General features: G+C 37.2%; 1 protein-coding gene across 2 annotated transcripts; it reads left to right on the top strand.

The window, feature by feature from the left end:
• Window positions 1–41,600: 41,600 nt before the first annotated feature.
• P2RY10 (P2Y receptor family member 10) lies at window positions 41,601–59,363 on the top strand. Of its 2 annotated transcripts, XM_007992151.3 has the most exons (3): window positions 41,601–41,744; window positions 48,451–48,593; window positions 56,558–59,363. In XM_007992151.3, exon 3 carries the CDS (start codon window positions 56,571–56,573, stop codon window positions 57,588–57,590), a length of 1,020 nt encoding a protein of 339 aa, XP_007990342.1. In that variant the 5' UTR covers window positions 41,601–41,744; window positions 48,451–48,593; window positions 56,558–56,570; the 3' UTR covers window positions 57,591–59,363. The 2 variants fall into 2 exon arrangements, with proteins under 2 accessions (XP_007990342.1, XP_007990341.1); XM_007992150.3 differs by lacking the exon at window positions 48,451–48,593.
• Window positions 59,364–72,089: the final 12,726 nt, after the last annotated feature.

Below are 72,089 nucleotides of genomic sequence, written 5' to 3'. Positions count from 1 at the left end.
GAATGGTGATCTTTAAAAAGTCAGGAAATGTCAGATGCTGGAGAGGATGTGGAGAAATAGGAATGCTTTCACACTGTTGGTGGGAATGTAAATTAGTTCAACCATTGTGGGAGACAGTGTGGTGATTCCTCAAGGATCTAGAATCAGAAATACCATTTGACCCAGCAACCTCATTACTGGGTATATACCCAAAGTATTATAAGTCATTCTACTATAAAGATACATGCACACATATGTTTATTGCAGCACTATTCATAATAGCAGAGTTGGAACCAACCCAAGTGTCCATCAATGATAGACCAGATAAAGAAAATGTGGCACATATACAGGATGAAAAACTATGCAGCCATAAAAAAGGATGAGTTCATGTCCTTTGCAGGGACGTGGATGAGGCTGGAAACCATCATTCTCAGGAAACTAACACAGGAACAGAAAACCAAACACTGCATGTTCTCCCTCATAAGTGGTAGTTGAACAATGAGAACACATGGACATAGGGAGAGGAATATGACACATTGGGGCCTCTCAGGGTGTGGGGGGCTGTGGGAGGGTTGGCATTAGGAGAAATACCTAATGTAGATGATGGGTTGATGGGAGCAGCAAACCACCATGGCATGTGTATACCTATGTAACAAACCTGCACGTTCTGCACATGCATCCCAGAACTTAAAGTATACACAAAAGGTAAATAAATGACTTTTAAATAACTTTAAAAATTACTTTCTCCAGGATCATAATTTCAGGATTTTGATCTCCTGGGATTTCAACATTCAAGATTATAGCATTTGTGATTGTATCTTTTAGGATTATGATTGGCTCCTTTATATAAAAATGATCAGCATAGAGGAGTTAGTGGAGCCCATGAATACAAATTAGATAATAGTGATAGTAATGATGATGATGATGATGGTAACAATAAAAACTAGTATTATTTTAGCATCTACTATTATATATGCCAGACACTATGTAATTTTTTTCTCACATCACCCTGATGAGATGAAGTGATTTGCCCTGGGTAATAAAATTGGTTAATGGTGGAACTTATATTCTAATTTAGGACTTGTTGATTTTAGAAATTAAGAGAACATGGAGAATGGAATGCTAGAGAATGTTGCCGTTTGAGAGACTGACACAGAGAAAAAAAAATTAAAGGAGAGAGAGAGAAAACAGGCAGAGAGTTAGGAACAAACTTTGACAAAATTCTGATGGAAATTAAGGAAGTGCAGGACTTTAAGAAGGAACTGTAGATATTAGATAAATTTGGTAGTATAGAATAGTGGTTATTGGCACAGAATCTGAACCCTAGGGTCTAGTGTTGCAACACAACTTTGCTATTTACTAGCTGTGTGATCTCAACCACGGTACTTGACCTCTCTGTGCCTCTCTTTTCCAATCTAAAAAATAATAAGAATAGTTGACTACCTCACAAGATACCTTGAGTTGATTACCTCACAAGAAAGGGAGTTGGGCTAGCTGGAGAAGAAAGTGAAGAGCTGAGTGTGGGTGAGGGAAGACAGAGAGGCTGAGAGACTAGAGAGAATAAAAAGGTTGAAGAACATGAGTAAGGAACTGACTGGGTGCTGGCTCTAACTAACTTGTGACTTTGGACTGGTCACCTCTCTAATGAGGCCTCAGTTTTTGTTTTTTGTTTTTCATTTTAAAAGTGAAGATGCTGTAAGATGCGATCTCTGTACAATCTTTTTCCCATTCTGGATGCTACTTTTCCTTCTTTCATTGCACTGCCACCTAGTGTGTATAAAGTATATAGAAGAGAGGCTATAAGAAAGAAATGCAGAAAAATCGGTGTTACACTCTATTGCCTCCTTTTCACCCATCTGATGTCAGACGCAACAAATATTGTCAGTGGACTTAGAAGACCAAAGTGATGGAAGAGTCATGGATGAATGGAGCCTGGGACCTGAATCATTACTAAAAGAAGAACTGCTTACAAATGTTACTTGATAAAAAACATCCTGTTGGACTGTTGCATGAGTAAGAAATAAACTTTTGTATTAAAATACTGAAAGAAAGGGAGGGGGGCAGGAACGGTGGCTCACGCCTGTAATCGCAGCACTTTGGGAGGCCGAGGCGGGTGGATTACCTGAGGTTGGGAGTTCGAGACCAGCCTGACCAACCTGAAAAAACCCTGTCTCTACTAACAATACAAAATTAGCCAGGCATGGTGGCCCATGCCTGTAATCCTAGCTACTTGGCAGGCTGAGGCAGGAGAATAGCTTGAACCTCGGAGGTGGAGTTTGCGGTGAGCTGAGATCATGCCATTGCACTCTAGCCTGGACAACAAGAGCGAACTCTGGCCCCCTCCCCCAAAAAAGAATCAGTTTAAGAAAATAAAAACCATGAGCAAGTATGTTTATGGAAGGGTGAGGATACACCTGGAAGAATTATATCTGAGATTATTGAATATTTGCTTGCCTTTTTCTCTCAGAAATATTTTTCTTTTCATGACTCACCTGTCCCATTTTTCCCCCACATCATTTCTACTTAAGGGGAGTCTCACTTAGTGTCTGGCTCTTAGAGAGAAATAATTTCAGATACTTTTTATTTCAGAGTTTCAAAAAAAATGAATAGCCTTTTAAAGTTTCAAATAAATGAAGGTCTAATGGATAAATTTAAGATGATATTAATATTGGTGGAGTATATCAGTCAAATGTATATTTCACTGATAAAGTATCTTCAAATTATCTTCTTCCACAGTGGGTGGTAGTTAGTCCAAGTGTACTGGCAATGGGGAGCAAGTATGAACCAGTTAGAAAAGGTGAAGCAAGCAAAGGAAATGAGAACAAGGCATCAAAAATACATTTTTTAACAAATAGAAACATAATTTCATTGAATGAGCACAATTTGGTGCAATAAGGAGGTTTATAAGACTTTGGGTCTTCTCATATTTATATCCAGTATTATAAGCACATACCTCAATTTACTGCAGTTTGCTTAATTGTGCCTTGTAGACATTCCTTTTTTTTTTTTTTCCCCAGATTGAAAGTTTGTGGCAATTCTGTGAACAGCAAGTTTATCAGCATCATTTTTCCAACAGCAGTTGCTCACTTCATGTCTTTGTGTTACCTTTTGGTGATTGTTACATTTTCATTATTTTTATATAATTAAACTTTTCATTATTTTTGTGTATATTATGGTAATTTGTGATCTGTGATCTTTGAAGTTACCATTTTAATTGTTTGGAGACGCCATGAACTGCACCCATGTAACACACATGAACTTAATTGATAAGTGATATATGTGTTCTGACTGCTCCACTGACTGATGATTTCAACAGCTCTCCTCCCTCTCCTTGGGATGCAACAATACTAAAATTTAGCCAATTAATAATCCTACACAAACCTCTAAATGTTCAAGTGAAAGAAAATGTTGTATGTCTCTCTTTTTAAATAAAAATCTAGAAATAAATTATTTCTACTAAGCTTAATAAGCTTAGTAAGGAAGGTATATTGAAAACTGAGGCTAAAAGTCAAGCCTCTTGTGTCAGACAGCCTAATTGTGAGTGGAAAGGAAAACTTCTTAAGGAATATTAAAATTGCTACTCTACTGAACACTCAAATATCAGGGAAGTAAAACAGATTATTGCTGATATGAAGGAAATTTTAGTGTTCTGGATAGGTCAAACCAGCCACAACATTCCCTTAAGGCAAAGCCTAATCCAGAGGAAGATCCTAATTCTCTTCAATCCTGTGAAGACTGAGAGAGGTGAGAAAGCTGTAAAAGTCTGAAGCTAGTACAGGTTCATGAGGTTTAAAGAACCATAATATAAAAGTGCAAGGTGAAGCAGCAAGAGCTAAAGTACAAGTTTAAGCAAGTTATTGATAATATTTATCTATAATATTTCATCAATATTTAAGATAATTGGTGAAGTTAGCTACAATAAACAACAGATGTTGAGTGTAGATGAAAACAGCCTTATACTGGCAAAATATGCCATGTAGAACTTTCATAACTAAGTAGGAGAAGTCACCACCTGGCTTTTAATCTTCATAGGTTAGACTGACACTCTTATTAGGAGCTAATGAAGCTAGTGACTAAGTTGAAACCACTGTCCACTTAAAATTCTGAAAATCATAGGGTCCTTAAGAATTTTGCTAAATCTGCTCTGCCTGTGCTCTATCAATGGAAAAACAAAGCTTGGACAATGGCATGTCTGTTTAGAGCATGGTTTACTGAATATTTTAACCCCACTTTTGAGACCTACTTCTCAGTTAAAAAAATTATTTCACAATATTACTGCTTATCGATAATACACTGAGTGATCCAAGAGCTTTCATGGAGATGTACAAGAAGATTAATACTGTTTTAATGCCTGGTAACACAACATCCTTTCTACAGTCCATGGATCAAGGAGTAATTTTGACTTTAACGTCTCATCATCTAAGAACTACATTTTGTAAAGGTATAGATGCAATATATAGCCTTGCAGAATCCGGTGATTCCTAGGAATTAATTTATCCAAATAAGTGAAAGAAAACTACAATGTAAACTATAAAACACTAATGCAAGAAATTGAAGAGAACACAAAAAACTGAATGATATTCTATGTTTATGGATTAGAAGAATGTTGTAAAAAAATCACCATTCCAAGTGCTATTAAAAACATTTGTGATTCGTGGGAGAAGGTGAAATTGTCAAAATTGTCAAAATTAACAGATCTTTGAAAGAAATTAATTCTAATGCTCATGGATGACTTTGAAGTGTTCAAGAATTCAGTGGAAAAGGAACTGCAGATGTGGTGGAAACACCAAGAGAACTAGAACTAGAAGTGGAGCTTGAAGATAGGCCTAAATTACCACAATCTCATAATAAAACTTGAATGGATGAGGAGTCGCTTCTTATGAATGAGCAAAAAAAGTGTTCTTTTGAGATAGATTGTACTCCTGGTGAAGATACTGTGATAATAGTTGAAATGACAAAAAAGTCTTGAGGATATTCCATAAACTCAGTTGATAAAGCAGCAGCAGGATTTGAGAAGATTGACTCAAATTTTGAAAGAAGTTCTACTGTGAGTAAAAAACTATCAAACAGCATTGCATGTTACAGAGAAATCTTTGTGGAAGAAATAGTCAATTAATGCAGCAAACTTCATTGTTGTCTTATTTTAATAAATTGCAACAGCCACATCAGCCTTTAGCAACCACTACCTTGATCAGTCGGTAGCCATCAGCATTAAGTTAAGAACATTTACCAGCAAAAATATTACAACTTGGCAAAGATAATCATTAACCATTTTTAGCAATAAATAATTTTTACATTAAGATATAATATATTATTTTTAGACAAAATGCTATTGCAAACCTAACAGACTATTGTGCTCTGGAAGCTTAACTTTTATATGTATTGAAAGATAAAAAAAATTCTTGTGACTCGCTTTATTGCAATACTCACTGTACTGTGGTTGTCTGAAATCAATTCGGCAATATCTCCATGATATGCCTGTGTTAACACAGGGAAAAGGCAACCTACGAAATGGGATAAAATATTTGCAAACCTTTCATCTAATTAGGGGTTAATATGGAAGACATATAAGAAACTCCTACAACTCAATGGTAAAAACCCAAATAACCCAACTAAAAAATGGGCAAATGACTTTAATAGACATTTCTCCAGAAAAAGACACAAATGGACAACGGGTATTTGGAAAGGTTCTTTATATCACTAATCATCAGGAAAATGCAAATCAAAACCACAATGATGTATTATTTCACACCTGTCAATGTATTTCACACAATACATTGTGTGATGTGTATTGTCACACAGTGATGTATTATTTCACAAAAACAATAACGAGTGTTGGTGAAGATGTAGAGAAATTAGAACTTTTGCATGCTATTAGTGCAAATATTAAATGGCATAGCCACTATAGAAAATAGTAGGGAGTTTCCTTAAAAAATAAGAATGGAAATGTCCTATGATCCAGCAATTCCACTTTTGGGTATACATCCAACGGAATTGAAATCAGCATCTTTTGGAAGTGTCTTCACTCCTATGTTTGTTGCAGGATTATTCACAATAGCTAAGATGAAAACAACCCAAATGTTCATGAACAGATGAATGAAGAAAACAAATGTATATTTATTGCTTTTGAAAAACATGGGGTCTCACTGTGTAAGCTGGACTCAACCTCCTGGGTTCAAGAGATCTTTCCATATCAGCATCCTGAGTAGCTGGGACTACAGATGTATGAAAATTACAATGAGATACTATCTTACACCAGTCAGATGGCTATTATTAAAATGTAAAAAATAGCAGATATTGATGAGGCTGTAGAGAAAAGGGCACTTTTATACACCATTGGTTGGAATGTAGATTAGTACAGCCTCTATGGAAAACAATATGGAGAGTTTTCAAATAACTAAAAATGGAACTACCATTTAGTGCAGCAATCCCACTACTGGATATCTACCCAAAGGAAAATAAATCATTACATCAAAATGATAGCCACACTTGTATGTATGTATATTGCAGCACTATTCACAACAGCAGAGATATGAAATCAACCTAAGTGTCTATAAACAGATGACTGGAAAACTAAAATGTGATACACAGACATGTAGAATACTATTCAGCCATGAGAAGGGTGAAATCATATCTTTTGCAGCAACGTGAATGGAACTGGAGGCCATTATTGTAAGTGAAACAAGTCAGACATGGAAAAACAAACGCTACATTTTCTCACTTATAAGTGGGAACTACATAAATGTGTATACATTGTTGTAGAATATGGGATTATAGATAATGGAGACTTAGAAGGATAAGGGGATAGGAGGGGAGTGGAAGATAAGAAGTTATTTAATTGGCAGAATGTATGTTATTTGGGTGATGAGTACCCTTAAAGCTTTGACTTCAACACTGCAATCTGTGCATATAACAAAATAACACTTGAACCCCATAAACTTATACATATAACAAAGAGAAAAATGTATATATGTAGAAATATTATTCAGTATTAAAAATACAGAAAACCTATCATTTGTGACAATATGGTTGCATCTGGAAGACATTATTCCAGTGAAATAGGGCAGCCACAGAAAGAGAACTACTACATAATTTCATTCACACGAATATCTACAACAGTTATACTCATAAAAGCAGAGAATAGAATGGTAATTGCCAGAGTCTAGAGTGAGGGAGAAAAGGATAATTTTTGTTCAATAGGTATAAAATTTAAATTAAGCAAGATGATAATGTTCTAGAAAACTGCTGTACAATATAGAGCCTATAGTTAACAATATGGTATTGTACATTTGAATGTTGGCTAAGAGGGTGGATTGCATATTAATGGTCTTCACACACATATTCACACACACACAAACATACACAAACCACAAAGGGACACAAGGAAACTTTTGGAGGTTATGGGTATGTTTATTACTTGATTATGGTTACAGTATAATGGACATATGCATATGTCAAACTCAAACTGTATACATTAAGCACTACCGATGTTTTTGTATATCAATTAAAACTATATAGACATATAGACCTATAAAAACCAGGAGCCATTTCTGAATACTGATCACATTTTATTATGCTAGGCACAGCAAAGCATTCAAATCTATATAATACAAAGAGCCTGATTTTTATGATTTGGTATTTTGGGGGCATGTTTTTATCAGATAGTTTTTAAAGTAAGTGTCTAATTTCTTAACAGAGAAGACTGTTTATCTGACTCTGTACTAAGAATTCTTCAATTTACCCAACAAATATTTATAAAGCATTTTCTGGACCCTAGGCATCGTGCTAGGTGCTTAAAGAAATTCGTTAATGAATACTGTCATGTATACTTCCCTTAAAATTCTGAGTCAGAGATGGAGCCAGACATGAAAATTGTAGGAATATATGTTGCACGCACAACAGATACAAAAGAAGAGCTATTGAGGGCGATGATGTTTGCAGAGAGGATGCAGGACTTTGTACAGTTCTTAGTATTGTATGCAGGCAGAAATATCAGGATAGGTAGAAAAGAGGACAATGTATAATTATTTTTTCCTTCCAACTATCACTTTAGGTTCATGGATGCATGTGCAAATTTGTTACATAGGTAAATCATGTGTCATGGGGGTTTTTTGTACAAATTATTTTGTTACCCAGGTAGTGAACATAGTACCAGGTAGGTAGTTTTACAATTGTCGACCTAAACCCCCACCCCAAAGGAGCTCCCGGTGTCTATTGTTTTCTTCTTTGTGTCCATGTGTACTCAATATTAAACTCCCAATTATAGGTCAGAGCATGTGGTGTGTGATTTTCTGTTCCTGTGCTAACTTGCCTAGGATAATAGCCTCCAGGTTTATCCATGTTGCAGCAAAGGACATGATTTCATTTTTATGGCTGTGTAGTGTTTCATGGTGTATATATACTATATTTTTTAAGTCCACTTTACTTTTTATGGACATCTAGGTTGATTCCATGTCTCTGCTATTGTAAAGAGTGCTGTAATGAGCACATGCATGCATGTGCCCTTGTGTTAGATCAATTTATATTCCTTAGCATATACTTAGTAATGGGATTGCTAGATCAAATGGTGGTTTTAAGTTCTCTGAAAAATCTCCAACTGCTTGCCACATAGGCTGAACTAACTAGTAATCCCACCAGCAGTGTATAAGCATTCCGTCTTCTCCATAATCTTGTCAGCATCTGTTATTTTTTGAGTTTTTAATAATAGCCATTCTGACTTGTGTGAAATGATATTTTACTGTGGTTTTGATTTGGATTTCTTTAATGATTAGTGATGTTGAACACTTTTTCATATGCTTATTTTCTACATGTATGTCTTCTTGTGAGAATTATCTGTTTGTATACTTTGCAAACTTTTTTTTATTATTATACTTTAAGTTCTAGGGTACATGTGCACAGTATTCAAGTTTGTTACATATGCATACATGTGCCATGTTGGTGTACTGCACCCATTAACTCATCATTTACATTAGGTATATCTCCTAATGCTATCCCTTCCCCCTGCAACCCCACGACAGGCCCCAGTGTGTGATGTTCCCCTTCCTGTGTTCAATTGTTCCCATTGTTCAATTCTTACCTGTGAGTGAGAACACACAGTGTTTGGTTTTTTGTCCTTGTGATAGTTTGTTGAGAATGATGGTTTCCAGCTTCATCCATGTCCCTACAAAGAACATGAAACATCATTTTTTATTGCTGCTGCATAGTATTCCATGGTGTATATGTGCCACATTTTCTTAATCCAGCCTATCATTGATGGACATTTGGGTTGGTTCCAAGTCTTTGCTATTGTGAATAGTACTGCAATAAACATACGTGTGCATGTGTCTTTATAACAGCATGATTTATAATCCTTTGGGTATATACCCAGTAATGGGATGGCTGGGTCAAATGGTATTTCTATTTCTAAATCATTGAGGAATCACCACCCTGTCTTCCACAATGGTTGAACTAGTTTACACTCCCATCAACAGTGTAAAAGTGCTCCTATTTCTCCACATCCTCCCCAGCACCTGCTGTTTCCTTAGTTTTTAATGATCGCCATTCTAACTGGTGTGAGATGGTATCTCATTGCAGTTTTAATTTGCATTTCTCTGATGGCCAGTGATGATGAGCATTTTTTCATGTTTCTGTCGGCTGCATAAATGTCTTCTTTTGAGAAGTGTCTGTTCATATCCTTCAGAAGGTTTTAAACTTAATGTGACCCCATTTGTTCATTGTTTTTTTGCTTTGGTTGCTTGTGCTTGTGGAGTATTACTCAAGAAATCTTCACTCACTCCAATTTCCTGTACAGTTTCCTCAGTGTTTTCTATGGGAATTTTAGAATTTGAGGTGTTAGATTTAAGTCTTTAATCCATTTTGATTGGACTTTTGTATGTGGTGAGAGTAAGAATCTAGTGTCATTCTTCTGCATATTGATATCCAGTTTGCCCAGCACCACTTAATGAAGAGACTCTTTTCCCAGGCTCTGTTCTTGTCACCATTGTAAAAAATGAGCTCACTGTAGACGAATGGACTTGTTTCTGGTTTCTATAGTATGCTACACTGGTCTCTGTGTCCATTTTTATAATAGCACCATTTTGTTTTGGTTACTATGTGTCTTTAGTATAATTTGAAGTCAGGTAATGTGATTCCTTTAGTATTTCTTTTTTTCTTTTTCCTCACGATAGTTTTGGTTATTATGTTTTTGTGTGTGTGTGTGATTTCATATAAATTTTAGAATTTTTTTTCTGTGAAGAATATCATCGTCATTTTGACAGAGATTGTGTTGAATCTGTACTTTGCTTTGAGCAGTATTGACATTTAAACAATGTTGATTCTTCTAATCCATAAACATAGAATATCATTCAGTTTTTTGTGTTCTCTTCAATTTCTTGCATTAGTGTTTTATAGTTTACATTGTAGTTTTCTTTCACTTATTTGGATAAATTAATTCCTAGGTATTTTTTTTTATTTGGGGCTGTTACAAATGGGATTAATTTTTGGTTGCTTTTTCAGATTGTTCACTGTTGACATATAGAAATGCTACTGATTTGTGTATGTCAATTTGTATTATGTGATTTCACTGAATTTGTTTATCAGTTCTAATAGTGTTTTGGAGGAGTCGTTAGGTTTTTTCCAAATATAAGATCATATCCCACCAACAGTGTAATGGCGATTCCTCAAGGATCTAGAACTAGATGTACCATATGACCCAGCCATCCCATTACTGGGTATATACCCAAAGGATTATAAATTATGCTGCTATAAGGACACATGCACACGTATGTTTATTGCAGCACTATTCACAATAGCAAAGACTTGGAATCAACCCAAATGTCCATCAGTGACAGATTGGATTAAGAAAATGTGGCACATATACACCATGCAATACTATGCAGCCATAAAAAAGGATGAGTTTGTGTCCTTTGTAGGGACATGGATGCAGCTGGAAACCATCATTCTTAGCAAACTATCACAGGAACAGAAAACCAAACACCGCATGTTCTCACTCGTAGGTGGGAACTGAACAATGAGATCACTTGGACTCGGGAAGGGGAACATCACACACCGGGGCCTATCATGGGGAGGGGGGAGGGGGGAGGGATTGCATTGGGAGTTATACTTGATGTAAATGACGAGTTGATGGGTGCAGCACACCAACATGGCACAAGTATACATATGTAGCAAACCTGCACGTTGTGCACATGTACCCTACAACTTGAAGTTTAATAATAATAAATAAATTTAAAAAAAAAAAAAAAAAAAAGATCATATCCTCTGCAAAGAAGTATGACTTGACTTCTTCCCTTCCAATTTTAATGCCCTTTATATCTTTCCCTTGTATCATTGCTCTATCTAAGACTTCCAGTACTATGTTGAATAATAGTGGTGTAATTGGACATTCTTGTCATGCTGCAGATCTTAAAGGAAAGGATTTCCATTTTTCCCCATTCAGTATGTTACTAGCTGTGGGTCTGTTATGATTTATGTTATGTTGAGGAATGTCCTAGTCTTTTGAGGGTATTTATCATGAACGTATGTTGAATTTTATCAAATACTTTTTCATCATCAATTAAAATGATCATATGTTTTTTAGTCTTCATTCTATTTATGTGATGTATCTCATTGATTGATTTGTGTATGTTGAACCATCCTCGCAACCCAGTGACAAATCCCACTTGCTTATGATGAATAATCTTTCTAATGTAGCATTGAATTGTTTGCAAATACGTTGTTAAGAATTTTTTTGCATCAATATTTTTCGAAGATTTTGGCCTATAGTTTTCTTTTTTGATGTGCCTTTGTCTGGTTTTGGTATCAGGGTAACACTAGCCTCATAGAATGAGTTTGGAAGTATTCCTTCCTTTTCTGCTTTTCAGAATATTTTGAGTAAGGTTGGTGTTAGTTCTCCTTTAAATGTTTGGTATAATTTAGCAGGGAAGCTATTGGATCTTTGACTTTTTTTTTTTTTTTTTTTTTTTTTTTTTAAACTGGGAAGCTCTATTATGGCTTCTATCTCATTACTTGTTATTGGTCTAGTCAGGTTTTAAATTTATTCCTGGGTCAATCTTGGTAAGTTTTACATTTCTAGAAATGTATCTATTTCCTCTGGATTTTTTAATTTTTTGGTGATCTTATTCTCATAACTGCTAATAATCCCTTGAATTATAGTGGTATCAATTTTAATGTCTCCCTTTTTAGTTATCATTTTATTTATTTGGGTCTTCTCTTTTTTCCTTATTTGATGTAGCTAAATGTTTGTCAATTCTATTTATCTTTAATAAAACAACTTATAGTTTTGTGAATCTTTCCTATTATTTTCCTAAGTTCAAATTAATTTATTTCTGCTGTGATAGTATTTCTTTTATTCCACTATGTTTGGGTTTAGTTTGCTCTTGCTTTTTAATTCTTGATGTGCATCATTATGTTATTTACTTGAATTTTTTATTTTGTTTTGATGTAGGCACTTATAGTTATACATCTCTCTATTAGTACAGTTTTGCCATATCCCATAGGTTTTTATATATTGTGTTTCCATTATCATTTGTTTCAAGAAAATATTCAATTTTCTTCTTAATTTCCTTATCCACCCCCTGGTCATTCAGGAGTATATTCTTCAATTTTAATGTGTTTGTATATTTTCCAAAATTCATCTTCAGATTGATATGTAGTTTTATTTCATGTGATCAGAGAAGATGCTCGATATTAGTTCAATTTTTTGAATGTTTTAAGACTTGTTTTGACTGAATATGTGCTTTATTCTTGAGAATGATCTATGTGCTGAGGAGAATAATGTTTATTTCAGCCACTGGATGAAATGTTCTGTAAATATCTATAAGGCCCATTTATTCTATAGTGTAGATTAAGTCTTATGTTTCTTTATTTTCTGCCTGGATGATCTGTTCAATGCTGAAAGTGGGGTATTGAAGTCTCCAGCTATAATTGTATTGAGGTCTGTTTCTCTCTTTTGCTCTAACAGTATTTGCTTTATGTATTTGGGTTCTCTTGTGTTGGGTGCACATATACGTAAAATTGTTACAACCTCTCACTGAATTGACCTTTTATCAATATATAGTGACCTTCTTTGTCTCTTCTTACAGTTTTTGTCTTGAAATCTATTTTGTCTGGTATAAGTATAGCAATTTCTGCCTTTTTTGGTTTCCATTGCCATGAAGTGTCTTTTTCCATTCCTTTATTTTTAGACTATGTTTAGGTTTATAGGTAAAATGCATTTCTTGAAGGCAGCAGATCATTGAGTCTTTTAAAACAAATCTATTCAACCACTTTATATATTTTTGTTGGAGAATTTAATCTATCTACATTCAATGTTATTATTGATAGGTAAGAACTTACTCTTGTCATTTTGTTATTTGTTTTCAGGTTGTTTTGAAGTCTTCTCTTCCTTCTTTCCTTTTTTCCGTTTAGTAAAGGTAATTTTCTTTGTTAGTATGATTTAATTTATTCCTTTTCATTTTTTGAGTATTTGTTGCATGTTTTCCAGTTTGAAGTTTCCATGACTCTTCAAGTACTATCTTATAAGCCATTATTTTAAGCTCACAACAGCTTAACAATATTTGCAAGGCAGCATTGAATTCATTGTGAAATCTCCCTGTTTCTTTGCTATCTTTTCCCAAGCTCACAGTTTTCTCCAAGCTGTGTGACTGCTTCAGGAGGAATGGGAGGGGGATGGTGCAAGCATGCCCTTTAGCTCTTCTTCCTGGTGTCTCATTAAGTCGCCTGCCTCCCCAGTCCACTGGATCTGAGCGAAGTTCAGCAGTAGGACTTGCCTAGTAATTCCTAGGACTTGTTTTGACTGAATATGTGCTTTATTCTTGAGAATGATATATCTGCTGAGGAGGATAATGTTTATTTCAGCCACTGGATGAAATGTTCTATAAATATCTATCAGGCCCATTTATTCTACAGTATAGATTAAGTCTGATGTTTCTTTATTTTCCCCAGTCCTTGTGGTTCAGAATGCTACTCAAGTTCACTTGGGGTCCCAGAGCACTGCAGTCTACAGTGGTAAGGCTTCCCAGAACTCACAGTCTGACTACTGGGATGGTGATTGCCCTCTGGCTAGGGCCAGTCCAAATGCTTCCTTCATGGAAAAATGTCAGGTGACTGAAGACCAATTCTACTTTCCACTGTGAAAGGGCAGCACTAACTTTAATTCAAAGCCTCACAATTACTGTGCTCTGCACTGCACAACCACTGCCAGGGGATGGGGTAGGGATTGAATTGGCTCTTCAAGACTGTTTTTCCTGCCATCTTCAATGTCTTTTTCAGTAAGGCCAGGTACTGTGGTTGCTCACCTATTTATGACTTTTGTAATAGTGCTTTCTGTGTGAAGTTAGTTGTTAACATTTGTTGTTCTTGCAGGGGGAACAAATGGTATAGGCTTCTATTTGGCTATCTTGATACACATTTCATTTATTTATCTTCAGTCTTTGTGTAACTTTATAGGTAAAGTATGCTTCATACAGGCAATGGATTATAGGGTCTTGTTGTCTTATCCATTTGGCCATTCTGTTTCATTTTACTAGAGAGTTTAGTCCCCCTATATTCAATGTTATTGATAAGGAAGGACATACTATTGCCATTTTGTTACTTGTTTTCCTAATTCCCTTCTTTCCCTCCTTTCTGCCTTCCTCTTAGTGAAGTTGGTTTTCTCTAGTGGTATGATTTAAATCTTTTTTATCTTTATTTTTGGTATATCTCTAGTATTTTTTTTTATTTTAAGTTATGATGAGAAATATAAATAGTTCCTTATAGCCCATTATTCTAAGCTGATAACAATGTAAGAACATTTGCAAAAACAAAAGAAAGCTAATAAAAATCCTAAATCAAAAATGTGTCCCCCACTTTTTAACTTTTTGTTGCTTCTGTTTTTATCTTATGTCTTAATCTAATTCTATGATTAAGATAATTATCTAATTCTAATTTATCTATGTCTTAAATTTCATTGTAGTTATTATTTTTTATTGGTTCATCTATTAGTCTTTCTTTTTAAGATAAGAAAGTTTATACACCAGAGATTCATTGTTATAATATTCTGTGGGTTTTTTTGTTTACTTACTATTGGCAGTGAATGTTATACCTTCAGATGATTTTTTATTGCTCATTAATGTTCCTTTTTATGATTGAAGTATTCCTTCCTTTAGCATTTCTCGTAGGAGAGGTCTGATGTTGAGTAAGTCCTTCAGGTTTTAGTTGTCTGGAAAAATATTTCTTCTTCATGTTTAAAGAATATTTTCAATGGTTATACTGTTCTAGGGTAAAAGTTTTTGTTTTTTTCTTTGGCAATTTTCATATGTCATGACATTCTCATATATTGGAGTGCCATTGTATGCTATTTCTTTCTTTTCTTTTGCTGTTTTTATTATCCTTTTGTTATCTTTGACCTTTTACAATTTGATTATTAAATGCCTTGAGGTAGATGTCATTGGATTATATCTGCTTGGTATTCTATCACCTTTTTATACTTGGATATTGATATATTTCTCTATGTTTAGGAAGTTCCCTGTTATTATCTCTTTGAATAAATTTTCTACACTTCTCTCTTTTTCCACCTTCTCTTTAAAACTCTTGGATTTGCCCTTCAGAGGCTATTTTCCAGATTTTGTTTATGTTCTTCTTTTTTATTACTATTATTTTTGTCTCCTCTGTGTATTTTCAAATAGCCTATCTTCAAGTTCACCAGTTCTTCCTTCCACTTGATCAACTATGCTCATTAAATATCTCTGAGGCATTTCTCAGTATGTCAATTGTATTTTCAACTACAGAATTTCTGCCTGATTCTTTTTAATTATTTCAATCTCTTCGTTAAATTCATCTGATAAAAGTCTGAATTCTTTCACTATGTTATCTTGAATTTTTTAGAATTTCCTCGAAACAGTTATTTCAAATTTTCTATCTGAAAGGTCATGTACCTCTGTTTCTCCAGGATTGGTCCCTAGTGCATTATTTAGTTTGTTTTATGAGGTCATGTTTTCCTGGATGGTATTTATGCAGGTAGAATTTCTTCAGCGTCTGAACATTGAAGAGTTAGTTATTTACTGCAGTCTTCACACTCTAGGTTTATATTTGCATATTCTTGGGATACCTTTCCAAGTATTTGAAACCACTTGGGTACTGTGATCTAAGCTGTACCTTCCATAGAAGGCACCCTGATATAGTTTGGCTGCGTCCCCACCCAAATCTCACCTTGAATTGTAATAATCCCCACATGTCAAGGGTGAGGCCAGGTGGAGATAATTGAATCATTGGGGCATTTTCCTCCATACTTTTCTCATGGTAGTGAATAAGTTTCAGAAGATCTGATGGTTCTATAAATGGAAGTTTCTCCTGCACAAGCTCTTTCGCGTGCCACCATGTAAGACATGTCTTTGCTTCTCCTTTGCCTTCTGCCATGATTGTGAGGCCTCCTCAGCCACGTGGAACTATGAATCCTTTAAACCACTTATCTTTATTAATTACCTAGTCTTGGGTATGTCTTTATTAGCAGTGTGAGAACAGACTAATACACACCCCAAGCCCAGTAATGTTGTGGTTGTTTCAGACTCATAGAGGTATCAGCTTGGTGGTCTTGGATAAGATCAAGAAAAATGTTCTGGTTTGTCAGGAAGATACTCTTGTTCTCTTCCCTTATTTTCTTCCAAATAAACAGAGTATCCCTCTCCGTGCTGAGCCACTTGTATCTAGGGGTGAAGTGACACAAGCACCCCCATGGCCACTACCACTGGGAGTGCACCGGGTCTGACCTAAAGTCCGCAGAGCACCGGGTCTCACCCAAGGACCACTATAACCACTCCCTGGCTACTGCCTATGTTTATTCAAGGTTCTAAGGGTGTACAATGATCAGGTAAAGCCATTAAGGCTATGTCTTTTCCTTTAGGGCAGCAAGTTTCCCCAGGTCCGAGATGGGTCCAGATGTGCTCTCTAGGCACCAGGGACTACAATCAAAAACCTTAGAAATCTACCTGGCGTTCTGTTGTACTGCTGCTGAGATGGCACTCAAACCACTAGAGCAGTCATTCCCACTCTTCGTTCACCTTTCAACAGTCAGGAGCTTCACCACGTGGCTACTGCCAACAGAGGCCCATAGGGAATAGTGCCAGGCTATCATGAATGTTCACTTAAGGTCCAAGGGCTCTTTAGTCAGCTTCTGTTGGATGTTGTCAGGCCTGGGGCTCACCCTTCAGGACAATGGGCTACCTCCTCACCCAGGGCAGATCCAGAAATGCTATCCCAGAGTCTTGGCCTGGAATTGCTGACCCCAAGACCTTCTTGGTGCTCTAACTGTACCTAAGGTGCAAGACACAGTACTTTGTCTAACTGTAGCTACCATACCTGGGAATGTGCTGTGTCTCACCTGAAGTCAGTATGTCTTAGAGTCTCATGCAAGTCCTGTGGCATACTACCTGGGTATCGCTGCTGGTTATTCAGTGCCTAAGGGTTCCTTAATTAGCAGGTGATCGGTATCATAATTACTAGGTTCTTCCAGTCAATGCAGTGGGCTCTCTTCTGGCCCAGGGTGTGTCTAGAAGTGTTGTTCAAGTGTTGGAGCCAGGAATGGGGGCTTCACATGTGGATCCAGTGCCCTGTCCTACTGTGGCTAAGCTGGTATCCAAGATTCAATACAAAGTCCTTTTTTGAACAAGTTTTTATTCTTGTTTTATATTGTCTAAATATTTTAGACATTGTATGTTCTCTTTGAAATTATTTATTATTATTATTATTATTATTATTATTATACTTTAAGTTCTAGGGTACATGTGTATAACGTGCAGGTTTGTTACATATGTATACTTGTGCCATGTTGGTGTGCTGCACCCATCAACTCGTCACTACCCATCAACTCATCATTTACATCAGGTATAACTCCCAATGCAATCCTTCCTCCCTCCTCCCTCCTCCCTCCCCATGATAGGCCCCGGTGTGTGATGTTCCCCTTCCCGAGTCCAAGTAGTAGGATGGTTTTCTCTTTTTCTTTTAATTACATTTATTATATTGTGGTAAAATAACATAAAATTCACCATTTTAAACCACTTTTAAGCCTATGGCTCAATGGTATTAAGTACATTCACATTGCTGTGCAACCATCAACTTCATCCAAATCCAGAATATTATCTTCCTAAACTGAAACTCTGTACCCATTAAACAATAACTCCTCATATCACACTCTCTCCACTCCTATAAGATGACCAATACTTTTGTCTCTTTAAATTTGCCTATGCTAATATCATTTTAGGTTTGTTCTTTGTTATTATGTAGAAATGTAAGTGATTTTGCATATTAATATTGGATCTGACAACATTGTCTAATAGATTTATTATTTTTAAATGTGTTTTCTAAATGTGTAGTATCATTTGAGTTTTCTACATATAAGATCATGTTATTTGCAGATAAGCTAATTTTACTTCTTCCTTTCTAACTTAATGTCCTTCATTTCTTTTTCTTGCATAAGTACTCTGGGAACTTCCAATATTATGTTGAATTGAAGTGATGAATTCTGTATCTTTGTCTTGTTCATGATATTAGAGAAAAAGCTTTTAGTCTTGCATCACTGAGTACGATGTCAGTTGTGATTTTTTTCACATATACCATTTAGTATGTTGACACAATTTGCTTCTATTTCTAGTTTGTTTAAGGCTTTTATAAAGACAATGTATTGTATTCTGTCAAATGCTTTTTCCACATCAATTGAAATGATCATGTATTAGTCTTTTTTATTCTGATAATATGGTGTATTATATTGATTTTTGTATCTTCAACAATCATTGCATTCCAGGAATAAATCCTAATTGTCCTGTTGTATAATATTTTAACATTCCGCTGAATTTGGTTTGCTAGTGTTTAATTGAGAGCTTTTTCTATCAATATTTATATGATTTATTGGTATGTAATTTTCTTGCAGTGTCTTTCTCTGACTTTGACATCAAGGTGAATTAGTCCATTCTCACATTGCTATAAATAACTACCTGGGACTGGATAATTTATAAAGAAAAGAATTTCAATTGGCTTACAGTTTCACAGGGTGTCCAGGAAGCATGACTGGTGGAGGCTTCAGGAAACTTACAATTATGGTAGAAGGCGAAGGAGTAGCTGACACGTCCTACATGACTGGAGCAGAAGACAGTGAAGCGGAAAGTGCTACACACTTTCGAACAATTAGATCTCATGAGAACTCACTCACTATCATGAAAAAAGCAGTGGGCAATCTGCCCCCATGATCCAGTCACCTCCCACCAGGTCCCTCCCTCAACATTGAGGATTATAATTCAACATGAGATTTGAATGGGGACACAGAGCCAAACCATATCACGAGGTAATGCTGGCCTCATAATATGACTTCAGAAGTGTTTGTCCTTCTTCAATTTTTTTGGAAGTTTTTAAAAAACTGAGATTAATTCCTTTTTAAATGCTCAGTAGAATTCACCCCAAATCCAAATGTAACTGATTTAGTGGACTGTTCTTCATTTTGAATATTACTTTCCCTCTTTCCAACAATACAAACTTGTCCACTGTCAGAATATTTTTTGATACTCTCCTTTCTTTGAGACAAAATTTGTTCTACGATCCTCTATTAAAATTAGCTAAACTGGAAGTTTGAATAACCTTCTGATATGGTTTGTTTGTGTCCCCACTCACCCAAATCTCATCTTGAATTTCAAAGTTTATGCACTCTTCTCTATCAGCACAGAATCTCCTAACATATTCTTCAACAAAGTGTCACTAGTGTCACTGATAATTTATACCCTCTTGAACACAACAGCCAGGAAGCCCTAACCTCAGAGATGGGTCAGCTCAACTGCATTTTGTGTCAAAATGTCAAAGCCCAAGCCTCATTTAGGTGATGAGTGAGTTCAGTGACTCTCTACTCACCTCTTTCCTCTAACACATAAATTCCAGTGGAAGGAAAATAATTTCATAGGATCTTAATGTCATTATAAGTACTGCTTTTAGTTCAGCAAAGGAGAAAACATGAAAAGGTAGTGGATTACTCAATGACTTGGTTGATGTGAGCTTTAGGAGTATTTTTTTAGTTTTTTGAGAAAATAAATATATGTAAAAAATATTCAAACACGGAAAAAATTTTCTCTCAGCATAGACTAGAAAACATAAAACTCTAATATTTCTAATGGGAGAAGTGAGAAATTGGTTTCTGAAACACTAAAGTTGTTTTGAAGCAACTAATACCTCCTTGTATTTATAGCTTACCAAAGCCCAGTAAACTTTGGTGAGTGAGATTAGGGAGCAAAGTTGTATGGTTAAAGAAGGCATCCTAAAAAAACAAGCAACAACAAAAAACCTCATTTCTCATAGTTTTCTGAAGAAAGTTAAATAAGCCCCCAGCATGAAAGCAAAATCCAGCTCATAAGCTGATTTTAGACAGTGCTGACTCAGTAACACTCTTCCCTGAGATCTCTTTTCCTTGCCTACTTTGCTCCTTCATGAGAGTTTCATTACCACTGACCTCCTTCTGACTCCCTCCACTTTATGTTAGCTTTGGACTGGCCACGTAGCTTTGATTCTCCTGGAAAGCTGATTCAACTCACTGTCCAGCCCAGCACCAGACCTTCATTAGGCAGTCATTTCTGTCTTGAGACCATGCTGAGGAACTTCCCTGCACTGGTCTGAACTTTATTTATACTTTGGAAAGCACCTAAAGACTTAACTCTGGGAGATGATCTTCTCAAAGTTCAGTACTGCAAGAAATCCTGTAAACTGCTCTTTCATTTTTTAGTGAAATGTCCTTCCATTTCCCAGTTACTGATTCATAGTGATACAGCATTGTTTGCTCTTCAGCTAATATTTTCTCTCAGCATGGCCCCAGAAGCTAGTAGCCCAGCTCATAACCAGTGCCACAAAGAAAGAAGGGAATGGAATTTTACTAAACCAAAATAAAGAGATGTTTTTGGCAGTATGGTTATTTTCACAATATTGATTGTACTCATCCATGAATATGAGATGTGTTTCCATTTGTTTGTGCCATCTATAATTTCTTTCAGCAGTGTTTTTTTTTTTTTCTAAAGGCATTTCACCTCCTTTATTAGGTATATTCCTAAGTATTTTATTATTTTTTGTGACTATTTTAAAAGGGGTTGAGTACTTGATTTGATTCTCAACTAGGTTGCTGTTGGTTTATAGAAGAGCTATTGATTTGTGTACATAAATTTTGTATCCGGAAACTTTGCTGAATCTTTTTATCAGTTCTAGTAGCTTTCTGGAGGAGTCTTTACAGTTTTCTAGGTAAATGATCATGTCATCAGCAAATAACAACAGTCTGACTTCCTCTTTACTGATTTGGATGCCTTTTATTTCTTTCTTTTGTCTGATTGCTCTGGCTAGGACTTCCAGTATTATGTTGAAGAGGAGTGGTGAGGGTAGGCATCCTTGTCTTGTTCCAGTTCTCAGAGGGAATGCTTTCAACTTTTCCGCATTCAGTATTATGTTGGCTGTAGGTTTGTCGTAGATGGCTTTTATTACAATGAGGTATGTCCCTTGTATGCCAATTTTTCTGAGACTTTTAATCATAAATGAATACTGGATTTTGTTGAGTGCTTTCTCTACATCTATTGAGATGATCATGTAATTTTTGTTTTTAATTCTGTTTATTTACTGTATCACATTTATTGACTTGTGTATGTTAAACTGTCTCTGCATCCCTGGTGTCCCATATGATCATGCAGAATTATCCTTTTGATAAGTTGTTGGATTTGGTTAGTTAGTATTTTGTTAAGGATTTTAGCATCTATGTTCATCAGGCATATTGGTCTGTAGTTTTCTTTTTGGTTAGGTCCTTTCTTGGTTTGATATTAGGGTGATACTGGCTTCATAGAATGATTTAGGTCAAACTACCACCATTCCATCATTCTTCACAGAATTAGAAAAAAAAAATAAAACGATTCTAAAGTGCATATGAAACCAAAAAATAACCTGCATATACAAAACAAGACTAAGCAAAAAGACCAAATTTGAAAGCATCACATTACCTATTTCAAACTATACTCTAAGGCCATACTTCACCAAAACAGCACGATACTGGTATAAAAATAGGCAAATAGACCAATGGAACAAAATGGAGAATCCAGAAATAAACCCACATACTTATAGCCAACAAAAACACAAAGTGAAGAAAGACCACCCTTTTATCAAATGGTGCTGTGATAATTGGCTCGCCACATGTAGGAGAGTGAAACTAAATCCTCATATCTCATTTTATACAAAAAATCAACTCAAGATGGATTAAGGACTTAAATCTAAGACTTAAAACTATAAAAATTCTATAAGATAACATTGGGAAAACCCTTGTAGACATTGGCTCAGGCAAGAAATTAATGGCCAAGGACCCAAAAGCAAATGCAATAAAAACAAAGAGAAATAGGTTGAACTTAATTAAACTAAAGAGCTTTTGCATGGCAAAAAGAGCAGTCAGCAGAGTAAACAGACAACCCACAGAGTGGGAGAAAATCTTCACAATCTTTACATATGATAAAGGACTAATATCCAGAATCTGCAATGAACTCAAACAAGTCAGCCAGAAAATTACAGATAATCCTATCAAAAAGTGGGATAAGGGCAAGAATAGACAATTCTCAAAAGAAAGTATACAAATGCCCAATAAACGAAAAAATGCTAAACGTCACTAATGATCAGGGAAATGCAAATCAACACCACAACATGATACCAACTTACTCCTGAAAGAATAGCCATAATCAAAAAATCAAAAAATAGTAGATGTTGGCATGGATGCAGTGAACAGGGAGCGTTTCCACACTGCTGTTGGGAGTGTGAGCTAGTACAACTACTATGCCAGACAGTGTGAATATTCTTTAAAGAACTAAAAATAGAAATACAATTTGATCCAGCAGTCCCACCATTTGGTATCTACCCACAGGAAAATAAGTCATTATACAAAAAGACACTTGCACATGCATGTTTATAGCAACACAATTTGCAATTGCAAAAACGTGGAACCAAACCAAAACCCATCAGTCAACAAGTGCATAAACAAACTGTGAGATACATATATATGTATATGTATCACAGTATGTGTATATATATACTGTGTATATCACAGTGTGTGTGTGTGTGTGTGTATATACATATATATATCTCACAGTATATATATACACGTGTGTGTGTGTGTGTATATATATATATGATGGAATACTACTCAGCCACAAAAAGGAATGAATCAATGACATTCATAGCGACCTGGATGAGATTGGAGACTGTTATTCTAAGTGAACTAACTCAAGAATAGAAAATCAAACATTGTTCTCTCTCATAAGTTGGAGCTAAGCTATGAGAATGCAAAGGCATAAAAATGACCATAATGTTCTTCGGGGACTCTGGGGGAAAGTGTGGGAAGAGGATGATGGATAAAAGACTACAATTAGAGTGCAGTGTATACTGCTCAGGAGATGGGTGCACCAAAATCTCACAAATTACCACTAAAGTACTTACTCATCTAACCAAACACAACCTGTACCCCCATAACCTATGGAAATAAAAAAATAAAAATTGGAAGAAAACATAAAAAAAATGAAAAGGAACAAGCTACTTGAACTTCATGCAACAACTTGTATCTCAAAGACTTATGCTATGTGAAAGAAGCCACTATCTAAAGGTTTCCTTCTGTATGATTTTATCTTATTGCATTCTTGAAAAGACAAAACTATAGTGTTGGGGGACAGATCAGTGGCTGTTATAGGAAGGTGACTATAAACACATACCATGTGGAAGTTTTGGGGAGTGGTAGAACTGTTCTTTGCCCTGATTGTGATGGTAGTTACATTAATAGACATATGTTAAGTTCAGAAACTGATGATTATTTCACAATGCATAGGTATATCAAATTTTCCAAGTAATACGACTTAAACATATATAATTTTTAATTGCAAATTATACTTTAATAAAGTTGGAAATTTTTTTAAAAAATAGAAAGATTCAATGACTCAAGAGCACTATTTTTTTTCTTAAGGCCAGTCTACATGGCCTGGTAGAGTTCAGCTGGGTCTCCATAGAAATAATAGGGATTTTATTTGTGATGGGAATATCTAGAGAATGTAGGAGAAATTATTATCCCATTCAATCCAGATTTTAAACCCCATGAGCTACCTAATTGAGGCTACCACAAGTATCATCACCAAAGCCTACCAGAAATCACGTGCATTAGTTCATTTTCATGCTGCTGATAAAGACATAACCAAGACTGGACAATTTACAAAAGAAAGAGGTTTATTGAACTTACAATTCCACATGACTGGGGAGGCTTCACAATTATAATGGAAGGCAAGAAGCAGCAACTCATATCTTACATAGATGGCAGCAGGCAAAAAGAGAGGGAGCATGTGCAGGGAACCTCCTCTTTATAAAATCATCACATCTTCTGAGACTTATTCACTATCATGAGAATATCTTGAGAAAGACTCGCCCCCATGATAAAATCACCTCTCACTTGGTCCCTTCCACAGCACGTGGGAATTGTAGGAGTTACTATCAAGATAAGATTTGGATGGGGATACAGCCAAATCATATCATTCCAGTCCTGACCCCTCCAAAATTTCATGTCCTCACATTTTGAAACCAAGCATGACTTCCTAACAGCCCCCCAAAGTCTTAACTCATTTCAGCATTCAATCAAATGTCCAAAGTCCAAGTCTCATCCATGACAAGGAAAATCCCTTCTGCCTATGAGCCTGTGAAATCAAAACAAGTTAGTTACCTCCTAGAAAAAAATGGGATATAGGCACTGGGTTAATACAGCCATTCCAAATGTGAAAAACTGGCCAAAACAAATTGGCTACAGGCCCCATGCAAGTTTGAAGTCCAGTGGGGCAGTCACATCTTAAAGCTCCAAAATGAACTCCTTTGACTCCATGTCTCACATCCAGGTCACACTGATGCAAGAGGCGGGGCTCCCACATCCTTGGGGAGCTCTGCCCCTATGGTTTTGTAGAGTACAGCCTTACTTCTGGATGCTTTTATGGGCTGGTGTTGAGTGTCTGCCACTTTTGCAGATGCACAGTGCAAGCCATCAGTGGATCTATGATTCTGGGGTCTGGATGACGGTTGCCCTCTTCTCACAGCTCCACTACGTGGTGCCCCAGTAGGGACTCTGTGTGGGGGCTCTGACCCCACATTTCCTTTTAGCACTGCCTTAGCAGAGGTTCTCCATGAGAGCCCCACCCCTGCAGCAAACTTTTGCCTGAGCATCCAGGTATTTCCATACATCTGAAATCTAGGCAGAGGTTTCCAAACTTCAGTTCTTGACTTCTGTGCATCTGCAGGCTCAACACAATGTGGAAGCTGCCAAAGCCTGGAACTTACACCCTCTGAATCCACAGCCTGAGCTCCATGTTGGCCCCTTTCAGCCATGGCTGGAGTGGCTGGGATGCAGGGCACCAAGTCCCTAGGCTGAACACAGCAAGAAGACCCTGGGCCTGGCCCACTAAACCACTTTTTTCTCCTAGGCCTCCAGGCTTGTGATGGGAGGGCCTGCTGTGAAGACCTCTGACATACCCTGGAGATATTTTCCCCATTATCTTGGAGATTAATATTCAGCTCCTCATTACTTACACAAATTTCTGCACCTGGCTTGAATTTCCCCTCAGAAAATGAATTTTTTTTTTTCTATAGCATGGCCAGGCTGCAAATTTTCCAAACTTTTATTCTCTACTTTCCTTATAGAACTGAATACCTTTCACAGTACGCAATTCATCTTTTGAATGCTTTGCTACTTAGTAATTTTTTCTGTCAGATACCCTAAATCATCTTTATCAAGTTCAAAGTTCCACAAATCTCTAGGGAGGGGCAAAATGCCACCAGTCTCTTTGCTAAAACATAACAAGGGTCACCTTTGCTCCAGTTTCCAGCAAGCTCCTCATCTACATCTGAGACCACCTCAGCCTGGACTTTATCATTTATATCACTATCAGCATTTTGGGCAAAGCCATTCAACAAATCTCTAAGAAGTTGCAATCATTTCCACATTTCCCTGTCTTCTTCTGAGTCCTCCAAATTGTTACAACCCCTGCCTGTTACCCAGTTCCAAAGTTGTTTCCACATTTTCGGTTATCTACAACAGCACCTCACTCTACTGGTACCAATTTACTGCATTTGTCTGTTTCCATGCTGCTGATAAAGACACACCAGAGACTGGGCAATTTACAAAAGAAAGACGTTTAGTAGACTTACAGTTCCACGTGGCTGGGGCGGCTTCATGATCATGGTGGAAGGCAAGGAGCAGCAAATCATGTCTTACATGGATGGCAGCAGACACAGAGAGAGCATGTGCAGGGGAACTCCTCTTTATAAAGCCATCAGACCTCATGAGACTTATTAACTATCACGAGAAAAGCATGAAAAAGGCTCCCCCCCATGATTCAATCACCTCCCACTAAGTCCCTCCAATGACATGTGGACATTGTGGGAGTTATTAAAAAGATGAGATTTTGGTTAGGGACACAGCCAAACCATATCACATGAGGGTATAACATCTGCTACGGGAAACAGGAAATCCTAAGCCAAACTCCACGGAGTATTTTTCATGGCCTGTTTTCCTTCTCTAAGGCTTATATAACCCTAAAGTCTTAAGACTTCTTTCCCTGTGAGTCTTCTGTACAAATACTTCTCTTTTCTCACCCAGTTAAACAAGGGTAGTTATTGTGTATAGTAATTAAATTATACACATTTTGAGTGTGCACGTGTATGTGAGGAGGTTTACTTCCTACTATTTTTAAAAGCCGATCAACCTAGGCTCCCTTTTCAAATTATTTCAACTTTTATTTTAGATTATAGGAGTGCATGCAGAGGTTTGTTACATGGGTAAATTGTGTAATGCTGAAGTTTGGAGCACAAATGATCCTATCTCCCAGGTAGTATCATAGTATGCAATAGTTGTTCAACCTTTGCCCTTCTACTTTTCTCCCTCCTCTAGTAGTACTCATGTCTTTCATTAAGTTCACTAGGTGATCTTGGACAAGTTACAACTTCCTGAGTATGTTTCTTCATCAGTAAAATAAAATAAATAAAAGAAAAATGAGGCCATCTCTAATTACATATAATTAGATACACCCTACGTTCAAATACATTAATAAGAGTAAAGGGCTTCAAATAGTTGCTAGTGATTTATCAATAGTTTTATTGAATTAGAGTTTCATTAATTTACATACTGCCATAATTTAAGGTGGCAGTAGGTGTATCAGAATAGTTTTACAACAAGGAAAGTCTATCTTGTTGAGTATCTGCTCATTCCCGTATTCATAAAGACTTGAGTGAAATTTTTATAAAAGTGAAATTGTTGGATCAATGGGCATATGCATTTAAAATGTTTCTAGAACTTATCAAATTGTCCTTCAAAGCATTATCTGAGAATAGTTGATTCCCCACATTCTTATTGACATTGGATATTCAAAATATAATCTTTTGTGATCTGATATTTTGCCTATTTTAAAATTTTTCATTAAATTCACCAAGTTTTCTTGGAGTGAAAATAAAATTTTGTAGAAGACTTTGGAAAACAGCAAGCCGTGATGATCCTTTATTAAAAACATGACTAGATAAACTTTCTTTCTGGAATCTAGACCACATGTATTTGAAATGTTTGCTTTGGGATACATTGAGTATTTAATCATCAGAAAACTTTCTTTGCTCTTGAATAACATTTTGGTACCTTGACAAAACTTGTACATACAGCCAATTTGAAGTGGTAGCATACTTGTGCTCTTAGAGACTTTCAAGGATTCTGAATAAATTTGAAATTCTCCACGTTTTGTGCATCAAACTTACTTCAAATCAGGATGATTAGATAAATTATTTAATTTTTGAAAAAATGTGAAGCTGCCAGACTCCAGGGTAACTTCTTGAATTAGAAAGCAGTTTCTCCCCCTGAGAATCTGGTGTAAGTTACTCCACAGCTGCAAGAGATCTGATCAAGGAAAAGGACCAAGGATGACCTCAGCAAAAGCATTACTGGCTTCCTGTTTCTGTATACTCTAAAATATAATTAGGCTGAAACGCAAAGAGCAAGGGAAAACACTTGGATAAAGCTGGATCCAGGTTTACAAGCCAGATGATTTTTTGGCAGGTTAATCACTTAGTAATTGAATTGTTTATTCTTGTTTATATTTTGGTTGCTAAGATGACTTTATCATATCAACTGTTTTGGAATCTATACACTCTTCTTTAACCGAGAAAGAAAAAGAACAATTTTATATGACTTAATGTAAGTATGGTTTTTAATGGCTTATAATTATCTAATATTTTTATTGGAGATCAATGAAGCATCTATCAATACTGACTTCAGTATCATGTTTTGCTCTCTTTCAAAACCATTTATTTCACATGTATTTCTGTACTGGATTCTTGCAGAAGTCTTCTGAGGCAAGGGTTATTATCTGCATTTTACAGCAGAGCTGGAACTGGAAGTCAGCTTATTTATCTATTGTGCTTTTCCCTAGACAGATAGAGGGAAGTTCTGGTGAATAGAGGCAGTGCAATTGTTTTAAAAATATAAAAAACAAACAAGATGATTTGACTGCAAAAGGAAAATATAGAATTTAAAAATACTTTAGGGGTTCAAAACATTTACTTTTTGATTTGAATTCGTACCAAAAGTGTTCTCTAAATTTGGAGTCATTGCAAAAATATACATCAGTATTCTACTTTACCTTTGCAAGTAAAATACCCTTACTACAGGCAAAGATTCCCAGACATTTTATATTTGCATCTGCATCCCTAATCACAAAATAAAAATGGATTCCCTGTGCCATACATATAATGATCCTTACTTGATATCTACTAGATTAAATACATTCAATAAAATTAATGAGCACCTGTTATATATATGACAAGAAATTGCCATCTAGTTGGGGGAGGGGGCACAATAGATAAGACAAGTACATATAGAACTAAAATGCCAAACAGAATATAAATGCCTAAATGTTCTGGAAGTTCAGAAAATGGAAAGGTCCTATCCAATAAGGTAAATAAAAGGGAATAGAAAGAGTATTGTGTAAGAGGGGGAGTTTGGATGGAGCCTTGACAAAATGATGGACAGAAATTCAACTGACAGAAGAGAGGACAAGAGGGCTCCTGGAAGATAACTCATACCAAAGCTTGGAGATAAAGTCTAATGTGTTTACAAAATAGTGATAATCCAGTTTGCTTGAGATACAATGTACCACTACTAATATGTACAGAAGGGAGGATAGAAAAGTATGAAACCATAGGGCTTTGAAATCCAAGTAAAAGAATTAAACAAAGAACTGGTGCACAGTGGTGAATTATTGAAGGTTTCTGAGCAGGGAAAAGGACATGATTAAGCTGAACTTGAAGGAAATGAAGCTCATAGCTCTGGGTAGGGCATATACATGGCAATGTGAACAATTGGGAGACTATTTCAGTAGCCAAGCTAAAGAATAACAATTATATGAAATGCGCATTTCAGTGTCCATAAATAAAGTTTTATTCGAACATAGCCACATACATATGTTTGGATACTGTCTATGGCTATGTTGGTTCTACAATGACAGAGCTGAGGAGTTGTGACAGACTGCGTGATCCAGAAAGCTGAAAATATTTGCTATCTGGCCCTTTTTGAAGTGCCTAATTTATTTATTTTGGGGTTATTTCTTCTCTTTCTATCTTTTTTATATTTAACTTTTAAGTACAGGATACATGCACAGGTTTGTTATACAGGTAAACTTGTGTCATTTTTTTTTACAGATTATTTTATCACTCAGGTATTAAGCCTAGTAACCATTAGTTATTTTTCCTGATCCTCTCCCTCCCCCCAACCTTCACCCTCCAGTAGGCCTCAGTGTGTGTTGTTTTTTTCTATGTGTCCATGTATTCTCATCATTTAGCTCCACTTATATGTGAGAAAATGCAGTATTTAGTTTTCTGTTTCTGCATTAATTTGCTAAGGATGACAGCCTTCAGCTCTATCCATGCTTCTGCAAAGGACATGATCTTGTTCTTTTTTATGGCTGCATAGAATTCCATGCTATATATGTACCACATTTTCTTTATCTAGTCTATCATTGACGGGTATTTAGGTTGAATCCATATCTTTGCAATTGTGAATAGTGCTGCAATGAACACACGTGTGCATGTGTATTTATAATAGAATGCTTTATACTCCTTTGGGTATATACCCAGTAATGAGATTGCTAGGTTGAATGGTACGTCTGCTTTTAGGTCTTTGAGGAATCACACTGTCTTCTACAATAGTTGAACTACTTTAGACTCCCACCAACAGTGTATAAGAATTCCTTTTCTCCCCAACTTTGTCAGCATCTGTTACTTTTGAATTTTTAATAACAACCAACTTGACTGGCCTGAGATGGTATCTTATTGTGGTTTTGATTCTTATTTACTTAATGATCAGTGATGCTGAGCTCATCTTTGTGGTCTTATCTTCCCTCGATCTTGGAGGATGCTGACCTTCAGATTTTTTTTTTCTTCTTCTATCTTATCTGGTGACCTTGAGTGTTTTGTTGCAGTACAAGGTGGATTCAGCCAACTGGCTTCATTTCTAGAAGATGTTAGGGGGCCAACAACCAACACTGAGCTCCTGATTTCTGGACTGCATGCTCTAACTTTGGGGGACTTGTGTTAGGCCCTGACTTTGTTCTCTGGCTCCTTAAAGTTAGGAATCCAGTAAGCTGCCAGAGCTGTGGTGCTGCTGGAATGCTGATCACTGTACTCTAAAGGGTGGTGTCAACCAGAACATTTCTAGTACAATGACAGCAGGATCCCTCCTCATTCTCAAATGCCAATAGCTGCAGCAGTACTGGCAACTGTGGCAGAATGCTAGTTAGTGCCAGTGAGTGTGAGGGTGCCTGCCTCCCTGCTGGTATTCAACACAGTGGCAGAGGCAGTGCAGCTGGAGGGGGACAGGGGATGGAGGAAAGGGTTGCGGGAGGTGGTTGGGGGGTTGTCCTGCCAGGTGACTGTGTGCAGGTGACTGGGTGCTGGAGGTGGTGTTTTCTCTGGGGTGGAGTACTGGCAGGCATAAGTCTGAGTGCCTTCTCTGTGCCCCACAAGCAGGAGTAGTCACTTGGGGGAGGTGGGGGAGGATATGCTGTCCTTTGCCCACTGTTAGTGCAAGAGTGGGGCACTAGTCAGGGCAGGGCTGGCAAGCTCTGTGCCTGTCAAGGCTCCTCCAGCATTGGCAGTCAGAGGGGTGAGTGGGGAAGGACTGCACTCCTATGAGCTGACAGGACAAGGAAAGCAAAACCAGCCCCAACAGGCACACACCAGCAAAGCAACATGGGGAGCTGCCAGTGGTTCCGGGGAAGGCTGCAGTAAGGAGAGGGATCACTTGGGCTTGTGCTTGGCCTTAAGAACTCTCCACCTTTCAGTCACGGTCTACCATCACAGAAGCTATGGTGTGGCTTCCAGGGCACCCCAGGCTACCCTGCAAGCAAGTGTGGGTAGGCTGGGGGCCAGAGAGAGGTCAGAAGACCAATGGGTGCTGAGGTCAGACTGTCCCCGCCTGACTGGCAAGACTGCCCTTCAGAGGTCAGGATGACAGTTCTCATAGGGCTAATCTCTCCTATGGGAGCAACTTGAGCTTAGGGGGATGGTCATCCTTGGCTGTGCTCAGTTACAGACACTCCCACACCAAACCTTCTGTGGTGCTGCACATTCAGCTGGCTTGCTGCTCCACCATTTCTCTTTTTTTTTTTTTTTTTTTTTGAGGCGGAGTCTCGCTCTGTGGCCCAGACTGGAGTGCAGTGGCCAGATCTCAGCTCACTGCAAGCTCCGTCTCCCGGATTTACGCCATTCTCCTGCCTCAGCCTCCCAAGTAGCTGGGACTACAGGCGCCCGCCACCTCACCCGGCTAGTTTTTTGTATTTTTTAGTAGAGACGGGGTTTCACTGTGTTAGCCAGGATGGTCTCGATCTCCTGACCTCGTGATCCGCCCGTCTCGGCCTCCCAAAGTGCTGGGATTACAGGCTTGAGCCACCGCGCCCGGCCAACTCCACCATTTCTCTAAGCAGCTCTCCCTGCCAACTAGAGCTTGTGGCAAGAGCGGGTTGCTCCTTTCCAATTCAACTCATTGGTTCTCTTGGAGCCCCGCGGGGGCAGCAAGGAGTCCAGATGTACTGTTGTTTTGTGCAGAGTTCCCAACTTTCTCCCCCTTCAACCCAGCTTCTGTATCTTCCATCTGTCCACTCTCAGTGCCTTCTCTCTGAAGATCTGTTAGCAACACACCAGTCGTCTGGGTCCCTCCATGGGAGCTGTTCCACCTGGTTGTGTCTGGTTGTCCACCTTGCCCTTCCTTCCCACTCATCTGTTGATGGACATTTAGGTTGATTCCATATATTGGCTATTGTGAATGGTGCTGCAATGAACATGAGAGTGCACATATCTCTTTGATATAATTGTATACTTGTTTCCTTTCTTTTAGATATATACCCAGCAGTGGGATTGTTGGATAATGTGACAATTATGTTTTTAGTTTTTGAAGAACTTCCGTGCTGTTTTCCATTGTGGTTGTACTAATTTACATTCCCACCAACAGGGTATGAACAATCCTCTTTCTCCACGTCCTGGCCAGCATTTATTATTTGCCTGTCTTTTGGATAAAAGTAATTTTAAGTGGAATGAGATGATAGTGTAGTTTTGATTTGCATTTCTCTGACAATCAGTGATGCTGAACATTTTCTCACACATCTGTTTGCCATGTGTATGTTTTCTTTTGAGAATTGTCTATTCAGGTTTTTGCCCATTTAAAAAATCTGATTAGTTGTGGTTTTTTTTTCTCCTATTGACTTATTTGAGCTTCTTATGTATTTTTATTGTTAGATGGGTAGTTGGCAAATACTTTCTCTGATTCTCTGTATTGTCTCTTCACTTGATTGATTGTTTCCATTGCTAAGCAGAAGCTTTTTACCTTGATATTATCCCATTTGTGCATTTTTGCTTTGGTTGCCTGTGCTTTTTAGGTTTTACTCAAGAAATCTTTGCTCTGACCATTGTCCTGGAAAGTTTCCCGGAGGGTTTTCCCACTGTTTTCTTCTAGTAGTTTTATAGTTTCAGGTGTTAGATTTAAGTTTGTAGTCTATTTTGATTTTATTTTTGTATATGGCAAGAGATAGGGATCTAGTGTCATTCTTCTGCATATGAATATCCAGTTTTCCTAGTACCATTCACTGAAGAGACTATTCTTTCCCCAATGTATGTTATCGGCACCTTTGTCAAAATTGAGTTAACTGCAAATGCATGGATTGACTTCTGGGTTCTCTATTTTGTTTTATTGATCTGTGTTTCTTTATTATACCACTGCCATGCTATTTTGATTATTATAGCTTTGTAATACATTGTGAAGACAAAGAGTGTAATGCTGTTAGCTTCGTTCTTTGGGCCTAGAATTTTTTATTTTAACTATTTGGGGTCTTTGGGGGTTTCATATGAATTTTAGGATTTCTTTTTTTCTATTTCTGTGAAGAATGTCATTGGTGTTTTCATAGGGATTGCACTGGATCTGTGGATTGCTTTTAATAGTATGGAATATGTCTCTTTTTTCTTTGTATAACTCTTTGCTTTTTTCATTTTTCTTTTTTTTTTTTAATTATACTTTAAGTTCTGGGATACATGTGTAGAATGTGCAGGTTTGTTCCATAGGTATACATGTGCCATGGTGGTTTGCTGCACCCATTAACCCATCATTTACATTAGGTAATTCTCCTAATGCCATCCTTCTCTTAGCCCCCCGCCCCCCTACAGGACTCAGTGTGTGATGCTCCCCTCCCTGTGTCCATGTGTTCTCATTGTTCAACCCCCACTTATCAGTGAGAACATGTGGCATTTGATTTTCTGTTCCTGCTTTAGTTCACTGAGAATGATGGTTTCCTGCTTCATCCATGGCCCTGCAAAGGACATGAACTCATCCTTTTTTTATGGCTGCATAGTTTTTCATGGCGTATATGTGCCACATTTTCTTTATCTGGTCTATCACTGATGGGCATTTGGGTTGGTTTCAAGTCTTTGCTATTGTGAATAGTGCTGAAGTAAACATGCGTGTGGATGTATCTTTGTAGTAGAATGATTTATAAACCTTTGGGTATATACTCAGTAATGGGATTGCTGGATCAAATGGTATTTCCAGTTCTAGATCCTTGAGGAATCTCCACACAAATTAGTTCCACAATGGTTGAACTAATTTACACTCCTACCAATAGTGTAAAAGCGTTCCTATTTCTCCATATCCTCTCCAGCATCTGTTGTTTCTTGACTTTTTAATGATCACCATTCTAACTGACGTGAGAAGGTATCTCATTGTGGTTTTCATTTGCATTTCTCTAATGACCAGTGATGATGAGCTTTTTTTCATATGTTTGTTGGCCAAATAAATGTTTTCTTTCAAGAAGTGTCTGTTCATATCCTTCACCCAATTTTTAGTAGGGTTGTTTGTTTTTTCTTGTAAATTTGTTTAACTTCCCTGTAGATTATGGATATTACCACTTTGCCAGATGGATAGATTGCAAAAACTTTCTCCCATTCTGCAGGTTGCTTGTTCACTCTGAAGAGAGTTTCTTTTGCTATGCAGAAGCTCTTTAATTTAATTAGATCGCTTTTGTCAATTCTGGCTTTCGTTGTCATATCTTTTGGTGTTTTAGTCATGAAGTCTTTGCCCAGGCCTATGTCCCGAAAGGTATTGCCTAGGTTTTCTTCTAGTGTCATTATGGTTCTAGGCTTTACATTTAAGTCTTTAGTCTATCTTGAGTTAATTTTTGTACAAGGGGTAAGGAAAGGTCCACTTTCAGTTTTCTGCATATGACTAGCCCGTTTTCCCAACATCATTTATTAAATAGGGAATCCTGTCCCCATAGTTTGTTTTTGTCAGGTTTGTTGAAGATCAGATAATTGTAGATGTGTGGCATTATTTCTGAGGCCTCTGTTCTATTCCATTGCTCTATATATCTGTTTTGGCATCAGTACCATGCTGTTTTGGTTACTGTAGCCTTGTAGTATAGTTTGAAATCAGGTAGCATGATGCCTCTAGCTTTGTTCTTTTTGCTTAGAATTGTCTTGGCTAAATGGGCTCTTTTTTGGTTCCCTATGAAATTGAAAGTTGTTTTTTCTAATTCTGAGATGAAAGTCAATGGTAGCTTGATGGGAATAGCATTGAATCTATAAATTAGTTTGGGCAATATGGCCATTTTTGTGATATTGATTATTCCCATCCATGAACGTGTAATGTTTTTCCATTTGTTTGTGTCCTCTCATTTCTTTGAGCAGTGGTTTGTAGTTCTCCTTGAAGAGGTCATTCATATCACTTGTAAGTTGTATTCCTAGGTATTTTATTCTTTTTGCAGCAATTGTGAAAGGGAGTTTACTCATGATATGACTATTTGTCTATTACTAGTGTATAGGAATGTTTGTTGTATTTGCACATTAATTTTCTATCCTGAAAGTTTGCTGATGTTGCTTCGCAGCTTAAGGAGATTTTGGCTGAGATGTTGGGATTTTCTGAATATACAATCATGTCATCTGCAAACAAACAATTTGACATCCTCTCTTCCTATTTGAATAACTTTTGTTTCTTTCTCTTGCATGACTGCCCTGGCCAGAACTTCCAATACTATGTTGAATAGGAGTGGTGAAAGAGGGCATACTCGTCTTGCACTGGTTTTCAAGAAAAATGCTTCTAGCTTTTGCCCATTTAGTATGATATTTGCTGTGGGTTTGTCATAAATAGCTATTAATATTTGAAGATATGTTCCATCCATACCTAATTTATTGAGAATTTTTAGCATGAAGGGGTGTTGAATTTTATTGAAGGCCTTTTCTGCATCTATTGAGATAATCAAGTGGTTTTTGTCATTGGTTCTGTTTATGTGATGGATTATGCTTATTGATTTGGGTATGTTGAACCAGCCTTGCATCCCAGGGATGAAGCTGACTTGATCATGGTGGATAGGCTTTTTGATGTGCTACTGGAATTCGTTTACCAGTATTTTATTGAGGTTTTTGGCATCAGTGTTCAACAGGGATATTGACCTGAAGTTTTTTTGTTGTTGTTGTAACAACAAAAACAAAATACACTGTCTCTGCCAGATTTTGGTATCAGAGTGATGCTCATCTCATAAAATGAACAGTTTTCTGTTGAGATTAGTAGTGATATTAATAAATGTGATGTATTTGTGATACTGTATGGTAAACTTTGTCAACATTTGCATAACTCAGTGAACCAATATTCTACAAATGACCAAAGTATGTTGTTATCAATAATGCACACTTAAAGGATCATTCAAAATACAATATAGACAAATGAATTATATTGAAATAGAGTAGAAAATGTTCATCAGTATGTTTTCAGAATCCACATTGCTATTATCCCATAAAAAGCTACTGCTTATCTAATTTTGGTGTGGTATGAAAGAAAAATTTGTACGTTTTTCTGAAAAGGCTATTAAAATACTCCTCCCTTTTTTTAATCTACATACACATGTGAGGCCAGATTATTCCCAACATTACAACTAAAATAACGTATTATAACAGAATGAATGAAAAACAAGGTATGAGAATCCAACTATTTCTGTTCAGTCAGATATTAAAGAAGTTAGCAAAAATGTAAAACAGTGTCACTCTTCCTTTATTTTGGTAAATTTGTTATATTTTATAAAATAAGTTATTTTTATTAACATTTAACAAATGTATTATTTTAATGAATACATGAAGTTTTTTAAAAAATTGACATCAATGCCTAATATGGTAAATATCAATAGATATAACCCACATAAACAAAAGCTCTCTGAGATCCTAAATAACTTTTAGGAGTGTAAATTGCTCTGAGCCCAAAAAGTTTACTTATTTGAGGAATGCTGATTTGGATAATCTTTCATTGCTTGTCAGTGCCTAAAATTGCAGACAGTTAGAATCTAATCTTCTGTGTTTGTAGTTCCCTCTTCTTAAATACTTTTTTTCTGTTTTACTATGAAGAGCCTACTCTGATCACTTTATTTTGTAAGAACAGGAACCCAGAGAGTCTGGAAGCATACCATATGCTTGAGAAGAATGCTGGACAAAAAGGCTACTAAGGAAAGATAGGGTGCAAATATAGTCTTCACCTATTCCACTATTTTCCCAATGATCAATGCTGGTGACACATATGAAAGTTAATAAGTCTCATAGCACAATGCCTGAAGTATGAAACTGAGACAAGAGATGCCATTCTTTGCCTCATTCCTTGGCCTCTTGCTCATTACTTATGGCTTAGACTAAATGGGCACCAAAAAGATCACCTAGAATTTATTGAAATCTCATTTTTCTGGTTAATACATAGCACATTGACCCAAATGGCCAGTTATTTGACTGAATACAATCTTTTCTTATGAAAATTTTCTGAAACACAGTTCATTAAAAATTCATATTATGTGAATCATTTTCCTTGTCAGGACTATAGATTCTTCATAGGGGCCCTCAAGAACTGGCCACGTGGTAAACTTGTCTCCAAAACAAGTCTCTGGGTTTCAGAAAAAAGAACCTCTTTTCCAGCTACAAAGTAGGTTTTTCTCACTGAAAGAAGATACACTTCATCATATGACTCAAAAAAAGTCTTAATGGAAAATATGCAAAAGTTGAACCCCTTGAAAGATTTATTTATTCCTATTTGTGAAAATTCATTTCCTCTTTCATTTTACTAATTACAGCTTTAAGAGCTCTTTGAGAAAAATATTTTTTTTGAAACTATCCTCTATCTTCATTCTTACAGTCATTGTCCCTATCTAGGCTCTAATTACCTCAAATATAATGGTCTATCCTCTAAAAGAGAGCTTCACCTCCTGTTTTGCCCCCTCCTGCAATCCATTCTGTATACTATTGTCTCCGTGATCATTCAAAGAATGGTAGAAAGGAAGCAGGCTGTCGAGCAAGGCACATGTGAGTTTGAATCTTGCCTCTCCCACTTCCTTGTTTACAATATTTGAGAAGTTAATTAATTTCTCCGTGCTTCAATTCATTAATGCAGAAAATGGGTTATAATATTAGTCCCTACTCCACAGGATTGTTTGATGAATTAAATTAGATGACGTGTGCAAATTGCCTAGAATGGTGATAGGACATGAAAAGTACTCAATAACTAATAATTTTATTTTCCCTCCTCTGATCTGTTTATATTCTTTCAATTACTTCCTGTATTCCATGGCTTCTATACTCCAAGGCGTTTTTGTAGATCTCCATCCTCCAAGCTTCTTTCCCTCTGTTTCCAGCATGCCGTATGGGTCAGACAAAATCTTGTCCTCACTTTCACACAAACAGTACATGTTTATTCTACATGTTTTTTCTTCATTCATGTCCTTGGCAACATTCCTTCTCTCTCCTGGAATCCCTTGCCTTCTCTACTCTCTTTAAATTTTCTAAACTGCAGACACTCAAATATTTCTCCACAGATTTTGTTATTGGCATACCCTCTACAGTTTTGTGGGGTTTTTGTGTAGTTTTTTTGTGAATAATCACAGTATTTAAAATTTAGTTACCTACTTTAGCCTCCTCTTAAGAAATATTATCTAAGAAGTCATATATTTGTATGGCTAATTTTATTATATTTTAAATATATAAAATAAATGTATAGCTTTAAATTGTTTAAGCTTTTCTTTGTACCACCTAAAATACAAAAACCTTGGTAGGTCTCCACTAGGACATTTTATTCTTTGGGAAACACTGCTTAAAGTAAAACTTACCCATCAAGAAAGGACCATAAAACCTTCTCCAACAGACTCAGCCCATGGTTAATTTATCTTCTTAATTTCCACACAATTTCACAGTAAATTATATACTATGCTATATTTTCTAACTATTTTATGAATAATTAACTTGTCACATAAACTGTAGACTCTTGGAGGATAGGAAACATAGTTTTTGCTTCCCAATCCCAGCCTTCCCCCACAGCTTTGGAGAGATTTCTCATTGTTGTAGCTCATTAAGTATTTGTCAAATGATTAATTTTCAAAAATGCATAGGAATACTCTGCAGATACATAATCAGACATGGAAATCTCTTGAAGGTATTTTATCTAAAGCAATTTAGTTTCACTAGTTCAAATTTGAAAATAATTGAGGTTCACAGTTCACTCTGTCCTTTATTTTTCCTTTTTGGATTCCACTAATGTTCCAGAAAGGACTGAAAGTTGTTTCAAAGGAAGAATGTTATAAGAAGATAATATAAGTTAAAGTGGATAAAAAGTAATAATGAAAAAATTGGCAAAGACATAAAAATGAGATATAATAAAAATGAATCCCATAAAGCACACCATAAAAAATCTCCACAGTTGCTACCAGTAGATTCTATGTTGGTTCAAGATTTTTAATCTGACTTTGTAAAAAGAGACACATGACCAATTATAAAGTCAGTATTCATAAAAATAAAATTTAATCATTTGCTTAGGAAAACATCTAGCTTCTCCTCATACTAAATCATATAGAGCTCTAGGGTTACCTAGGAAACACAATATATGGTAATAAATAACATCCTCAACAATAGCTATCACTCCTCATTTATTGATACTGTTAGAGAGAATTAAAAGCCTTTGAAGCACCAAATCATAAACTTTTCCCAGCCTATGGAAAACATAATTCATCATTTAAAGTAAACTTTGATGACATACATAAGAATAAGGGAAGAGTTTAGAACTATTGGTAAAATGGTACAACTGCACTACTTTTAAAAATCTTATAATTAGGGTACTTATTACTTGGTTTTAGTTTACAATGATGTGTAGACCATAAGTCATATCTAGTAACAAAAAGACTTTCTTCTAAAAGTTAATTGGAGATGACTGTTAGGTTATCAGCTTGCTTTGTTTCTCCACAGATTTGTTCATTATAATTGTATTAGTTTGTTTTAATGCTGCTGATAAAGACATACCTGAGACTGGCAAGAAAAATAGATTTAATTGAACGTAACAGTCCCACATGGCTGGGGAGGCCTCAGAATCATGGTGGGAGGCAAAATGCACTTCTTACATGGCGATGGCAAGAGAAAATGAGAAAGATGCAAAAGCAAAAACCTCTTATAAAACTGTCAGATTTCATGAGACTTATTAACTTCCAGGAGAACAGTATGGAGGAAACTGCCCCCATGATTCTAAAGATCTGCCATCACCTCCTTCCCACAACACGTGGGAATTATGGGAGTACAATTCAAGATGAGATTTGGGAGGGCATACAGAGCCAAACCATATCAATAATTAACACTTAAAATTTACCTAAGTTAAAATTTTTATTCATTTCAATTGAGACACTGACTTCTGGTTTTATTTTTCTTCCCTTTTTAAAGTCAGTGACAGAAGAAGCTACTTGCGTGCAAGATAGAAATGAAGTAATCTGGCAGGCTTCCTACTCTCAATGTGAAGGTTTTGTCTGTGAAATAAAGCTGGGATGTGGTGATGGTAGCCAATTGTAAGAAAATGATTTCTTTTATTTCTGGATCCCAGGATTTGCCTTCAAAGCTCAATAGGTCTGGAACTTTTTTGTTTGTTCATAGAAGAATCTTACCCTAGGAAAACTGGCTCACACTAACTATAGTGAGGAACAGAACTTCCAAATGCACTGAGATGTGTGTTGGTCTGTCAGTGTATTCTCTTTACAGTAGGAATTCCAAGTCAGAAACCTAAATTAACAAAAGATAGGAGCTGAATAAACATTTGAAATCAAAATTAAGAAGCGGATTGCAAGGCTAAACTTGTTTCATTTGACATACATCAGCCAGGATGAATACCCTCTCCCTTTGCCAGTCTTTACAAGTTATGACATTTCCGTCAATCATCCCAAGCTCTTAGTTTCCAATGCTGACAGCTTATCTTTCCCTTACATGCCAACAGGGGTTTGTGCTGCATTTTAAACCTTGTTTCTCAAAACTACTCTCAGACTTAGTTGACACTATAGTCCTCAAGTGTATGATCTTCCTGTATTCACACAATTTCGAAGGCCTCATATATGTTGCACATAAATACCAGAATATTAGTACACTGGTTGGAGACCCTGTAATCAATAATGTTCATTTACTTATTCATGTATTCTTTGAACATTTGTTTATTCATTAATTCCCAGATGTATTCATTCAATAACAGTTCATGGAAATGCCTTGTGCTGGACAAGTTGGGAATACAGCTATGAATCAGACATGATCTTTGCCCTCAAGCAGTGTGCAGTCCAGTAAACGGATAGTAAATACACAAAAATAATGAAACTATGTGTTAAATTGTGAGTCTCGAGACAAAGGGGTTGGGAGAGGGGCACTCCAAACGGAGGGAACATCTTAAGCTATGATATTTCTACTGTTTTGAATTTTGACTTGTATTTTTTAGGTTTCCTCAGCCTTTGCCCCTCAGGCTCGCACAAGCTGCAGCTTTCCTGTTACTAGGTAAACAATCTTTAGAGTTGCCTGAAAATTTCATCTTACCATGGAACCTACTGGAATCAGTGAAAATCTAGATATGCTGGTTTTCAAGGAAGGAGATAGGGTGAGGAAGGCTGTTATACAGCCATTGTGTTAGTACGCATAGCCTCTGACTCCCCGCTATTTGAATTTCTCTGCACCCAATGAAATAAAAAAGAAGTTTGAGTAACGTCATTTGCTCAAGGGACTTACCTTTCATTTGTGCAAATAAGGTTTCTGTGGTGAGACACCAGATAAACTCAACTTCCTCTTTCAACAACAAATGTGTCAGTTATCAGCAGGATCCATGCCGCCAGAGTAAAGCTTTTTACCCTTTGCTCCCTGCAAAGAAACAAGAGTGCTTATCCCAGCTAAACTCCAGGGTAAGTTAATGCCTAGCACCTGGGGATTGGTGGTTTCATGTGGGAAGATTGGTGTGATCATAAAGATCAGAACAGAGGTGTATGTGGGGCCAGTGTCTGTATTAAAATTGTCACTGGTTTCTCATCTCAGACGTCTTACAACAGGAGCAAAGATAATTACCGTTGAATTTGACCAGAGTCCAGAGTTAACGTTAATGCCATCAGTCTTCTTCATTATGCCAGGAGCATGGAGTCTATGATGCAGCTCACTCTTTATGAGCGCTCTTTATAGAGTGGGACCAGAGAAGATGACACAAAGTGGTAAGAAGAGTATATTCAGTGAGACTCATTGGGACAACTTGACATATTCAGCCAATAAAAGTAAATTTAATTTTTTATGGTGTATAATTTATCTAGCTGCATAATGAAGAAAAAATTTTAGGTATAAAATCCTTGTTTTGGAAAATTTAGCTTTCAGAGATACTGAGACAAATAGTAGAAGGTAGGATAATAGATTCTGGGGGCTGAAAGGGCCTGTAGAGATCCAAATCCCTCACAATACAGTCAGGGTAACTGAGAGACAGTGAAGACACTTTGGTTCACTCAGCTTGTTAGTGGTATAGGTGGGTCTAGGACCTGTGTCTTTAAATTCATGTTCCCTTTCCCCTACAGCAGTTTGCATCTCCCAGAGAATACTGTAAATTTATTTGTGACCCTGTCATAGGAAAGGAGAAAATATCCCAGATGACTTCAGAGTCTGGTCAGAGTGGTTCCTTGATCCTTTGAAAACTACTTTTTGACTGAAGTTCAGCCTTACTGGATAGCAGAGTCCATGAGTGAGGCACTCATTTTTTCAGTTATTATTGCTATTACTCTGAATACCAGCACCTCTGTCCTTCTGAGATAAGATAACTAAATCAAAAGGGGACTTTCAGCTAAGGAATCCCTGAAGGGAGACTGTGCCAAATCAATTGGAACCAGGATAAGTCCAGATAGAATGATACCAGATTCGGCTGTGCTTTCCAGGGGAGTAGGCTCAGTTCCAAGAATCCTGAAAGTGAGAATATTTTTATTTCAGTTGTTCAAATGGATGTGTGGAGTCATTATGATGTCTATTAATTGGAGAATCTATCTCTTAGCAATTGCAGCACAGTAAAATTAATCACTTATGAAAGAAGATGACATGCAGGTATGCTGAGGTGGAAAATGGTGTAAACTATAGTCAGAATCAGATCACACATTTTGTTCAATTGTTTTTGCAATAGTTCCTGTTGAACACAGATTCTCTGGCCAAAAGCAGTTTATTTTGGTGCTCAACTGGGAAAGTTGTAGAGTTCAAGTTGTACAGACTACTCAAATCTGAAGACACCAAATGAATAAACACATTTCTGGGTTGTTTTAGTTTGAAGTTAATGAGTTGGGGTTTCAAAAGACAGGCCAGCCTGCTGGGCTTGGTGGCTCACGTTGTAATTCCAGCACTTTGGGAGGCCGAGACAGGTGGATCACCTGAGGTCAGGAATTCGAGACCAGCCTGGTCAACATGGCGAAACCCCATCTCTACTAAAAAATACAAAAATTAACTGGGCGCGGTGACAGGCGCCTATAATCCCAGCTACTGGGCAGGATGAGGCAGGAGAATTGCTTGAACCCGAGAGGTGGAGGTTGCAGTGAGCTGAGATTGTGCCATTGTACTCCAGCCTGGGAGACAGAGCAAGACTCTGTCTCAAAAAAAAAAAAAAAAAAAAAAAAAAAAAAAAAAAAAAAAAATGGGGTCAGCCTATCTATACTATAGCTCTCTGTAATGGCTCAAGCAAAGAGAACAGAGCTGTTTATAGTAAAATGAGACTTTCTAAAAGTTCTCACAGTCATGGCAATCGCTTCCTGGGGGTCTATGATTTATTTTAAAAGCTTTTGGCAAAAAGGTTTATTTATTCTTCAGATCAGTATATTTTGTGGGGAAGTTTTCTCCTAGTATCAATTCATATACATCACAGGTAGAGTGATAAAATAGATATATCAATACACAAGGAGTCAGAAGTCTATGTTATAGTTCAAGTTCTGCCAATGACTGGTGTGGCCTTTGGTGAGTTATTTCATTTCTGTGGGTCTCAATAATCTTGTCTATTATAATGGGAGAGGGCTTGGAATAGATGGTTTCTAATTTCCTTCCTAGTAATCCAATGATTTGATTTAGACTGTTAGATACCTACGAAGAGTTAAATATTATGGAGTGGTGAATAATGGAATCTTAATAGGGAAATCTATCTAGAGAGGACATTCTGGAAGTGTAGTTCAGATCTCCAAGAGAACTGAGTATCCTTTCCCAATTGGCATTATATTTCTTTCAGGTAATGTCATCATGAGAGCTTCAACTTTTAGACCACAGACAAATGCTTTGTAAGCAATTTCCCTTTTCAAAAAATGAGAAAATGCAAGAAAAAAGATAAAACTTTCTGAAATCTGATTTCCACAGTGACAATGACACTCAGTTGGCATTTCTCAATCTTTTAAAACCAAGGTTCCCAATGAGAAACATAAACATTTCACTACAAGGTTACTGTGAACTTGCCTTCCTAGGAACCAGACCCTGGACTTGTAGAAAAATCTACTCCATCACATTGACATTTTCCAAGTACTAAATGCCCAACAGCTAAGAAGATTTTGTAGATCTGTACTTTCACAGTTTTTATTGTAGAAACAATAATGACATTTTTTATTTTGTTTTCCAAATATATTTGTTATAATAAGGAATATGTTTTTTCAAGTAACACTTATTTTCTACCCTTTCACTTTAAAAATTACTGCTCTAGATATTCTAGTCCTCTGCTACAACTACACTTCTTAGGGGATTTTCTAAATTAAGAAATGTATAGGATCCAACCAAAGGCCCTTGGAGATGACTCTGTGTACAAATAAAGAGGAAATGAACTCACATTTATTTAATGCTTACTGGGTATCAGACATGAAAATAGGTACTTTTACACACATTTTCTTTTTTTTTAATTTTTATTTCAGTATTTTCTTGAACTGCAAGTGTTTATTCTGTTGCATGGATAAATTATATAGCAGTAAATTCTGAGATTTTTAGTGTACCCATCACCTGAGTAGTGAACATTGTACCCAATGTGTAATACTTTTATGCCTAGCCTGTCTCACCCTCCCCCTTCTGAGTCTCTAGATTCCATTATATCACTCTGTATACCTTTGCATAATCGTAGCTTATCTGTCACTTATAATTGGGAACATCTTTTTGTATTATTATTTTTCACTCCTGTGTTATTTTACTTAGAATAGTGGACTCCAGCTCCATCCAAGTTACTGCAAAATACATTACTACAATCCTTTTTATGGCAGAGGAGTATTCCATAGTATATATATACCACGTTTACTTTATCCACTCATTAGTCAATTGGCACATAGATTCATTACACATCTTTGCAATTGTGATTAGTAGGATTGCTGTATCAAATGGTAGATTTACTTGTAGCTCTTTAAGGAATCTCCATACTGTTTTCTATAGAAATTGTATTAATTTACATTCCCACCAGCAGTGTAGAAGTATTCTCTTTTATCCACATACATACCAGCATCTATTTTTCTTGACTTTTTAATAATAGCCATTTGCAGTAAGGTGCTATTTTATTCTGGATTTAATTTGCATTTATCTGATCATTAGTGATGTCGAGCATTTTTTCATGGTTGTTGGCCATTTGTATATCTTCTTTTGAGGAATCTCTATTTATGTCCTTTGAGCACTTTATAACGAGAATATTTCTTTTTCTATTGTTGACTTGTTTGCGTTCCTTGTAGATTCTAGTTTCTAGTGCTTTGTCAGATGCATAGTCTGCAAATATTTTCTCCCATTCTGGGGGTTTTCTGTTTACTCAGATTATTATTTTCACACACATTTTTCTTTAATGTTTAAAACAAATTATGTGGCAGAAACTATTCTAATTTTACAAAAGAGGAAACTGAAGCCCGGGGATATGAAGTGAATTGTTTCAGGCCAGAGAGCCAACAACTGAGACATGATATGATACCAGGTCTTCCCAAAGAACATGATTATTTCCACCCATAAAATGCTGCAACAACTGCAAAAATTATATCTAATTAGGCCACCTTCCTAAATGATTGAAAATCCAATACAGATTCATGCGTAAAAGTTCAGATTCAAACTTTAAGTTGTTGCTTGGTAGTGGTCTAATTGCTTTAATTCATTTTAAGGATAAAAATAATTTTCACTTCCCCTAACAGAGGAAAATGTCTATACTTGCAGAATGTGTCCAAATTTGTGTGTTTTGGATGTCAAACAGGCTTATTTGGAGTTGATATAGATTTATTCAGGAAACAGCAGAGTTTCCAATTCTAGCTACTACTCTTTGGTTCTGGTTGTAAGCGGCTGAATGAAGAACACCAGGGTCATGGAGATCAGATTGTTTTGGATAATTCATGTGAAATTTAGTGGTTAAAAATAAAAGAAAAATGTAAGATGAGGCAAAGCAAGTTAAGTTCCCAGATGACATTTAAAAGTTGTCCTCTAGAGAGTGGGAGGGGCCCCCATCAGCAACTTTTTTTCTGTTTAATTATTTCTTCTCCTCCCAGGATGACAAGCCCACAGACAGGCTTCAGCATCAAATAAAATGGAGAAGTAAATTTGATAAACATGTTTACTTAGTGGTGCCAGTGACTTACTGATGAGTGGTGAAAAGACGGGGAAGATTGAGAGCGAAGATTTATGGAGTTGGTACCAGCTGCATAAGTGGCAGCAGTCGCAATGGTGATGGTATTAGTTAGGGGCAGGGTTCAGAGGGGGAATGCTCATGAAATCATGCCAAATGAGAGCTAGAAGGGAGTTAAAGGTCATCTAGTTTAAGTCATATTATTTTAATAATGAGGAAATGAAACTCACAGAAGGGAAAGAGCATATCAAAGCAGCAGAAAGAATATTTAAATATTACCGATATCCAAGTATCTTAGCTACAAATCCAGTACACTTTTCTAAAAATTCTACTGCTTTTGAGTCTTCTCTATCTTACAGCAAGTCTTGTGCTACTCAGATCATTCCGGTTGTAAAGAAATTCTTCCAGTACTTCTATCTGCAGATTTGTTATAATTTGAATTCATAAGCACAACTCCATAAAGAACGTTAGTTTTGATATAACCCTATCCTGACACCTTGTGGGCGGCAATTTGCCTTATATGCGTAGTGCGTATGCATAAAACTGCTAGAACTAGAACCGAAAACAATAGCTTTTTTTTTATCTCCGAGAAACAGTCTTATCCACAGAAATACCACTTTAAAATATGTTTCTGTCCATATAATAAGTTATTCAGTTAAAAATAACTTCAACTTTCGTGCTTATGAAAAGCCTTATTACAGTTAAAATCATAATAACTCTGACTTGCAGAAAGTCACTTACTCCTGCTGAGACTCCATTTTCTAATCTGTAAAGGATTATAGTAATAATTAACTCAGAATTCTTACAAAGATTAGAGGTAACATGTGAATAGCACTTAGCTAGTTACTGACAGGATGTGGAAATTTCTTCACTGGGACTTAGAAAACTAATATAAATTCTGATGCCATAATAATATAAGCTCACTTTGGCTGTAACTTTGTGAAAACCACAACGCTGAACTAGTTGGTTGGAAAGAGCAGCTGCTTTGGGGTAGATGGTACTAGTGTCTAGTAAGGTTTTGGACTCAGCTCCAATGAATCACATTTAAAGACCTGCCACACATTTGTATTGTGAGAAAACATTTAGTTATTTCCATAAAATAAAGTTTTCAGTGACCAAATTCCTAATTAAGCTTAAGGGATTCCTGTTGGATTTCAAATAGAAAGCTGGATTGCCTGCTTTTAAGCTCTTAGGTGTTCAGATTTCTTAGACCAAAACCTTATTATTCTTGCTTTGACCACATTTTCTTCAGTAGCAGAAAGGAGAAAGATTATGGCTGTTGTTTGGGAGAGTGGTTCATGGGAGAGACTTTACAAGCAAAAATGCCTAAGGCTCTGTTAATATGTGCCTATGCTCTGTAGTCTTACCTTCTCACAGTGCAGCCTACAAATTCAGTAGGAGTTTGAAGAAGAGGGGAGTGAGAGTAGGGTTGCCTGATGTAAGGAAAAAATGGGAGTTGAGATGCGATATTGAGACAGAAGTATTGACCTCTGAGTTGGGCTCCAGGTAAAAAAGGAATATGATGAAGTTTTAGTCACAACATTGTGCCATTTTTATTATCAGGAATATCTTTAGAGACATACTTTGATCTTTGTTTTTCTTTACATTTTTTTTTCTTCAACTTTTACTTTAAGTTTAGGGATACATGTGCAGGATGTGCAAGGTTGTGACAGAGGTAAATATGTGTCATGGTCATTTGCTGAAAAGATCATCCCATCACCTAATTATTCAGCCCAGCATCCATTAGCTATTCTTCCTGATGCTATCTCTCGCCAAACAGCCCCCAACAGACTCCAATGTTTGTTGTTTCTCACCATGTGTCCATGTGTTCTCATAATTCAGCTCCCATTTATAAGTGAGAACATGTGGTGTTTGGTTTTCAATTCCTGCATTAGATTGCTGAGGATAATGACTTCCAACTCCATCCATGTCCCTGCAAAGGAAATGATCTCATTCTTTTTATGGCTGTATAGTATTTAGAGACACACTTTGTAAGTGAATCCTGTTATTTCAGAGATGGTGGCTGATTTTTCTGCTTTTCTTATTAGATTCAAACTCTATGCTGGTCATTCCCTTCAGGATTTGGCACTCACCAACAGACCCTTCTTTCAAGTGAAAAGGCATCTCTTTTAATGGTGCTGACCTTTGGAATAGGAAGCATGTACCCTGGACAGAACACTTCAAACTAGAGGTACCAAGAGTAATTACATCTGTAAGACTGGCATTGGAGGCACTGGGAATTCTATTCTCACCTCTTTCTGGTTAATTCACAACCACAGAAGTACTGACTGAAGTGAGGTTGTAGGGATATGTATTCCACCTTGAAGTGCATTAAGGAATGGATATAGGGTGAGGAAAAGAAAAAAACTGGTGTAAACAACTATGGATAGAAGGGCAGGAAGGCAACAAAGAGCTAGAATAAGGTGTGTAGACAAGAAAATTACTTTGGGAGTTGGAGAAACTTGATGACAAAGATCTAGCTAAGAGTGTAGAAAACCACGATTTTCTAGGAGTGAAAGGGAACAATCAATGAAAGAGAATCCTGAGGGAGGTAAGAAGAGTGTGATAATTCATCTTGAGTAATAGGAAGGACAGCTGTGTTGGGAAGTAAGAAGATTGCAGCTATAAATAAAATTATGCGTGTTGGGAAAGGACAATAGATGAAGCTGACTTCTTCTCACCTAATAATCTCAATTTACTCTTTGAGCTAAGGGCTAAAACAAATAGTCTTCTGAGAAAAGTGGAGGATGGGGAGCAGGAGAAAGAGGAAGAAGCTTTAGCAGAATAGTAAAGGAGCTGATTAGCCACCATGAGAATAGGAGAAGATACTAATCAGGTTCATGCAAAATGAGAGTAGAGGAAAATAATCTTAGACTGGAGGTCATTAATTTCTACTTGTGCCATTTCAAATACACACTAGTATTTTAATGGGATAATTGAGACACTTGGATAGTAAGAAAGAAAATGTGTTGTGGACTTAACCTGGGATTAGGACCTTGCCAGACTGGTACAGCAGAAGAATGAAGAACAAAGAAGTTGAGTATTCTTGTGTAAGAGTGGATAATTTGGCCAACTATTTAATCTGGGTTAGACACAGGAGAAAATAAGGTGAGGGGGGATGCTATGTGAGACTAGGAGAAATTGAAGCATTTAGATATTGAAGGTTTCTGGAAATGTATGGTGCAAGTTAGTATAGCGCAATTTGTAGTGAAGCTCAGTCATTATGTTAGAGAAAGAAAACCATTTGAAGAGTTAGGAATTGATGAGGGTTGACAGATAGTACAACATTGAAAAATACTGGAATAGGAAATAGGTGAATGGATTCAGATTATCAGCAGAAGTGAATGCTGTTAGTTGCTGCATATGAAGTTGCTTTGGAAAAGTGCAAAACTGTGATATCTTTTTTTTTTTTAACATGTTTTATAAGTGAAATCATCTTTGACTCCTCAAGTAGTCTTGAAAATTGCTCAATTCCATTTCTGATTTTTACTTTAAATTCTAATATAATAAGGTGACCAACTATTCCCTTTGCTTTGGACTGTCACAGGTTTAGCACTGAAAATACTATGTTCCAAAAAACCCTCAGTCACAGGCAAACCTCAACTGTTAGTCTTCCTATATACTCCCAAAGCGATTTGGATTCCCTGTGTCCCATTTCTTCAATTCATCTTCCACATGGTTGCCAGCGTGACCTTTCTATTTTTTATTTATTCATTTTTAAAGTATTATTTATTTTCGAGACAGGGTTTTTCTCTGTCACCCAGGCTGGAGTGTAGTGGTGCAATCTCAACTCACTGCAACATCTGCCTCCCTGGCTCAAGCAATCCTCCCACCTCAGCCTCCCGAGTGGCTGGGACCACATAGGCGCGCCACCGCACCCAACTAATTTTTATATTTTTTTGTAGAGATGAAGTTTCGCCATGTTACCCAGGCTGGTCTCAAACTCCTGAGCTCAGGCGATCCGCCCACCTGGGCATCCTAATGTGTTGGGTTTATAGGTGTGAGCCACCACACCCCGCCAACAGCCCGACCTTTCTAAAACACAAGTATGGTGATATCGCATCTCTTTACAGAATCCTTCGATGATTCCTCGTGAAGTGCATTAAAAATCTTTCATGACCTGATCCCATCTACCTTTATAGTCTCTTTTCCCTTTTACTACCTTTCTTGACTCATACCTCCCATTCCACCCTCTCCACCATGTTTTCCTATTCACCAGTTGGGATAGAATTATTATTATTCCTTTCAATATATCATTCATTTTTATATTTTGTGACCCTTGGATGTTATTTATCCATCGCTGGAAATCTTTCTCATCTTTTCTTCTCCAAAATCCTACTCATTCCCCAAACTACTTATTAAAAAATTGACTTCCAGTCTTTCTGTTCTATGCAGACTTTACTTCTGCTTCCACAGAAATGTGTTTGTTACCTCTTTCATGAAATGTTTCTGAAATCTGTTATGGTTAGTTAACTTATGGCTATCCCATGTGACTGTAAATTTATTGAGGGCAACAACCATGTATTATTTTTCTCTGGAATTTCCCATTCCACTCCATCATCCTTTGCCATTAGCGTATAGGACACCCACATAGCAGAACTTCTACTTGGATGAAATCACAAACTGTTAAGATTCAGATGAAATATATTGATAATAATCAGTAAAAACGGTCATGCTTATGGAGAATTTTTGAAGAGATGGAACTTGACCTCAGCTTTGAAAGGTTGCTAGGATTTAAAAAGAACAATGGATACTTCAGACAAAGTGAGATTAACTTTATCTCTTCCCCAACCACCATCTTTATTTTTCTCTCCATCGTGGCAGAAAACGGGAACAGGGTTGGAGAGAAAAATAAAGATGGTGGTGAGGGAACAGACAAAGTTAAAATTTACCTCACTTTTCCTGAGTTATCCATTGTTCTATTTAAATCCTATATATTATCTTTAGCAGCTAAAATAGGACTGGTATCTCTCCTACTTAATTCATAGGAATGATGCTGTGCCAACATGAGGGATTCTCATCACCTGTGCCATTCACTTCAATTGTTGCTATTCACTGATTGTGATGTTAGAGATTTTTAAATGTTACCCCTGTGGGGGTATAGGCTTTTGGCCTTCTCAAGGTTTGCTACAAAATCACTGGCATGAGGCAGATGGATTAATATGAGATAAAGAATACAAATTTATTTAAAGTATATACACAGGAGCCTTCAGAATGAAGACTCAATTTCCCAATAGGTAAGAAAAGCTTATATACTATCTTGAAATTACAGAATAAATGTAGACTCAGAGTATTTTCAAAAACAGTTTTTAGTGGCAAGACAAGTTATTGGAGGAAGAGAGTGAGAGGCTTGGTGACAGAGTTAGCCTTGTTATAGATGAAACCTCTGTCAGAGAGAATAGATGGTAAATGTTTCTTTTCCGACATTTAAAGATGTCAGACTCAGTCTCTCCTGGATCTGAGAAAAGCATAGAATGGGAGAGGCATAGCTACATTAATGGAGATTCTTTGCAGATGCAAATTTTCCCCACCTCAGTCTGTGAGCCCTGAGGCAATCATTTCAAAATATTTTAAGTAAATATATTTTAGGGTAAAATATTTTTATTTCCTTCACCTTCAAAAGACAGGAAGTTTCTCAGGGACACAGATCATTGCGGATGATTCTATATTCTCCATAGAACCTAGCAAATAGTTAATAGGATGAGGCTTATTGAATATATGCTGATTGAGTGTGGGCTTTAAAGCAGCCAAAGTCCTCAAAAAGCCATGGAAAAAAGTAAATAGAATTATTTCCCTTTATGTTTTCTTTTCAAGTGTAGAGAGCTTTAGTGACTATATGATGCAGCCTTCTCACTCCCATTTCAGGTCCCATGTGTAGGTGGATAGCAAGTCATTTTCTGATTTCCTTCACAGAATGACAACCAACCAAAATAAAAGGTTGAGATAACTATGAAAGCAAATCATAAAACTGTCCTTTACCTGAGGTCCAGATAATAGTATTGATGATACCCTGAGATCTTGGATTGTGCTGGTTTCTACCCATAGGATATGTCTGATCACCTGTGATTTCTAAATGATTTATTTTCTCTTTTCTCAGGCCTCTACAGGTATTGCTTTACTGAGGTGAAAAGAATAGGTGCAGGGAATATTGATAGGAGCAGCCCAAGTCAGAAGAAAACATTTTAGGGAAATAGTAGGCATCAGAAATGTATTAGTTGATATATCAAGGTTTTTAATTTGTGCTTAATACTTCTAAACAGAAACTTTGAACTACTGTGTAAGCAGTTCAGTTCAATTATACTTTTTATAGGTTCTTTGAATGCTTACTAGGCTAGGTCCTGTCCATATGGTGATGAACAAAGGAGATCTTTTTGTGGCACTGATGAACTTAACAGCACAGTGAGAGTAATAACCAATAAACAAATAAAAAAAAAACCCAAATTGCAAATGTTGATACTACAAAGAGAAAGAGCACAGAGTGTGAGAGTGTGTAATGATGTATAGATCAAGTGGGTGGTTAAGGTCTCTCAGACCCACAGACTGAGGTTAAAAGAAACCAGACATGTGAATTTTGTGATGTCAGCACAGCTTACTTAACCTCTTTGAGTCTCAATTTTCTTGTTTGCAATGTGGAAATAATCACAGGACTCCTGCGAGGATGAATGAGACAATGAATAAGGTCACCCTTGATGACAGCGGCCTGTATTAGGATGGTGACAGTAGAGGTGGAGATAGATTAAAGATGATTTTACATGGAAGGAAGAATTACCTGGGTTTTCTGGGTTTTTTATTGTCTATGGAGGAAATATAGTGGCAAAGGTCAGAATTACTCCCTAATTTCCAGCTTGAGTGTCTGGGAGGGGAGTGAGGGCACTGACTGAAAAGGGAAGCACAGACTCAGGAATGAATCACCAATCCCACATCCCTATGAGACAGGAACCAAGAATATGTCCAGATTGGAGGGGAGATAAATTGGCAGCACAAAGGGAGCAAACTGCCCACAAATAGGCAACAATAGAGCCAGACTCGTAGATAGACAGAGAGAGGAAGAGAAAGACACACACACACACACACACACACACACACACACACACACACACAGAGAGAGAGAGAGAGAGAGAGAGAGAGAGAGACATTAAGAGAGAGAGATGGAGTGAGGGAACAGAGAGGAGTATACTCTGATTTTAGTCCTTCCATTCCACAGCAAGCTAAATGTTCCCTCCAAGAGAGTCTATGTTTCTGCTCAACCCCAAATAAATACCTTCTGCCTCTCCTCATCATGGGGATTTTACATCTAATGGTCACTAAGAAGATCTGGGGTGGGGGGGAAAAACCCTTCTTACCTTCCCTTCAGCCTGAAGCAAAAAAGAAGTTTTTGGAAACAAGCCATGCAAATCTCTAAGCTCACAATGAACTGTGAATTGCAGAGACATAAGAACCCACATTTAAAAAAAGAAAAGAAAAAAAAAGGTGTGAACTTGACCTCTAGCTTGCTGTTCTGGCATAATTGGGCTCTGCTGTTTAGCAGGGAGATGTGAACAGAACGTGCCTGTTTTGTAAGTGAAACTTTCTACACCCAGTGAAGCTAAAACAAACAGCCATTTCTTTTAAGTGCAAAAGTGGAAGTGTGACTGCAGGGGAATATGGTTATGAACGGTTCTTAGTTCCTGAAATTGTAATGCACTGATGGATCTTTCCTTGCTCTCTCACAGCCTGTGTGTGGACAATAGTTGACAGTAGAAGCAGTGCCAACACTAAAATCAAAGTAGGTGGTCGGGTGGGAACAGTGTGGCATAAGTAGGGACAGATGTTTATTTCTATTCTGACTGTCCAAATAGAGGAATTCCAGTGTTATATAAGTTCCTACTATGGGATTAGAATGGTTCTGCCACAATATGCTCTTCACATGTCACAGTGAAATTGAAATAATGTCTTTTGTAGCAACATGGATGGAGCTGGAGGCCATTATTCTAAGTGAAGTAACACAGGAGTGGAAAACCAAAAACCAGGTGTTCTCACTTATAAGTGGGAGCTAAGCTATGAACATGCAAAGGCATGTGGAGTAATAGTTAAGATAGCCGAATTCTACTAAGTAGTCCCTCCTAGTCAGGGAGAGGAAAGTGACATAGTGGAAATACCATAGGCTTCAGAACAAGCCAGGAATGATAGTAAATCCTATCTTTACCCTTTTTCTAGCTTTGCTACTTAAGGCAATTTACTGAATGCCTGTGAAGCTCAGTTTTTTCATCTAGATCATAGGGTGATAATAGTTCCTACATTTTAGGATAGTTGTGAAAATTAAATTAAATTAAATAATACACTTGAAAACTTCCATTACAGATTCTGGGATACATCCTTGATGGTCACAACATGATAATTATTTCCTGCCTTTCCACTTGTGAGAGTCCCTTCCACCCTCCATTCTAAGTAACACATACATAAGCAAGATGACTGCATGACTATTTAAGACGTATCACAAATAAGAGGACAAATAGGGAGATGGAATAGAACGGGGGGAAAGCAAAAGAATAATTTACAGTAAGAGCAGCTTATAACATCCACACTCCTTTATCTGTGAATTCATCACTTGAGATTCTGTTTTTGTTAGCACAACTCTATTTTCTGGAGCAGGACGTAACATGACATAGGAAGACAATCTGTTACTTATGGGGAGAATCTAAAACCAGGTTATTTCTTTGTTTTTTGTAAACTTACCTCAAACAAAACAAAATAAAAACAATAAACAACAGAAACCCTTCCTCTTCTGAGAAACAACCTCAGTACATTGGTTTTTTTCCACTTCTAGCTCGAAATACAGTAAACATTCCTGCAATATGCACAGAAGGTATGTTTGTGAACTTTGTCATGGGGAGAAGAACAAAGATGGGGGGAAGGGTGTGAATGGAGGCAAAGCCCCTTGTCGTTCCATTTCAAGTCTCAGATCTTCCATTAACAGCTGTGTGGCCATAATAAACTCCTCTCTCTGGGCCTTGCTTCTATCTGTATTATGTGGAGAGTGAATTTAATGATTTCCAAAGGTCCTCCACAGTCTGAAATTCTACAAGATAGTTAAAGCAAAATGAGTAGTCTGTGGCTCTCTTACCATTCTTATCTGCAGACGATCAGCATAATTCCATGTCCAGCCTCTGATAATCTCCAAAGATTACTCTACTCTCTCTATACCTTAATATAACACATAATAAAAACCATACTAAATCATAAAATATGATTAAGGAAGTCCAAGAAAGAAGGAATCTCTTCATAAAGATTACTTTAATGAATAAAGAAAGCATTACATTTTAAACTGTCTTCAAAAATGGTTTCAAAATCCCTGTTTTGCTAGTGTCCAAAGCAGTGTTCATTGTGACTGTTGGATAATTTGCCATGTGAATGTTGCCACACAAGTACAGGATTCTACTTAGAGGTAGAATTGGTGTTTTCCCCTCCAAGATTATACAAAGGAAAATACTCTATTTCAGCTTCTAAATTCATGTATTATTAAAACTTTTTATGTAAATTTGGATACCCAAGCCTAGGGAGAAAGACAAACTGCAGGATAACCTAGAGTCACAAGTTATTATGATAGAATAATGAGGTCACACTCTCAGGTCTTGAAAATCAGCCAGGACACTGACAATGCAGGACTAAGGAGGCAGGACCATTTTTCAAGTGCTTGGGTTCCAAAATAAGAAGCCAGGACCCAATGAGCAAAATGGCAGACAAAGGACAGGCATGGGAACCTAAAATGTGAGGCTAAATTTCTACTCTGGCAATTGGGAGTGAGCAGTATTTAATCTAACCAAGGCTTTGGACAAGACAAATTTGGAGGCAAAATAAATATACTCGAATTGTACGCTGCTTTTGCTGTGATCAGAATAAAAGATTTAATATTTCAAGACATTTTTACCTGCAAAATACAACTTAGAGAATCTCGGGTGGGGGGCAGTTGTGGGACAATTTTATGGTTCCTAAACTGTTACATTGGGTGACTTTGGATCAGTACTGTATTTTCCTTGAGCCTCTAATTCTTTATATGTAAACAGGTCTCTTCTAATTCTAATAGTCTGTGCCTCTGCAAGTATACAAGAGAGATCTCGGTGTTAACTAAAGGACTAATTAACCATTATATTCTTTATTTTGTTTTACTTTGGGCAGGAACCATAAATCCATGGCTTACCTTGACAAATATACTGAAATATTCAAGATGGGTAGCAACAGTACCAGCACTGCTGAGATTAACTGTAATGTCACTAATGTGAAATTTCAATACTCCCTTTATGCAACCACCTATATCCTCATATTCATTCCTGGTCTTCTGGCTAACAGTGCAGCCTTGTGGGTTCTGTGCCGCTTCATCAGCAAGAAAAATAAAGCCATCATTTTCATGATCAACCTCTCTGTGGCTGACCTTGCTCACGTACTATCTTTACCCCTCCGGATTTACTATTACATCAGCCACCACTGGCCTTTCCAGAGAGGACTTTGCCTGCTCTGCTTCTACTTGAAGTATCTCAACATGTATGCCAGCATTTGTTTCCTGACCTGCATCAGTCTTCAAAGGTGCTTTTTTCTCCTCAAGCCCTTCAGGGCCAGAGACTGGAAGCGTAGGTACGATGTGGGCATCAGTGCTGCCATTTGGATCATTGTGGGGACTGCCTGTTTGCCATTTCCCATCCTGAGAAGCACAGACTTAAACAACAACAAGTCCTGCTTTGCTGATCTTGGATACAAGCAAATGAATGCAGTTGCATTGGTCGGGATGATTACAGTTGCTGAGCTTGCAGGATTTGTGATCCCCGTGATCATCATTGCATGGTGTACCTGGAAAACTACTATATCCTTGAGACAGCCACCAATGGCTTTCCAAGGGATCAGTGAGAGGCAGAAAGCACTGCGGATGGTGTTCATGTGTGCTGCAGTCTTCTTCATCTGCTTCACTCCCTATCATATTAACTTTATTTTTTACACCATGGTAAAGGAAACCATCATTAGCAGTTGTCCCATTGTCCGAATTGCACTGTATTTCCACCCCTTTTGCCTGTGCCTTGCAAGTCTCTGCTGCCTTCTGGATCCAATTCTTTATTACTTTATGGCTTCAGAGTTTCGTGACCAACTCTCCCGCCATGGCAGTTCTGTGACCCGCTCCCGCCTCATGAGCAAGGAGAGTGGTTCATCAATGATTGGCTAAAATTAAGATATCTCTTAATTCTGACTTTGTTTACCTACATTCCTTGTCTTTTTCCCAAAGGCCAGAGTTGAAAACCAATTTCTTTAATTGAACCTTGTGAAGAACAGAAATAAGTACTTTTTGTGTGATATTCACAGTCAACAGGGGTGTGATGGTGAAGGCAGAGTGTGAAAAATGTGAGAGAGGAAGAGAAAATAGATTTACCAGATTCCTCTTTGAAATTCAAGCCACTTTCTTATTTAAGAAACCTAGATCAAGTTTTTACAGATGTAAATAAAAGTTGAATTTTTTACCTTAAATTTTTTTCAATAAGTAAGTTATTGTTAATAATGCACAGTAAATTTGTGAGTTTGTCCTAGCATGTAAAAAAATAGCTTTCATATAAAGACCTTAAATTCTGAGTGAGAGTAAAAATGTCTAGTCCTTCTAATGATAAATTTTTCTAACAGGCAAGACAGTGTGAAGAATTCAAGCAACATGTACATAAATTTCAGGACCACAAGCCTGTTACTAAAGAAAAGGCATGGAAATTCAATCATTCCTTAAAAATATGTTGGGTGCCTATTGTACTCTGGGTTGTCACTTTGTTAGGTAGTTTCTTTTTTTTCATAAGTTGTTGGGGGTACAGGTGGTATTTGGTTACATTAAGTTCTTTAGTGGTGATTTGTGAGATTTTGGTGCAGCCATTACCTGAGCAGTATACACTGCATCACATTTGTAGTCTTCTATCTTTCACCCCCTTCCCACTCTTGCACACATAATATCTCATCTTGCCCTCCTAATAAACCTGTGGAAATTGCCAATACAAATGAATCAATGGAACTTCAGAGAGGTTAAGCAATTTGCCTCAGGATCAACAGTGGTTAGCCAAAATTGGTCCAGTGTAATACACCATATATGCTTATGTTGTTCCCTTCTTTTTGTTACATTTATCAGGTCTATACTAAATTACCCTTCAATGATGAAGACACACACTGAAGCTAAACCACATGAGATCAAGTCCATTTCAACATGGTTTGCCTGGAATTCTCCAAAAAATCTGTGGGTTGTGGGTTTGGCACATCAAGCTTCAGACTGCAAGGTCTTAAGTGGTAAATAGATGTGTTGTCCTAATACGGTTCCAAGGTAGAGAATCCTGATGATAATGAGTATAGGAAACTCAAATAGTTCATTATTTCTAAAAAGAAATGTATATTTTAAGGCATGATACAAGTCCTACAAACCCCATAAGTAGGTGAAAAAAGAAACTCTGTAGGGTGATAAACATTCTATAAAACCTGGAAATTTGTGTGGAGTTCACCTAAGCTCACTTTTCCTAAATATAACTATATAAAATTGTAAATGAATTTGTTTTTTAGAAACTTTTAAGATTTCTGTAAACATAATTGACAATATCTGCATTAGAAGCAGAAAGTATTATCCATCGTAAATATGAGAAAAGTATATGTCCTCTTTCTGACAGTCTTTTTATCTTATTTTTTTCAAATGTTATGGGTGTTGTTTCAGCACCATTTTAAAGAATTTGAATACAAACAATCCCTCAGCTTATCAGGTTGAATTTTATGAAGCTTGCTTCATCACTCTTATCTTTTATGTCTGCAATATAAATAGTATAGACATTTGGCGTGAAGGGAGTAGAAAGGAAGTAGTAGTTCTGAGAGTATTCATTTGAACAGAGTGACTATGGAAGAATGAATAGCAAAAAAAGGAGAATTTTTTAAAAAGATCTCTCACTGGGAAAATAAAGAGTTATGCATTTACAAAGTAATTAAACTGGTTTTCCTTGTATTTTATTAATCTGGATCTAATGGCACTTCCTTAGGAGGGTTTTCAGATGTGCTTGTAGTTAATGGCAACATTATTGGAATGACTACATAGACAGTCCTACTCTGAGGATATGACTTTGGAAGAAACCCATTTGGAACTACACATTCTGCTATGTCTGTGGAGAAATGGAACCACAATTCTCAAGAGTCACACTTCATATTCCCTGCTTTCAAGTGGTTGACAAAAGGTAGTGCTTCAAGCACAAGATTTATGGAATAGTGGGCAAATTAAACAACATGCTTTTTATTTTGACTACCATTTAAGTGGAATCTTTGAGTTTTTTTTTGACATGTGAATCTCTAATGTGGTGAGAGAGAAAAACATAAAAACATTCAAGCAATCAACAATTGGTTCTTTAACTTTAAAGGGGATGTCTTACATAATGCCAAAGGAAAATGTGACAGGGCTTCAGCTGATGACATAGCAGTGCAAGAAATCAGTGAAATTGCTTTAAGGTATTACAATAAACAACAATTTTAACAGTTATTCCTATGCTTGTCACAGGCACATAATTTGAGACAAACAAGACGTCAAAACATACATCCTTGAATTAGTTTTTCAAAAAGTCAACACTGAAGCTAAACATTGCCCCCAAATCTCTGCAAGGCATTTATCAAAATCCACATAGAACCCATTCAGTATCTCATAACACTGATGAAAGACTGTTTAAACTTCTGATAGTTTTGGTAAAAATGGGAAGGAATTCAGCAAAAATGGGGGAAATATAATCTTTGCAGCAATTTATATGACCTTAAATACCATTTATGCATGACCGGATATGCTGTTTCTCTTTACATTTTAAAATAGCTTAGAGTGTTATTGGTTAGCCGGACATGGTGGTGCGCACCTGTAGTCCCAGCTACTTGGGAGGTTGAGGCAGGAGAATCACTTGAACCCGGGACATGGAGGTTGCAGTTAGCTGAGATTGTGCCACTGACTGTACTTCAGCCTGGGTGACAGAGAAAGAAAAAAAAAAAAGCACTGTTATTAGATTGTTTGTAACTCAAAGAACAAAGGCTTCAGGGATGAATTTCCCCATTCTCTATGCTGTGTTTATTTCACATTGCATGTCTGTATCAAAACATATCATAAAACCCAGAAATATATACACCTACTATGTACCCACAAAAATTAAAAATACAAAAGCTTTAAATACTACCACAGAGTATAGGTATAACATTTGCCACTGATCAAATGAATTACCCTTATACAATATGTGTTCTGAAGACTGTACTAGTAGTACCAGCTTCTGCTTCTTGCATGGCCCTCAGGAAGCTTATAATTATAATGAAAGGTGAATGGAAGGCAGGCATGTCACATGGTGAGAGAGGGAGCATGAGAGAGTGAAGAAAAAGTGCCACACTCTTTTAAACAAACATCTTGCATGAAATTGTAGAGTGAGAACTCACTCATTATCTTGAAGACAGAACCAAGTCATTCATGAGGGATCTGCTCCCATGAACCAAACACCTCCCCATAGGCCCACCTACACTATTAGAGGTCACATTTCAGCATGAGTTTTAAGGAGGATGAAACATTTAAACCATATCAGCAATAAATATAGAGGAAGAGTAAGCGCTTCTGTGTTAAGGGTGGAAAGAGAAAAAAAGCTAAGGAGTGCCTAGAACTGAATACGAGAGCTTGGCTAGAAATATAGAAAGGAGCAGTAATTAACAAGACTGTAAAAGTTAGAGATTAAGAATATGGAGGACCTTGAATGTCAGGTATATAATTTGTACTTTTCTGTGGTGGGGTGAGGCAAGATGGATCATAAAAATTGTGGAGATAAAAAAGCTTATACAGATCTTATATAGAAACAATGATATGACATAATAACAGGGGCAAAAGCTTGTTGGCAAGTAAACGCTATTGTTTACTCATTCATTCTGAGATTTCGACTATCTAGATAATTTCACAGACATACACATGAATAATAAGAAACATACAACAGGAATAGCTATCATTTATTCAATCCAACCATGTGAGGGGAACTTTACATAGATCATCATATTTAATTTTCTTTCTTTTCTTTTCTTTTCTTTTCTTTCTTTCTTTCTTTCTCTCTCTCTTTCTTTTTTTCTTTCTTTCTTTTTATTTCTTTCTTTTTTCTTTCTCTTCCTTTCTTTCTTTTTCTTTTCTTTTCCTTTCTTTTTTTTTGACAGAGTCTTGCTCTGTCGCCCATGCTGGAGGCTGGATGCAGTGGCACCATCTTGTCTCACTACAACCTCTGCCTCCCAGGCTCAAGCAATTCTCCTGCCTCAGACTCCCAAGTAGCTGGAACTACAGGCAAGCACCACCACACCTGTCTACTTTCTTTTTTTTTATTTTCAGTAGAGACAGGGTTTCACTTTGTTGACCAGGCTGGTCTCGAACTGCTGAACTCAGGTGATCTGCCCACCTCGGCCTCCCAAAGTACTGAGATTACAGGCATGGGCCACCACGCCTGGCCAGATGGTAGTATTGATTTTTTAAAAACAACTCTATGAGGTAGATACTATAATTAACTCCACTTTCCAGATGAAAAACAAGTACAGATAGGTTCAGTAACTTGTTCGAGAATATACAGCTAATAAATGACAAGGTCAGGTTTTTTGTTTTTTGTTTTCTTTTTCACAGTCTCACTCTGTTGCCTAGGCTGAAGTGCAGTGGAATGATTTGACTCACTGCAACCTCCACCTCCCAGGTTAAAGCGATACTTATGCCTCAGCCTCCCAAGCAGCTGGGATTATAGGTGCCTGTCACGATGGCTGACTAATTTTTGTATTTTTAGCAGAGACGGGGTTTCACCATGTTGGCCAGGCTGGTCTCGAACTCCTGACCTCAGGTGATCCACCCACCTCGGCCTCCCAAAGTGCTGGGAGTACAGGTGTGAACCCCCGTACTCAGCCAAGTTCAGGATTTTTAACTCTAAAAATCAAAATTAAGAACTCACATGTTTAACACTGTATTATTGGCCTATATATTACTATAATACAATGAATTTCATGGGAAATGTTCATACTTTTAAGATGCTCTTCCCTTGTATCGAAAACAACTATGCAATTAAAATGTTGGGAGGGGGCGGAGCAAGATGGCCCAATAGGAACAGCTCCAGTCTCCAACTGCCAGCACGAGCGACACAGAAGACAGGTGATTTCTGCATTTTCAACTGAGGTACTGGGTTTATCTCACTAGGGAGTGCCTGACAATCAGTGCTGGTCAACTGCTGCAGCCCCACCAGCGAAAGCTGAAGCAGGGCGAGACATTGCCTCACCTGGGAAGCTCAAGGGGGAAGGGAATCCCTTTTCCTAGCCAGGGGAACTGAGACACACAACACCTGGAAAATCGGGTAACTCCCACCCAATACTGCGCTCTACCAAGGATCTTAGCAAACGCGCACACCAGGAGACTATATCCCACACCTGGCCTGGAGGGCCCCATGGCCACAGCGCCTCCCTCATTGCTAGCACAGCAGTCTGTGATCTCGCGGCAAGGCAGCAGCGAGGTTTGGGGAGGGGCGCCCGCCATTGCTGAGGCTTAAGTAGGTGAACAAAGCCGCTGGGAAGCTCTAACTGTGTGGAGCGCACAGCGGCTCAAGGAGTCCTGCCTGTCTCTGTAGAATCCACCTCTGGGGACAGGGCACAGATAAACAACAACAACAACAACAAAAAGCAGCTGAAACCTCTGCAGACGCAAACGACTCTGTCTGACAGCTTTGAAGAGAGCAGTGGATCTCCCAACACGGAGGTTGAGATCTGAGAAGGGACAGACTCCCTGCTCAAGTGGGTCCCTGACCCCTGAGTAGCCTAACTGGGAGACATCCCCCACTAGGGTCAGACCGACACTCCACACCTCACATGGTGGAGTACACCCCTGAGAGGAAGCTTCCAAAGCAAGAATCAGACAGGTACACTCGCTGTTCAGCAATATTCTATCTTCTGCAGCCTCTGCTGCTGATACCTAGGCAAACAGGGTCTGGAGTGGACCTCAAGCAATCTCCAACAGACCTACAGCTGAGGGTCATGACTGTTAGAAGGAAAACTAACAAACAGGAAGGACACCCACACCAAAACTCCATCAGTACGTCACCATCATCAAAGACCAGAGGCAGATAAAACCACAAAGATGGGGAAAAAGCAGGGCAGAAAAGCTGGAAATTCAAAAAATAAGAGCACATCTCCCCCTGCAAAGTAAGGCAGCTCATCGCCAGCAATGGATCAAAGCTGGACGGAGAATGACTTTGACAAGATGAGAGAAGAAGTCTCCAGTCCATCAACCTTCTCAGAGCTAAAAGAGGAATTACATACCCAGCACAAAGAAACTAAAAATCTTGAAAAAAGAGTGGAAGAATTGATAACTAGAAAAATTAAGCAGAGAAGGCCATAAACGAACTGACAGAAATGAAAACCATGACACGAGAAATACGTGACAAATGCACAAACTTCAGTAACCGACTCGATCAACTGGAAGAAAGAGTATCAGCGATTGAGGATCAAATGAATGAAATGAAGCGAGATGAGAAACCTAAAGAAAAAAGAAGAAAAAGAAATGAACAAAGCCTGCAAGAAGTATGGGATTATGTAAAAAGACCAAATCTACGTCTGATTGGGGTGCCTGAAAGTGAGGGGGGAAATGGAACCAAGTTGGAAAACACTCTTCAGGATATCATCCAGGAGAACTTCCCCAACCTAGTAGGACAGGCCAACATTCAAATTCAGGAAATACAGAGAACGCCACAAAGATACTCCTCGAGAAGAGCACTCCAAGACACATAATTGCCAGATTCACCAAAGTTAAAATGAAGGAAAAAATCTTAAGGGCAGCCAGACAGAAAGGTCGGGTTACCCACAAAGGGAAGCCCATCAGAAAACAGCAGATCTCTCAGCAGAAACTCTCCAAGCCAGAAGAGAGTGGGGGCCAATATTCAACATTCTTAAAGAAAAGAATTTTAAACCCAGAATTTAATATCCAGCCAAACTAAGTTTCATAAGTGAAGGAGAAATAAAATCCTTTACAGATAAGCAAATGCTTAGAGATTTTGCCACCACCAGGCTTGCCTTACAAGAGACCCTGAAGGAAGCACTAAACATGGAAAGGAACAACCGGTACCACCCATTGCAAAAACATGCCAAAATGTAAAGACCATCGAGGCTAGGAAGAAACTGCATCAACTAACGAGCAAAATAAGCAGGTTATATCATAATGGTAGGATCAAGTTTGCACATAACAATATTAACCTTAAATGTAAATGGACTAAATGCTCCAATTAAAAGACACAGACTGGCAAACTGGATAAAGTCAAGACACATCAATTTGCTGTATTCAGGAGACCAATCTCACATGCAGAGACATACATAAACTAAAAATAAAGGGATGGGGGAAGATCTACCAAACAAATGGAGAAAAAAAAAAAAGCAGGGGTTGCCATACTAGTCTCTGATAAAACAGACTTTAAACCATCAAAGATCAAAAGAGACAAAGAAGGCCATTACATAATGGTAAAGGGATCAATTCAACAGGAAGAGCTAACTATCCTAAATATATATGCATCCAATACAGGAGCACCCAGATTCATAAAGCAAGTCCTTAAAGACTTACAAAGAGACTTAGACTCCCATACAATAATAATGGGAGACTTCAACACCCAACTGTCAACGTTAGACAGATCAACGAGACAGAAAGTTACCATGGATATCCAGGAATTGAACTCATCTCTGCAGCAAGCAGACCTAATAGACATCTACAGAACTCTCACCCCAAATCAACAGAATATACATTCTTCTCAGCACCACATCACACTTATTCCAAACTTGACCACATAATTGGAAGTAAAGCACTCCTCAGCAAATGTACAAGAACAGAAATGATAACAAACTGTCTCTCAGACCACAGTGCAATCAAACTAGAACTCAGGACTAAGAAACTCAATCAAAATCGCTCAACTACATGGAAACTGAATAACCTGCTCCTGAATAACTACTGGTTACATAACGAAATGAAGGCAGAAATAAAGATGTTCTTTGAAACCAATAAGAACAAAGATACAACATACTAGAATCTCTGAGGCACATTTAAAGCAGTGTGTAAAGGGAAATTTATAGCACTAAATGCCCACAAGAGAAAGCTACAAGATCTAAAATTGACACTCTAACATCGCAATTAAAAGAACTAGAGAAGCAAGAGCAAACACATTCAAAAGTTAGCAGAAGGCAAGAAATAACTAAGATCAGATCAGAACTGAAGGAGATAGAGACACAAAAAACCCTCCAAAAAATCAATGAATCCAGGAGTTGGTTTTTTGAAAAGATCAACAAAATTGATAGACCACTAGCAAGACTAATAAAGAAGAAAAGAGAGAAGAATCAAATAGATGCAATAAAAAATGATAAAGGGGATATCACCACTGATCCAACAGAAATAAAAACTGCCATCAGAGAATACTATAAACACCTCCACGCAAATAAACTAGAAAATCTAGAAGAAACGGATAATTTCCTGGACACTTAAACTATCCCAAAACTAAACCAGGAAGAAGCTGAATTCCTGAATAGACCAATACAGGCTCTTAAATTGAGGAAATAATTAATAGCCTACCAACCAAAAAAGGTCCAGGACCAGATGGATTCACAGCTGAATTCTACCAGAGGTACAAGGAAGAGCTGGTACCATTCCTTCGGAAACTATTCCAATCAATAGAAAAAGAGGGAATCCTCCCTATCTCATTTGATGAGGCCAACATCATCCTGATACCAAAGCCTGGCAGAGACACAACAAAAAAGAGAATTTTAGACCAATATCCCTCATGAACAATGATGCAAAAATCCTCAACAAAATACTGGCAAACCGGATCCAGCAGCAAATCAAAAAGATTATCCAACGTGATCAAGTGGGCTTCATAAGGTTGGTTCAACATACGCAAATCAATAAACATAATCCAGCATATAAACAGAACCAAAGACAAAAACCACATGATTATCTCAATAGATGCAGAAAAGGCCTTTGACAAAATTCAACAGCCCTTCATGCTAAAAACTCTCAATAAATTTGGTATTGATGAAACATATCTCAAAATAATAAGCTATTTAAGACAAACCCAGAGCCAATATCATATGGAATGAGCAAAAACTGGAAAAATTCTCTGTGAAAACTGGCACAAGACAGGGATGCCCTCTCTCACCACTCCTATTCAACATAATGTTGGAAGTTCTGGCTAGGGCAATCAGGCAAGAGAAAGAAATCAAGGGCATTCAGTTAGGAAAAGAAGAAGTCAAATTGTCCCTGTTTGCAGATGACATGATTGTATATTTAGAAAACCCCATTGTCTCAGCCCAACGTCTCCTTAAGCTGATAAGCAACTTCAGCAAAGTCTCAGGATACAAAATTAATGTGCAAAAATCACAAACATTCTTATACACCAGTAACAGACAAACAGAGAGCCAAATCATGAATGAACTTCAATTCACAATTGCTTCAAAGAGAATGAAATACCTAGGAATCCAACTTACAAGGGATGTAAAGGACCTCTTCAAGGAGAACTACAAACCACTGCTCAGTGAAATAAAAGAGGACACAAACAAATGGAAGAACATACCATGCTCATGGATAGGAAGAATCAATATCGTGAAAATGGCCATACTGCCAAAGGTTATTTATAGATTCAATGCCATCCACATCAAGCTACCAATGAGTTTCTTCACAGAATTGGAAAACACTGCTTTAAAGTTCATATGGAACCAAAAAAGAGCCCGCATTGCCAAGACAATCCTAACTCAAAAGAAAAAAGCTGGAGGCATCACACTACCTGACTTCAAACTATACTACAAGGCTACAGTAACCAAAACAGCATGGTACTGATACCAAAACAGAGATATAGACCAATGGAAGAGAACAGAGTCCTCAGAAATAATACCACACATCTACAGCCATCTGATCTTTGACAAACCTGAGAAAAATAAGAAATGGGGAAAGGATTCCCTATTTAATAAAAGGTGCTGGGAAAATTGACTAGCCATAAATAGAAAACTGAAACTGGACCCTTTCCTTACTCCTTATACGAAAATTAATTCTAGATGGATTAAAGACTTAAATGTTAGACTTAATACCATAAAAACCCTAGAAGAAAACCTAGGTAATACCATTCAGGCCATAGGCATGGGCAAGGACTTCATGTCTAAAACACCAAAAGCAACGGCAACAAAAGCCAAAATTGACAAATGGGATCTAATTAAACTAAAGAGCTTCTGCACAGCAAAAGAAACTACCATGAGAGTGAACAGGCAACCCACCGAATGGGAGAAAATTTTTGCAATCTACTCATCTGACAAAGGGCTAATATCCAGAACCTACAAAGAACTCAAGCAAATTTACAAGAAAAAAACAAACAACCCCAGCAAAAAGTTGGCAAAGGATATGAACAGACACTTCTCAAAAGAAGACTTTCATACAGCCAACAGACACATGAAAAAATGCTCATCATCACTGGCCATCAGAGAAATACAAATCAAAACCACAATGAGATACCATCTCACACCAGTTAGAATGGCAATCATTAAAAAGTCAGGAAACAACAGGTGCTGGAGAGGATGTGGAGAAATAGGAACACTTTTACACTGTTGGTGGGATTGTAAACTAGTTCAACCATTATGGAAAACAGTATGGCGATTCCTCAAGGATCTAGAACTAGAAGTACCACATGACCCAGCCATCCCATTACTGGGTATATACCTAAAGGATTATAAATCATGCTGCTATAAAGACACATGCACACGTACGTTTATTGAGGCACTATTCACAATAGCAAAGACTTGGAATCAACCCAAATGTCCATTAGTGACAGACTGGATTAAGAAAATGTGGCACATATATGCCATGTAATACTATGCAGCCATAAAAAAGGATGAGTTTGTGTCCTTTGTAGAGACATGGATGCAGCTGGAAACCATCATTCTCAGCAAACTATCGCAAGAACAGAAAACCAAACACCGCATGTTCTCACTCATAGGTGGGAACTGAACAATGAGATCACTTGGACTTGGGAAGGGGAACATCATACACCAGGGCCTATCATGGGGAGGGGGGAAGGGGGAGGAACTTCACTGGAAGTTATACCTGATGTAAATGACGAGTTGATGGGTGCTGACAAGTTGATGGGTGCAGCATACCAACATGGCACAAGTATACATATGTAACAAACCTGCATGTTATGCACATGTACCCTAGAACTTAAAGTATAATAAAAATAAATAAATAAATAAATAAATAAATAAATAAATAAATAAATAAAAGAAAAGACAAAGCTCGAGTGAGTGAACTGCTTCAAGGCCTCTCATTCTCTGGTGACTGAGATGTGGAAAAAGATAATGAGCCTGAGACCCAGCCTGCTCAAAAAAGTTAAAGGTGTCTTGTTTCCCTGAAAAGCGTTGGACCAAAAGAGACATTAAACCCAACTTTACAAGCTGGTCAGCACTGGATTCTGGACTTTTGAATCTCAAGAGTGAAAAGTTGAACCTAGTAGAGCTTTTTGAATTTTTTTTTGATGATGAAACATTCAACTTAATTGTTAATGAAACCAATAATTATGCTTCTCAGAAAAATGTCAGCTTGGAAGTCACAGTTCAGGAAATGAGGTGTGTGTTTGGTGTCCTACTTTTGAGTGGATTTATGAGGCATCCTAGAAGGGGAATATATTGGGAAATCTCTGATACCAATCAGAACCTGGTTAGAGATGCAATCAGAAGGGACAGATTTGAATTGATTTTCTCAAACCTGCACTTTGCAGATAATGGCCACCTAGATCAAAAAGATAAGTTTACAAAGTTGAGACCTCTCATAAAACAAATGAATAAAAATTTCCTCTTGTATGCTAAAAAAAAAATGTTGTGATACTTGTGTTGTATTTTTTTATATTTTCCAACTTTCAGAATCTTTTAAAAACAAACACAGCTATAACTTGTCAATTTACAATACAATTTTTTAAAAAATAAACTAAAAATTCTGAACCCTCATTTTATTACATTCCTCTTTATAAATGCTTATTTTAATCTATTATATGATTGCAAAGTTGAGAATAAATGTGAATAAATATAGTATGGATGGCCTAAGCCATAAGTACACATATTTGTATTTATAAAAACTAGAAAAATACACTTAAATGTTAAAATTTGTAACTTTTGAAAGACCTCATTATAGATAATTATTATTTTCTACTTTAAATTTTTCTGGTTTTTCATAATGTATGCATACTATTTTTAATCAGAAAATGGTAAATGTTTAAAGCATGAGTAGGCAATGAGGTAAATAAAGAAAAACTACAATTGCTTCAGAACAAATAAAGATTTTTGGATACACTTAAAAATCCAATAAGGCAAAAGAGATTGTTTGTACACATTAAATTACATAAAATGGGAGTATATGTTTTGCAACATCCATGAAATGTTTATAAAAGTTGATTATATACTAGGTAATAAAGGCTTAGATGTAAAAAGCAGGAATTATGCATATGACATTACATAACCAAAATTAGAATTACCAAAAATGTAAATATTAGAAATTAAAAATGACACAGAATAACCAACATGAGATAAAATTTTTAAAACGCTATGATAAATCTAATGCCAATGAATTTGAAAATCTAATTGAAATGGATGGTTTTCTATTTCAAAGAATTATAAAAAAAAGCAAGAATAGAAAACTTGAATAATTGACCACATAAGAATTTTTCTTTTGAGTTACAGTCTGCTCTAGAATTAATTTATTTTTTAAATTTAATTTTCATTTTAAATTTCAGATTCAGGGGATTCAGGAAGTAAATGTGGTGGTTTGTCATGTGGGTATACTGCATGATGCTGAAGTTTGGGCTTCTGTTCATCTTATCACCCAAACAGTGAACATAGCATTCAATAGGTAATTTTTCAGCTATTGCCCTACTCTCTCTCTCTCCTCGCTTTTCAAGTCTTCAGTTTCAACTGACCTAATCTTTATGTCCATGTGAACTCAACGATTAGCTCCCATTTGTAAGTGAGAATATGCAGTATTTGGTTTTCTGTTTCTGATTAAATTCACTTAAATTAATGGCCTCCAGCTGCATCCATATTGCTGAGGATGATATGCTTTTGTTCTTTTTTGTGGCTGTGCAGTATTCCATATACAGTTTCTTTATCCAATCCACTATTGATGAGCACTTAGCTTAATTCTATGTCTTTGCTGTTGTTAATAGTGCTGCAATAAACATGGGAGTGCAGGTGTCTTTTCATTAGAATAATTTATTTTCCTGTTGGTATATATCCAGTAGTGGTGGGTTGAATGGTACTTCTGTGTTTAGCTCTTTGAGATATCTAGGTATTGTTTTCTGTAGTGGTTGTAATAATTTACATTTCTACCCACAGTATATGTGTTCCCTATTCACAACATCCATGCCAGCATATATTGTTTTTGAACTTTTAATTATAGCCATTCTGACTGGTGTGAGATGAAATCTTATTGTAATTTTGACTTACAATTCTCTGATGATTAGTGCTGTTGAGCATTATCTAGATATGCTCAACACACTAGATATGTGTGTTGGTTGCTCTTATGTCTTCTTTTGAGAAGTATCTGCTTAAATCTTCAGCCTACTTTTTAATGGGGTTATTTATAGTTTTCTTGTTGATTTGTGTAAGCTCCTTGTAGATCCTTGATATTGGTCTATCAGGGGAACCTGCCCCCAATATTTCAACATAGGTTCTTTCTGTTTTCCCTAAGTGTTGGCCGATCTGAGAACTAAAGAGAAAGAGCACAAAGAGAGGAATTTTACAGCTGGGCTGCTGGGAGTGACATCACATATTGGTAGGTCCGTGATGCCCACCTAAGCCACAAAACCAGCAGGTTTTTATTAAGGACTTCAAAAGGGGAGGGAGTGTATGAACAGGGAATAGGTCACAAAGATCACATGCTTCAAAGGGCAAAAAGGAGAACAAAGATCACATGCTTCTGAGGCCAGTAAATATCACAAGGCAAAGGGCAAAGCAAAGATCACAAGGCAAAGGGCAAAATCAAAAACTCCTGATGAGAGTCTATGTTCAGCTGTGCACATATTGTCTTGATAAACATCTTAAACAACAGAAAACAGGATTTGAGAGCAGAGAACCAGTCTGACTTCAAATTTACCAAGGCAGGGGTTTCCAATCCTAATAAGCCTGAGGGTACTGCAGGAGACCAGGGCATATTTCAGTCCTTATCTCAACTGCATAAGACAGACACTCCCAGAGCGGCTGTTTATAGACCTCCCCCTTCAGGAATGCAATTCTTTTCCTAGGGTCTTAATATTCCTTGCTAGGAAAAGAATTCAGTGATATCTCTCCTACTCGTGTGTCTGTTTATAGAATCTCTGCAAGAAGAAAAATATGAGTCGTTTTGCCTGATCCTGCAGGCAGTCAGACCTTATGGTTGTCTTCCCTTCTTCCCTAAAAATCACTGTTATTCTGTTCTTTTTCAAGGTGTACTGATTTCATATTGTTCAAACACACACGTTTTACAATTTGTACAGTTAACACAATCATCACAGTGATCCTGAGGTTATGTACATCCTCACCTTATGAAGATTAGAGAATTAGGAGATTAAAGTAAGACAGGTATAAGAAATGATAAGAGTATTATTAGGGAAGTGATAAATGTCCATGAAATCTTCACAATTTATGTTCCTCTGCCGTGGTTCCA

Source organism: Chlorocebus sabaeus, chromosome X (assembly GCF_047675955.1).
Source record: "Chlorocebus sabaeus isolate Y175 chromosome X, mChlSab1.0.hap1, whole genome shotgun sequence".
NCBI lineage: Eukaryota > Metazoa > Chordata > Mammalia > Primates > Cercopithecidae > Chlorocebus > Chlorocebus sabaeus.
This window is presented reverse-complemented; position numbering and strand designations above follow the sequence as displayed.

Coding starts and splice junctions, on each gene's coding strand:
- P2RY10 (XM_007992150.3), top strand. CDS start 56,571: ATGGCTTACCTTGACAAATATACTGAAATATTCAAGATGGGTAGCAAC.